At 35.8% G+C, this 72,089-nt stretch overlaps 1 protein-coding gene across 2 annotated transcripts; it reads left to right on the top strand.

Annotated features, from left to right (window-relative positions):
- The first annotated feature begins 34,230 nt into the window (after positions 1–34,230).
- LOC149571694 (small ribosomal subunit protein eS6-like) lies at positions 34,231–44,527 on the top strand. Of its 2 annotated transcripts, none has more exons than XM_089813111.1 (8): positions 34,231–34,337; positions 41,226–41,309; positions 41,403–41,467; positions 42,800–42,857; positions 42,956–43,064; positions 43,494–43,610; positions 43,715–43,870; positions 44,025–44,527. In XM_089813111.1, the coding sequence occupies exons 2-8, from the start codon at positions 41,304–41,306 to the stop codon at positions 44,267–44,269; spliced, it is 756 nt and encodes a 251-aa protein (XP_089669237.1). In that variant the 5' UTR covers positions 34,231–34,337; positions 41,226–41,303; the 3' UTR covers positions 44,270–44,527. The 2 variants fall into 2 exon arrangements, with proteins under 2 accessions (XP_089669237.1, XP_089669238.1); XM_089813112.1 differs by having other exon boundaries at positions 34,231–34,392.
- Positions 44,528–72,089: the final 27,562 nt, after the last annotated feature.

The following is a 72,089-nucleotide window of genomic DNA, read 5'->3' as shown; positions in this document are numbered from 1 at the left end:
GCACATCAATTATAAAATACAAGATCTTGACCAATCATTAGCGTTAGTATATCTTAATGATCACTTGAATTCTCTTTTGGTATATCTTTCCTTGCCTTAAAATCCAATCCTTTATTGGTTTTAATTCTCCTACTTACTAGAATAAATATTAAAAACCTATTTTTTATTGGTATATGGTCTCATTTTAACTCTTCTTAATCATAGTTCTTTTGGATAGTGTTCTTCTTTTCATTTTAATTTAGAAGTCTCAAAATCTAATGCTAGTTAGTTTTTAGGAAGGGTCCTTAATTGTTATTTTTTCTTAACCCATTTAATATTTTTCAGTCCTTCAAGAATTTCCTTCCTTAAAATTGTTGACCTCTTTTTTTTATTAGATTTTTTATTGATGAGTTATCTCTTATGGTATTTCAGATCTATTAAAGCATTAATATATTGTTGACTATGTAGTTAAATTGTCTTAAGATCTCCTTACAATTAAATACTACTAAAATGCCCTTGACATCAAATTGTTTATCTATGAATTTTCCTTCTTAGAATTATTTCTAAATCCATTAGAAGGAGTATAGAATTATACATTCTAATTCTAATTTATACTAATTTCAAGTGTTATTTTTATGAGATATTTAGGCTATCCCTAGTTGATCACTTTATTTTCATTTGCCATTTCTTGTAGGGTTAAGAGTCCTTATGGTGAATCATTATATTTTTATTTAGTAGGTGTTGATTTTGTTCTTTAGTTACTCTCTTAGTACAATTATCTTTTAATCTTATTACCAAACTTCCAAATGAGATTTGGAGTATGATTACTACACTTATTACTAGTTTGTTCTTGAGGAAACTAAATCAAACATAAGAGATAGGTAGAATTTCTGCTATATAATTATACTTTTCACTATGTGACTTCTTTGTACACTCTAAAGCTTTCACCAAGCTGACTGGATTTACAGTACTCCATTATCTAATGCATATAACAACATTACAAGGGTGAGAGAGGGTAAGTCATACTCTGACAAAGGGCTTATTTCCCTTTAGCAAAATATACAAAACTTGAAAACCCATTCACTCATATTACATATGGGTAATTTTGACTACCAACTAAGACCTGAACCAAAACATAGTATGGACAGCAAACTAGAAACCAAAATATGAATAATATTTCACCGTAACATCAAACAATCTCACTTTAATCTTGGAATCCAAAGAGGAGTTATAGAGGTTCATCTTGCTGGAATACCATTACCAAACCTTCCACTTCATCCTCCGACAAGTCCTGTTCCCCGGGCAACAAAATGGTCGCATTCCTCTTGTTGTTAGACTTGTTGAAATTAAACAACATGAACTCCAATTTTCTCAGGTCTATAAGGTCTATCTCTTGAGCAATGTGTTTCTCGAAAGTGTTTAAATACTATTGAAGTCATTCCCTATCTGGTTCCTATAGTATTTCTCTCCATTTAAGTAGGAAGTTTATACTCACTAACATCCTTGACCATTCCAAATTAAACAAATCTCTATCCTTAATGAGCAGGGTAGGGCACCTAAGAACTATGGTGAGAATGAGGTTGTCAGGGGCATGGGTCAAGAAAATCTTAAGGAAAAGAATTTTTAGATCAGTAGTGATGCTAAGGATAACTTCATCTAAACCTAGAAGCCATGTTTCAACAAACACGTCCCTACAAAAATTAAAAATCTCCCTTGGTCAGACCTGGGATTTAAACATGCAAGAAATCAAGGTTCCTATGACCTCCCCATTTGTTCTCTAGGTGTATTCAAAGTTGAATACTTTCTCACTTAGAGCCCTAATTAATGCTAGTCTGGTCATGTCATCTACAGGCTTAAGTAACATGTTATATCTCTCTGTCTTCACACTCCCTGTGAAGGCCACTATTTGGTCTTCATAGGAGGGATAAAAAATCACTTCCATCTCCATATCTCTCTTAAGCTCTCTCATCTTTGATGTGGTCTATCTCTAACTATTAGAACTCACTTGCTAAATGCTTAAAAGTTATCCTACAATGTTTCAATGAAGTTTCCTACTTTTACCAATTTTATTATTATATTTGACGTAACACACATAGAGTCTTTCTAGAGATCCACCAGCCTCGTGATTTAGGATTCTAAATTTTTATCATGATTATTATGGTATAACGTGCTTATTTTTCATAAGTCTTTGTTCAGTGACATCCTACATTGCCAGGTGTTTTTAAGGATGGGCAGATAGACCTATTTTTAATGATCTTTCCTACTTCTGTTTCATCCCCAATATCCCAAGTCAAGTTGTTAGTAATGATGGATTGACATTGCATCAAAAAGTTCCAGGTATTAGATCCCTTTGGAGGGTTTGTTATTTTGAATATAGATAGGGGATTATTTGGGTTCAAGTATTTGCTGTAAAGTATTTTAGCCCATTTTCTATCCTTTTCTTGGTACATTCTCCATATTAGTTTGGCTCCTAGGGCCTCATTTTTCCAACTTAAGTTTTTTATTCCTAAACCACCTAGTTCTTTTGGTAAACACATTTTCTCCCACTTTATTAATGGTTGTTTCTCCTCCTCCTCTAAGCCTTGCCAAAAGAATGTTCTTAATTTGACGTGTAATTTTTTCTTTATTATTTTACTTAATTTTATGTGTAATTTTTTCTTTATTATTTTAGGTAATAGGAGGCACAACATTTGGTATGTTGGTATTGTTGTTGATATTGGTTTGATTTTAGTTTCCCTCCCTACCTTTGCTAACCATCTTCCCTTCCAACTTTCTAGGTTCTTTTCTATCTTCTCTATCACTAGTTTCCAAGATTTTGTTGCATTAGCACCTTTTTCTAAGTTGATTCCTAAGTATTTGCAAGGGAAGTTCCCTATTTTATATCCCATTAGTATGCATATCCTTTGTTCCATCTTAGACCAAGTGTTTAGAAAGAAGCTTTCTAACTTCTCTGGGTTCACTTTTTGTTCTGATGTTTCCATGTAGGTTAGATAATATATTTAAAATTTTAGGCTTCTTCGAGGGAGCTTTCTCTTGGGACGATCATGTCATCTGTGAATTGTTGGTGAGATATGTTAGAGGTATCTGCACCTACTGATATCCCCTTTAACCTCACCCTCTTCTTGCACTTTTTGGATTAATCTTCCAAATGCCTCTGCCATAATGATAAAAAGGAACAATGATATTGGGCCACCTTGTCTAATTCCTCTTGATATGCCAAAGAAACCTTATGGGGATCCATTTATTAAGAGAGAGATTTTTGGGGTTTCTATACATGATAATATTAGGTTAATCCATTGTCTGGAGAAACTAAAGGTTTCTAGGGTTTTACATAGAAATCTCCAATAAACCTTGTCATAGGCTTTTTGGATATCTAGCTTCATAAACATACAAGGCTCCTTTGTTTTTATTGTTGTGTGAATTTCTTCTTGAATAATGATTATTCTACCCAGTATTGACCTCCCTAGCACAAATCTTGTTTGTTCTTCTGAGATTAGCCTTGGGAGGAGGGTTTTAAGTCTACTGGCTAATGCCTTGGACAATATTTTGTAAATTGTATTGCATAGTGAAATAGGTATAAAGTCACTGGCTCCTCTATGTTTTCTTTTTTCAGAATTCGGGTAAGAAAGGTATTGTTGATTTCTGTTAATAGTGCTCCTGCATTCTTTGATGCTTCTATGGCTTTCCAGAGATCAGTTCCTAAAATATCCTAACATTTTTTAAAGAAAAAGGCTTGAAAACTGTTTGGCCCAGGTGATTTATCTAGGTTAAAGTCAAAGAGGGCTTTTTTGACTTCTTATATTGTAAAGGGTCTATTTAAATTCTTGTTGTCTTTAGGTGTCATTATTTTTGGAATATTTACTTCCAATATCTTCTGAGAGCTTTCAAAATTATTCATAATGTGCTTATAAAAATTGACAAAGATTTTTGAAATTTTATTTGGGTTTTCTTCCCAAGTTTCTTCATTGTTTTTTATTTTAGTTATTATATTAGCATTCCTATTGTTAATAGTGCTATTATGAAAATAATTTGGTATTTCAGTATCTCATGATTATTGGAACCAATAGGTTTCTTCCTTAGCTAATATTAGATGTTGTTTTTCTAGCAATTCTTTTTCTTTTAGATAATTGTGGTTGTCCATTTCTTTCCTGATTACTTCTTCACTTAGTTTCTTTAATTCCTCTTCATTATCTAACTTTTCTTTAAATATGTTTTTAAAATGTTCTGTATTCCATTTTAGTACATTTTATTTTAGTAATTTAATCTTAGAAATAAAACAACACATCTTGGAATCCTCAAAATAGCTCTCTTGCCACCAATACTTTATATTACTTATGAAATCCTCATCTAGAAACCACTTTTTTTCACATTTGAAGGGGTTTCTAGCTGGTTTTTGCTCCTCTTTGAACTCAATTATGATTGGAAAGTGGTCTGACCCAGCATTTGGAAGGATTGTGACTTGGATATATTGTTTAATTGTATTGAGATCTCCTTTGTACATAAATCAATCTAGTTGCTCTGCTATTTGATAGAAACCTTTCCTTCTCTTATTCTAAGTGTATATCCCATTGTTAGTTGAAATATTTATGAAACTATTTCTATTTTTCAATTCTCTGAAGTCCTTTGTAACTTGTGAGGGTGCTTGAATCCCTCCATTTGTGTCTGAGAGATCTAGAATTGCATTAAAATATCCTCCAATACACCAATTTTCTACTTAATATAAATCTGTAAAAAAGTTGATCTCATCCCATGCTTCTTTCTTATTTGATGTCTGTGTTGGCCTATGTACGTTGATGATTGCAAATTCTATTTCTTCCTTGTATCTCTTAATTTTCCTTGGCATCTAGTTTGATTTTGCAATTAATTGTACATAATTAATTCTTCTAGGATTCCATATGATGCCAATTCCTCTTAAAGCTCCATTTGATTCTACTAAATCTGAATTCCATAGTCATAAATTTTTTGTCTAGTTTTTCTCTTTCTTCTTTATTGAGCTTAGTCTCTTGCACTAGTATAATTTATGATTCAAACAATGATATATTGTGCTTTAATAAAAACCTTTTGCTAGGGGTGTTTTTAAAGCATCTAGCATTCCATGTTGTTATCCTCATTATTGAGTGGGAAGGAACTTCCCCTTCCCTGCAAGTAGAATCTCTCTTATTTTTTCTTGGTTACCTACTTTCCATGTAGTCATTCTTAGCTCTGCCAAATATTTCTTCCCTCTCTTCCTTTTTATTTTCTTGTAAGAAGTTTTAAGTCCTTCTTGGTTGAGGGAGATGCTTAGCTTATCTATATGTTTTGAAGTGTTGTTGTTACTTTCTCTTATTTTTATTTCTTTCCCTCCCTCTTCTTCTTTCATTAGTTCTTTTATTATTTTCTCACCTATGTCTATTATCTCTAGTTCCCCATTGTTCTCTTCTTGTATCCTTTCTTCCTCTTTATTTTTAGCATTTTTAGTCATGTGTTCTGAGAGTCTAATACTCCAAATTCTTCCCAGAATGTTCTTTCCTCTTCCTCTAAACCTTTCCCAACAGATGGACTCCTTATTCTTTCAAATTCTAGAGGTATGGTGAGTCTTTCTTTCATTTCTCTTTTGTTAATTGATTACATCTTCCTTACTTCATCAACTTCCTCAAACAGATCCTTTCCATCTATTGGTGTTTTCCATAATTTGTACTTGTTTTTCCCTTTAGATTATTTTTAGATAGTTATGTTACTCCATTGTTCTGATGTGGTAGTTGGGATCTTCCTTTTTGGATATTGAAGTTCTTCCATATTTTCAAGTGTTGTTTCATTGCTTGATCTCTCTTTACCTTTCTTGGGGTTGTGAGTTCATTGGATACTATTTCTTGGGTTTTTGACAATCCTCATGCCTCCTTTCCTTCTCCTAGTTGTTTTCTTATTGGATTGGTTTTTCACTCATGTTGATTCCTTGTTTCTTTCTTTGTTGCTTCTCTTAATTCAATTTCCACATCTTTCTCTGTTTGATATTTCCCTTCCTTTAATTATGTTGTACTCCCTGCCTCTTTCATTACTAGTGGCTTATTCACTTCTGAGTTTTTGGTTCTGATTGGATCTTTTCTTACTTCTTGTTCCAAGGTCGATATTTTTGGAGTATTTAACATCGCCTCTTCACCTATTCTATTTGTTTCTTTTTTCCTTTTCCATTCCCTCTGACTTATTCCCAACATGTTCCTTGTGTCATACCTCCCATATTTCTAACTGATCTTTACAATCTATTTGTGTCAACAATGGTTCATGAATAATCTTATTACAATTCTTAATACAAGCTTCCATTTCTAAAGATTGGTTGGGCTTATCATGACATTGCTTGCACTTCTACAAAATTCTAATTCTTTGTTGAAATGCTAAGTTGTTATAAAAAAAAGGATGTCTTCTAGTTTACTATTAGCTTCTTTCCTGTAGTTCATGCTTCCTTTTCAATGAGTTCTCCTTCTTCTTTGCCTTCCTCAATACTATCAAGAGATTATTCCCTATTGCAATATGGAGATGCTATGGATGGTGGCTCTGAGATCATTAATGATTTAATTCATGGGGTTATTCTTGCCTTGTTGACACCAAAAATTTCTTCAAGATTAGAAGTTCTTCTAATATTGTTTAGCGAGGAGGATGGTTCCAGATTTAGGATTTTCTTTATCTTGCCTTCATATTTCTCAAAAGAGAGATTATAGATAGACCTATTTATTAAAATATTTTTATTAAAATTATTTGATCCAATTTCTAAGTTTAGGAGGAATTTAACATCGTTGGTTAGATTCTCTCCTATTTTGAGACCTATCAAATATCTTAAATCTTTGCCAATTTGTTCAATTATTTATTTTTGATTTAATTCTAGAGGAAATAATTTATATTTTATTCATGTAAAGTTCTTCTCTTTTTCCATTCTTTGTTCACTTAAATTAGGTCCCATTCTAAAAACTTTAGCGGATGCCCTTTAAAGAAATAACGAGATACAAATAAAAATTGATTCCTAATTATGTTATTATCATAGTGAAAATAGATTAATTTATTTGAAAGAATAGACATACTTATTTGGTCTTTATAGGAGCTTTGAAGCCAATCCACTGGGTTGTGGGTTTCATTCACTAGGTCACTTAAATCCCAACCCTCTGGCATTCAAGCCATCTGTGTTCACTGCGTTTGTTGCAAATGATTTGGATTTTTTGATCATCATAGGTTCCCTTTTTCATATTGATGTTTCTATGCCTTCTTTGCTATTTGGGATTTCTTTGGGGATACTAGTTAGGGCTATTTCTTTCTCTTGATTCCTGGGTAGGGGAATATTCATTCTCGTTAGTTTGGATTGCCCTACTTTCCTATGAGGTGTATAGATCTAGTTTTAGAGGGTCAATTTTGGGCCTCTTTTTTGTGGAGTTCCTAGGTCCAATTGGGATATCATTTGTTTCTGAGATTTTGAGTGGTTTTGGTATAGGTGAATTATCGATAAGCTCTGTTAGGTTTAGGGCTTCTTTTCTCTTTGAAATATAGAGAGTAAAGAGGGTGTTGTTACCTACTTAGAAGATTTGGTTGCATATTTTGTCTTTCTAAAGAATATTTCTTGCTTTGCTAGCCTCTTTATGTCCCTTTCTTCACTGATCCTTACACTTTTGCCAAGGAAATTTGAGTGCATTATGCATTTTTGTTCTTTTTGCTTCCAGATTTCCTTTTGACTGTATACTGTTTTCCATCTAGCTTCAAGTTTTGTTTCCTGACTTCGATTCTCTATTGGATTGTGAAGTTTGGGAATTTGATGAATTCTTTTGAGTTGACTTGGAGATCTCTGGTTAGGTTTTGGAATATTTTCCTCAACAATTTTTTGGTTTCATTCTTCGTGCTACTAGATTAGAGCTTCGAAGCTATTCTTATAGGTCAAAGATTCAAGACATGGGCTTTTCAATGATCTCTTTCCGCCTTGATGATTCCTTATTAATATCTTTGATAGGAGCTTTGATAGGCCTTCCTAGTTTATGTATTGTACTTTGCCTTCCATTTTGAGGGTTTTCCTTCATACGAGTTTCACATTTGTTTATGCTTTTCGCACAATTCATTTTTTTCATCATTTTAACATTGTATTATCTAATAATTATTATTATTCTATCTTAAAATTGGGATATGACAGTCCACCCTTCCTCAAATTACTTATCCTCAAGCAATTAGATAATTTCTTCTTTTGAGTTAAAAAAACAATATATATTTAGTCCAAATTCTTAGGTTGCTAAATTAGAAATTATTTTTAATGATAAATATTTTTAGATTAAAATTATATTATTTTTAAAATATGTAAATATGAAATACTTTTTTAAAAAATACAATAAAATTATTTTTAGTCATAAATACTTTAATATTAAAAATATATGATTTGAAAAATATTTAATATGAAATACTTTTAAAAAATACAATGATAAATTTCCTAATCTTTATTATTAATTTTTATTTTGAATGGGTATTATTCTAATTTATTAAACTATTATTAGTACTTGTCGAAGGCTAAGTACTATTGTGATATTTTTTGCATTTCATGCATTAACTTGTGATTAAAACTTATTTTTCTACAAGTTTAAATTTATTATTTTGAAATTTAATTATAAAATCAATACATTGTGAATAATTAGATGCCAGATTTTTAACTTAATTATTTGTATAAAATACTTTTCTATCATTTGATTGGATGAATCATTTTGAGTCTTATACAGGCTAGATTAAGTTAAATATTTTTATTTTTCAGTAAGTTAGTTTAGATGTAAATATACTTTCAATATTATATTTTTTAGAATTAATTTTTTTCATTCAACTAAAATATTAAAAAATAATTATCTATACTTATATTATATAATCTTTTAAGAAACACTATTATATATTATTTTGATATTATAATTTATTTATAATAATACGAAAATAATAGCTATATAAGATTTGTATAAATTAAAATATTCTATATACTACAATGAATTTATTAAATAAAAAATAGATTTATACTAAAAATTATAAAAACTAAGGCAAGTACTAAGCACTTGTTACTTATGGCAAATATAAGCCACTATGTGGTAAAATATTTCTATATAATCAAATGTATCTAATAATAAAATTTAGATTTTAAAAGTTTATCATTGCAATCCTTCGTGGGCACTGTACACCTCCCTGTCTCACACCGTAAATGATGGGATCCCATTCGTAACTGCACCACTAATAACCTATTTTTACCTTGCATATCTACACATAGGTAATCTTTAACCTCATGGCACCACGTGGGGTTGAACTCTTTCACATAGTGGGCCTTTTTCTTCCCTATTTTTTTTGTCCACATGGTCGCTTTAAATTTTTCTAGCATGAAACTTTTTATCTCTTCACTAGTGTTGGGGTGCTCTAGTATGTTAATGTCCCACTTACTTAGCCATTTTTCATTTTGCTTCATCCACATTTTCTTTCTTCGGGCTAGACCCTCTTCAACCCCCAATTTGGGCCATCATTGTTTGTCCATATTTTCCACCTTGTTTAAATAGCTTAACAGATGTATAACCACAAAGGCTCCATCGAGAACATCCTTGCTTCAACCAAGAGGATCTTGTATGGTATATGTTGTGATTTCACAATGCACACCCCATTTCCCTTAGAAATGGGAACCCCCTAGTTAATTTTTTTGTCTCCCAGACCCCTAGTCTAGGGCTTGGGTCATTTTTGGAACTCCACATGGACTTTGGGTCCAACCTTTGTCTCTAACTGAGAAGAATCAAGTATCAAAAATTGAGAAAAATTGGAGAAAGAAGTGTTTTGGTGCAAAAGGGTGTACTAGCGCACCTAGCACACATGCGTACCCATCTGGGGTGCATAGGTGCTCTAAATGCGCAAGTGCACACTTATCTCCCTTTGGAGATCCACACCTGCGCACATGCATAGGTGCACACTTACTTGGGCCTATATAAGCTCGGGACCCCCTCCCCTCTCTTCATTTCTCTGTGCTCCTAGACAAACCACACCTCTGCACCTTTCAAGGTGCACAAAACCTACAAAACACTAAGTGTTAAGACATCTAAGAAAACCTAAGGCATCAAAACATGAAAAGGTGCACACTTGCACACCTTTTCCTTTGTAATTTAAGCTAAGAAACACAAAACATCTAAGGAAAGGTATGCATGTGCACACCTCCCCAAGGTGTACACATGTGTACCTTTCATAAATAACTTAATATAGAGCATAAGGGTGCACACATGCTCACCCCATTAAGGTACATAGGTGTGCACACTTAATACTTAACAAAGCAAGGAAAAAGCCTTGTTTCTCCCCTTTTTTGCACATGGTCAATGTATGTGTGCAATAGTACACATGCGCATGTGTGCAACTGCACATAATATGACCAAGTAGGGATCATACAGTGCACCTTTAAGGGTGCACAAGGTCTGTTACTTTGCATTCTAGGGCTCTCTAGGGGGATTAAGTTTGTTTTTTATTGTTTTGATGTTCTAGGTTAGGTTTTTGGATAGTTGGGGTTTGTTTTGGGTTAGATTTTTATCTTCCGACCTAATGTTTTTCTCTTTTGTATAAACAAAATGACATCTTCATCATTCTCACTTGTAGAAACAAATTCTCCAAAGCCTGTAGTGTTCAAATTTCAAGGTATACCAAAGAAATCTCATTTCCAAGATGGAGACTCCGAGATTAGAGACACCAAACTTGGTCATATCAATTGGAATGCATTCCTCATAATCTATAACAAGCCTAAAGAGAGGTCCACAATGGTGTCAAAACTTATTAGATCAAGGTTGGTAAATGCAACATCACATCCCACATTCGTTCAATCTTCTGAACTTATCATGGCATTGGCAGAGAACTATGTACTTGAAGAGAAGGTTATCAAGAGCAATATAGGTGAAATTGTCTTGGACCTCTAACCTAGAAACATTGAACAGGTATTTCACCTCTCGAGAGCCAATCAATATGTAAAGATAACCTATGGTCGAGTAGAAAGATGGTATTGGGAGAATGAAAAGAAAGCCATAGAGATCATACAAACATCATTTTTTATTGATAGAACGCTGGTGGGATGCAGAGCCAGAAAGGTATGTATGACTCGGGGGTATATGAAGGATGACATTGGATACACTATTGTGCTTTTGAGCAGAGTCATGGGTTTACCAACAGCTGGACATCTTAATATCTAGATGGTCCATTTCATAGAAATAATTAGAATGACCAAATGCCAATAGACTGGGCTACTATACTCAATGATAATTTTCATGAGAAACTTGTAGTAGTGAAAGTCGATTCAAGATTTTATATGACATCATACATGGTGTATTTAGTGGCAGCTAGAACAACTAACTACCTAGAACTTTATAAAAAGGAGAGCATGCAAGATGCAAATTCCTGGCCTTATGTGGTATATCCTCAGTTGGTGAAGAAGAAGCTCTCAGATCAGAGCAAGGAGTAATGAATAGCTAATGATGCTTTTATATTTGTAATCATCTAATTCACAGAGGGTGATTATGCTAAAAGGATGTTAGTATAGGTAGCAACAAGGATCGCAAAGATTGATGCCTACTACATCCAGTTCAAAACATTCACTTACCCAAGGGTAGTTGGTACTATGATCAAACCAAAGAAGCTCCTAAGATATTCATCTGGTAGGATCATTTTATTGGGGATTGCCAGGCAACTCACATTTGCATATGATAGAATGAGGAAACAACATAAGAAGACATGGGTGTGGCCAATCACCAAAGGTGCAATCAAGGTCAAGAAGAAATAAGATATAATGACCTTTGATTTGGAGTGGGATCAATGTCCCTTGGAAGAATACAACTCCCATCATTTGCACTTTGATAATATCGGTATGGTCTAGCATTTGGCAGGGAAGCAGTTTATGCACGAAGATGCTATAGAGGACCATTGGATGAATGCAATAGATGACTATGATATCTGAATAAGGGATTTTTGTAGGATGATTCTATATCTAGCAGAAAAGGCCTTAAAAATGAAGATCTCTCTCAAGGATGTCTAGGAGGACACAAAGGATGTCTTGGCTCCCTTGTACAACCATGATAAAATCTACAACAGGCCAATCATGAATGTAGAGATTGATAGGGACGAAAATGCAGCTATAATAATAGAGCCAAGCATATAATCTAGTTAGCAAGGGAATGGATCAAGAAACCCTTCAACCTTGACCTAGTTCCTCAGACTATTACTTTTCAAGCCACAACACACCTAGTTAAGGGTAAAGGTGCAAAAGTTACAGTACCAACCTTCCCTACTCAATCCCCAGTCGGGGTAGAAATAGTGTATCAACATGAGAGAGAGGTTGAGTGCTTTATGTTAGATAAGGGAAAGAATAAAAGGAATAGAGTGAAAAAGGGCAGTGAACAAATAGATCAGGCCCAACCAAGTCAACAACCGCAACAAGATCCAACACAGGAAGAGCCTCAAGATGAACAAGCAATGCAAGTCCAAGAGACTAAACAAGTGCCTCCTCTAGGAGAGGAACATGAACCAGAAGAGGAAGAACAAAGATTGCCACCAACTGGTGAAGAGGAAGAAGCCTCCTCCTTAGCTCCTAAGAAGGCCAAGATTTAGTCCACTATGGCAAGGACACAAATTAGAAAGTCGAAGAAAAAGAATACTCCTCCCCCGTAAGTTCCAAACACCATCCTTGAAGATGATGTAGAATAAGAAAATGAATAGATGGATAGCATTCCCTTGAGTTAGAGGACTTTCTCAGCTAGGGCTATGGAAGAAGAGAGGAGAAGAAGCTCCACCATGATGTCGCCATCCATTCCCAGGTAACCTATTTAGGTTACAACTTTAGAAGATGAGAAACAATAGTGGATTGAAGACAAAAAGGGTAAGAAACATATGTCTTTGACATCTCTGATTTCTACTTTATGCCAGTATGAATCGAGATGGTGGGTGATAAAATATAGGACACTCCCATGAGCCAACCCTTATGAGAGGATTGGAACCAATTGCAACCTCTACCTCAAGGACCTATGGGCGTACTACCCCTTCTATCTCAGGATCTGTCATTTTTGGACAAAGGCTCAGTCACCCCACTTCCTTTTGCTATACAAATAGAGGAACAAGAAGTAGAAGAGGAAGAGCTCGAACAAATTCTAGCCTATGAAGTATCAGAGGAGAGACAGATACCTGAAGAACCTCAACAAACTTCTCATGATATAGAGGTTAGGACCCTAGCTACAATAGATGCAAACAATCCAAGTATAGATCTTTCTCAAAAGGAGAAGACACTAGAAAGGAGTGATAAAGGAAAGGGTCCTATAGTACAAACCCTCTCTTTAGTTAAGTACATGTATTGAATGGGCATTACACTAGCCTGGCTGAAGAGGGAGGTTATGGTTCGAAAAAAGAGGTAGGTAAATGTAACTATAGATGAGGGAATGGAAGAGTTAGTGAAAGCTCTCAAGAAGCCTCAGCCACCCACGGGTGATGCACAACCATTGGCCTTCATAAGGAACAACCAAGATTAGGACTTACTTGCATATATTGCTATCCCTCCTCCACATGCTGACATTGAGGACTTGAACCCTAAAGTGAAATGTCCCTTTACTAGTTTTTATATGATATTCCCAACCTCTAATCAGATCTTTAAGATCAAACAACTAATATCACAAAGATCCTCCAAATTTCTCAAGAAACCCCAAATCGGGTATGCCAGAAATGGTGCCAAAAGCTTCACAGCTTCACCTATTATTAATAAATCTGAAAATGGACATTTTTACAGAAATTTCAGCAGCATAATGGCCTACAAAATGACATTTCCAGATCTGTATAGCCTTAAAACAATAGCTCACAAATGTAGGACAAAAACTATGCTCATCGGGCTTTCGAAATTAACACAAAAATGCCCGAAAACACCACAAAACACTAATAAACTATATCAAAAGTTTAATCATGTCCCAATACATATATTCAACTCTATTTGAACACCTTAAATTTTGAAATACAGCAGCAACCCAAACTGATATGAAATACTCAACTGAAAACACCAAACTCATACAAAAAACACACTCGAAAACCCACAAATCTGCACTGTTCAGCACAAAGGCAAACTCTGTATGAGCATGCACATGGAATGGCTTCAAACTCCCATCCTTAGCCTTCCTGGAAACCTGCAAACTCCCGTTCTTGGGTCTCCCTGGAAACCTGCAAACTCCCGTTCTTGGGTCTCCTTCTCCACAAGTTTTGCAGCCTCTGAAGAATAACAAAGAATGAGCAAAAATCAAGTTCTGGAATCCCCCCAAAATGCCTCCAAACCTCTTAAAAGAGGGGATAACTGTAACTCACATCCAAGAGAGGTTAATGAAACATATTTTAATAATAATTTTCATTTATTAGTCCAACGGTTTCCAAAGATTAACCCCCTTTTTCCGAAACTTCACTTTCTTGGGCCTGCCTGCCTTAGCAAAGATTATTATTTTTTAATTATTTGAAAAGGGGACATGACAAGTCCTCCCCTCTCAAACATTGCTTGTCCTCAAGCAATGGCTAAACAATAAACCAATCAATCCACCTGGATCCCAAATGTAGTCATGAACTATACTACTACCAATTAACATAGGCTCCTGCAATATCCTCTGCAATATGACCAAGAAGTCACCTCAAGCTGCTCAGTAAGCTCACTCACCTCATCTTCCTTGGCCAACAATGCATCATATGCTATACTGCCCCACTCCATAAGATAATCTCTGTCGGCTACCAACTGCATATAATTCTATCTCAAAATTCGAATAGCCTCCCATAAAGAGTGGATCTCTGTCAAGGAAAGATAACTTCCTTCCTGCTCATCACTAGTAGGAGAACCCCATCCATAAACTGCTAACAACTGACGAGCAGCATCAAAATGTTGGCAAGTGATAGCAATGTCTCAGTCACTAACTCTCAACTGATTAGACACATGATGGCACTGGCTTGACTGTTTCCTACAAACCTCCTCTGATGCACTGTCTAAAGGAGTATAATCAAAGTCACTAGTCTCTAGAGTATTACAATCCATATCCTGTGAATCAAATCTAAAGCTCATATCAACATATGGAGTATCAAAAACATTAGCACTACTGTCCAACTCCTCTGTACCCAAGGAAACTAAGTTTTCAAAACTGCCCACTACATCCTCTTGGATGTCATCAATGCCAATATGATCTTGGGACTCATCTGTACACACTGCCAAATATGAAAGATCATCAACACATTCCAGCAAGTATGGTCGATTGGATATATGAACAAAGCCCAACATCAGTGTATAAAAACTAATACCAACATCAGACAAGATACTGGCACAAGAAAAGACAACACCATGGAATCTGCTAATCAAATCCATGATATCACCCAAACAAACACTGCTATCAAAAAGTGTTAAAGATCTCCAGTCAACTGAATCCCAAATGCCAATATAAGAATCTCGAGTCCATATTCATAAACTAGAACCAACTGGTAACTCAAGCAAACTCCTCGCCTGAGTAATATGACCAATACCAACTAACTCCACATACCTGTCATGATGAGATAATGAAGTCACAATACTATCTTTGTTCACCTTCAGCTGGCTGGACAAATCATGTGAAGTACTACTAGCCTCAACCTCATGTGATGAAGCATCTAACTGTGCCTGGTACTCTTTCTTAGCAAAGTCATGAATGCTCAATGTCTGCTCATCTCTACCAGGTATCTCACCATCCTGCACAACAACATCCTCATAATCATCATCTGAACCCACTACACTGTAGTCACTGCCTATTGTAACTATACCATCCTGAATACCTGTGGCATCACCCTTTGACGACCTGTAAACAATTGTCTCAATTTGAGTATCAAGTTGACTGTTACTATCAATCTGTGTAATATCCTTTCCCACCACCTCCTGTGGCAAAGTAGAATCTGAGACCTCTACCTGGCTATCAACTAGTTTCTCAAACTCCTCATGTAAGTTCTTGGGAATTGTTTCATCTGTCCTATGAGAAAATCTGCCAAATAGAAATCCAGTCAACTTATCCACCTGAGTTGGGTCGGACAACATGTCATTCATTATACGGTGGTGCTCAATCAACTGTTCAGACATGTCATGGCTTATTTTCATAAGTTTATCTCGAATGTCTAAATAACCATCCTTTCTACTATTTTGACTCTGGATATCAATTGTCCAAGATCATGTCCTCTGAGACTCTATACTATACCTGTCCATTCTAGATAAAGTAGAGTGTAACCCCAATAGGATATAACTTCTTCAAACACCAAGAACTAACATGCAAATGATTAGAAGTAGCATGCAACCATAGATTTTGACATGTAACTGATTAGAAGCAACATGCAACCACCAAATTCACCAAGAACTAACATGCAAATGATTAGAAGTAGCATGCAACCATAAATTTTGACATACAGCTGATTAGAAGCAACATGCAATCATAAATTATGACATGCAAGATCTGGGTAGTTGTCAAAACTGACATGCAAACTTCTGCAACCACCAAATTCACCAAGAACTAAAATGAAAATGATTAGAAGTAGCATGAAACCATAAATTTTGACATGCAGCTAATTAGAAGCAACATGCAACCATAAATTATGACATGTAAGATTTGGGTAGTTCTCAAAACTGAAATGCAAGATCTGGGTAGTTGTCAAAACTGACATGGAAACTTCTACAAACCCTTACGCTGACAAGATCATGGCTCTGATACCATTGAAATGTCCCTTTACTGGTTTTTATATGATATTCCCAACCTCTAATCAGATCTTTAAGATCAAACAACTAATATCACAAAGATCCTCCAAATTTCTCAAGAAACCCCAAATCGAGTATGCCAGAAATGGTGCCAAAAGCTTCACAGCTTCACCTATTATTAATAAATATGAAAATGGACATTTTTACAGAAATTTCAGCAGCATAATGGCCTACAAAATGACATTTCCAGATCTGTATAGCCTTAAAACAACAGCTCACAAATGTAGGACAAAAACTATGCTCATCGGGCTTTCGAAATCAACACAAAAATGCCCGGAAACACCACAAAACACTAATAAACTATATCAGAAGTTTAATCACGTCCCAATACATATATTCAGCTCTATTTTAACACCTTAAATTCTGAAATACAGCAGCAACCCAAACTGATATGAAATACTCAACTGAAAACACCAAACTCATATAAAAAACACACTCGAAAACCCACAAATCTGCACTGTTCAACACAAAGGCAAACTCTGTATGAGCATGCACATGGAATGGCTTCAAACTCCCATCCTTAGCCTTCCTAGAAACCTACAAACTCCCTTTCTTGGGTCTCCCTGGAAACCTGCAAACTCCCGTTCTTGGGTCTCCTTCTCCACAGGTTTTGCAGCCTCTGAAGAATAACAAAGAATGAGCAAAAATCAAGTTTTGGAATCCCCCCAAAATGCCTCCAAACCTCTTAAAAGAGGGCATAACTGTAACTCACATCCAAGAGAGGTTAATGAAACATATTTTAATAATAATTTTCATTTATTAGTCCAATAGTTTCCAAAGATTAACCCCCTTTTTCCGAAACTTCACTTTCTTGGGCCTGCCTGCCTTAGCAAAGATTATTATTTTTTAATTATTTGAAAAGGGGACATGACATAAAGACTATCAAATCAAGGAGGTCATATTAGGGAGACCCACGGTAGATACTACCGAAGTATTAATCATTGCAGGTATAAAGGAAGTGTTCAGGCACATGGACAAAGATGAGTCTGAATTGATATTGCTGAGGAAAGAAAATGAGCTTATGAGAGGCTATTTACATGGAGTAGTCGGCCTTGTAGACCTAGATAATCCAAAGATCAATCTTGTTGCAACATTATAAAGGAGAGAAAAGGAGAGTGTACAAATAGATTCATTTTTGGGCGCATGTCAGAAATGGTGTGACAATTTTGAGGATATAGGTGTACAGATTATATAGGCTAATTTGAACCTATTGCACCATATTTAGTCTAGTGCAGATAAATTGGTATCTATATTGAACCAAGATTTTGGGTTAATGTATGAGGTACATACCTAGGGAAAAGACCTTCAAGTGTTTCAATCAATAAAAGGTTAGAGGTATCATACGCTTATAGAGGTGTACTTGATAGAAGAGTTGTTGTCACAAAATTTTACACCCTTGCCTAAAGTTTTGACCTAAAGGAAACCTTGTGAAACATGGAAAAAATCTCCAAGTTGTGAGACTTGAACAATGGGATTGAATCTTTGGAGAAGGTCAACTTCCTTACTATCAGGGCGCACCTAATTACTCTTGAGAAGAAAAGAGAGAAGGAGATGCATAAAAAATAAAACTACCTAATCTAACCTAAAGGGGTGATGCACCAAAATAGTATTTTCAATCTTACCTCTGCCTAGGACTGCACAATTCATCAATATAATCTTGAAATATATAGGTCCAATCTTTGCTTCAATTCAACAATCACATGCAGATCAAAAAACCAATGAAATGCGATAAGGAAGGAACTTCGCTCTATATCATTTAAGGCCAAATAGATACAACATACAACTTGGAGAATGGAGGAAATACATTAACAAAAGGCAAGATAATATTGCATAATACATTAATGAAGGAAGAGGTACAGTAGAGAAGTATATTCATTCAAAGGCAAAAGGAAATTACAGTAGCAGAGCATTTAATCAACTACTATAGAACTAGAGAAAGACCGACCCTTGGAAGGGTTAGAAAAATTGCTTTTATAGTTTAAGCATAACTAAGAGACTTCTGCCTCAAGCCAAATCTTAACTACTACCATTGAATTCATGAAGAACAATCACTATAGATCTCGGGGGAGATCTGATCAGGCGAATGTCCATATGCAGGAAATCTGGTCTTTTTGTGCACATCTAGCTCAAAATAGATAGGAGCAGTGACAATGATTATCCTAATTGGGTAGATAGACAACCATAGTAGTGATTGGATGAATGATAAATTAAGAAGGCATGGGGAATACACAGAAAATGACTACAAGTAATTGAGGACCTACTTGCCATTAAAGAGTCACTAGTTTGTGTTCTCAATTATGCCAAATCAGATATATCAGCAAATCAACTAGAGCTAATCCTGATACTTGCCACATGGCCCAATGCCCTTGAAGTGTTTCTCCACCTTGCCAGCCTTCTATCTTTATGTTAACTTGCACTTGCATATCTATTCATGACTTTGCTAATGAAAATCCTTATTAATTATTTGACCCTATGAAACCGCAACCACCCTTCATTGCCTATTATCATTGCTTCGTAGTGCTTTATCACTTTTACCCCTTAGCTGTTGTGACCTTGTGACAATGTGAAATTGATTATTTGCACCATTGCTATGGTTTGGGTTTGACAACCCTTTAACTACGGGATGATGCGAAAGTTATTTCTTTTCTTTTGTCACCCCTTCATAGCTTATTTCCTAACTAACATGAAATGCCAGTGACCTTATGATGCTTAAGAACTTGATTGCTAGCATTTCCCTTTGCATGTTCACAACTTGAATATTAATTTTAGCTTGATACGCACGATCGTGTGAAAACCCTGATGCCTTGACTGCTTGATGTTTCGTAGCATCGCAACCTTCAAGAGATCGACTGCCTGAAACTGTGTGATGTTGCAACTACCACTAATCTTAACCACATGATCATAACCTTAACCTTGGATTTCTTTTAACCATGTACGAGAGAGATATAACTAAATTAATTGGAACTGTTGACTATTGCATCATCACAACTTGGGACTTTGAAGCTTTTCAAAGGAGTGATATCGATCCAATTTATTTGTCTTCATTCAACAAGATACTCCTTCGAAATATTTATTAACATTAAATTGCTTCATACCCTGCAATGATGTGATGAAGGAGTCTTCATGTGAGCCTAGCCCACCATGGCGCATGTCAACACCTCACTTCCCCACTTTGGTTAAACTTTGTGCATCTTTAGAAAGCGAGAAAGAGACACCCATTGATTTGTCCCGATCTGACAGCAAAGGAAAATGCATATCTTTAAATTGGTCAAAAACCAAAGGAGGCCTTCCATGACAAGTGTTGACTCATTGCATGCTCACAACTCAAACCTTGAGTTCAACATTTAACCTTGCGAACATGCATTCAAAAGTAATTTGTGGCTTCGCAACCCCGACCCTGAGTTAAGCTTAACTCCCTGTGACCTTGCAAAAATGTTTAACTTGGACTAATGTGGTTTGATCGCAACCTTGCAACTATTAACTGGATGTTAGCCCTTTGTCCTTTGAAGCTGTGCTGACCGCTAAGAAGGTTGCGTCACACATTCACCACCCTTTAACAATTATGCCATAACTACTTGTGATCGTGCAAACAAGCATGAATTGCAAGATCACAACTTAAATTTTCTTAAGCATATAACTTGTGAATATAAGGGGTTTAAAGACTTAGGGATATAAAGATATGACTAAGGTTTTACGTATCCCTAAAGTGCTTGCATGGTAATTAAATTTGAATAATCAAAATTAAACATTGGTCATGGCTGTCACCTTGAAAATTCAAAATTTGGAGGGAGGGGCAAAATGGATAACATTTTTGGCGACTCAGGAGGGATACTTGCCTACTAAACACAAGATCAGTGGCCTTTGAGTGATTCATTAGGCTGGAGTCACCAAAAATGAAACTTGTTTTGTATTCCACCTAAAAAAATGCAACCTCTACAAAACTCTACCTCTTCTGCAATTGCAAAACTTCAAAACTATTCTATCTCCTTCAGAGAAAGCTTGTGCTCATGCACTTATTGAATCTAGTTTATACAAAAAACCTTAACCCTCTCTAGAAGTAAGGTTTAAGATGAATTCCATTAACTAGAATTGGTAGGATATCACCATCAGGCCTGGATAGCTGAAAAATATTGGCCTCTTTACAACTGGTGATAACATATGGGCCACTCTATATAGCATCAAACTTGGAGTGCCTACCTGGTTTAGCTCTATCTGCACCCTACTTGAGAAAAAGGTCTCCTTTGAAAACTCTGGCTGTAGCCTTCTTGTCAAAACTTATTTTGATCTATTGTTGATGTGTCTCAAGTGTATGCATAACTTGTTGTCTCTTCTCCTCTAATTCCATTAGTTCTACCAGCCTGACTGTCATGGCATTGTCCTCAACTAGTTCCAATTGATAAGCCAATTCAAGAGAGGGGAACTCAAGTGAGATAGGAAGCTTTGCTTCCCTTCCATATACTAGCATGAAGGGTGAGTTCCTAATGGCTCTCTTAGGTGTAATTTTGTCAGCCCAAAGGGTTGTTCTTAGCTTTGAATGCCAACACCTTTGGTTGTCCTCAATTGTCCTTATAATAATTCTGATTAGGTTCTTATTAGAAGACTCAACCAACCATTTCCCTAAGGATAGTAATTGGAGGAAGTGCTCAGATAGATACCATGATCAACTGCCTAAGAGAAAATATGAGCCCCAACAAAAGATTTGGCATTATCTGATATTATTGTCGAAGGGACAACAAACTTGGTAACAATTCCATCAAGGAACTCCACTACTGAGGTCTCTATAGCATCCTTCAATGCTACTGTCTTTGTCCACCTTGTAAAATAACATGTCTCAGCTAATATCCACTTGTAACCAAAGCTAGAAGGTGGATTGATTGGACCAATAAAATCTAGGGCCCACTAGGCAAATGGTTGATCAACTTGAATAGGATGAAGAGGAAGAGCTACAACTCTTGGTTTACCTAAAAAGAAGGCACACTTCTCACATTTCGTCATGTGTTTGTGGTAGTCATGGAACAGGGTTGGCCAATAGTAACCGGCTCTCATGACCTTTATGGTTTTTTTTCTAGCTAAGAAGTGACCACCAGCAGGGCCATCATGGAACTCTTTGCTCATTCTATTTGTTTGATCTGGGTTAATACACCTTAATAGGGCTCCATTGAGATCTTTCTTGAAAAGATTCCCATCCACTAGGACAAAATGAATAAACTACAAGTTGAATTGTCTCCTTTTGGCTATGTCCAATCCTTGTGGATATCCTCCTCCTAACAAGAAGGTAGCCATATCATGCAACCAATCATTTTGATTTTCATCTCCTACTGGTTGGCCACCTTGCATTAAGAGGGTAACCTCTCCAGGTGTCTCAAAATATGAAGCCATTTGCTCACACAGTCCATTGCCTCTTACAAGCTTGGTGATCTTAATGTAAATGTCATATTCCATGACTTTAGTAATCCATCCAACCCTCTTGTCATTGATGTCCTTGTTTAGCAGGAACTCCTTCATACTTGCATATCGAACTAAGAGTTGGACCCTATTATGTGATAACATATGTCTAAATTTTTTAAAAGTTCTTATAGAAGCAAGAGCCTACTTTTCAACATAACTATACTTATCCTAGTAATCCTTTAGCCCTTCATTGAAAAAAGCTATAGGTTCTTCATTTGTATCATTCAGTTGTGTTAAGACAGATGATATGCTTGAGTCACCCCTAAGGGTGTAGAAAATGAAATCCTTATTGAAGTTGGAGTTGATAAGGGTGGGGGCTAATGCTATTGCTGCTTTGATCTCTTCAAAACTGGTTTTTCCTTCTTTTTTCCAAGTGAACACCATATTCTTTCTCAACATGGTTGGAAGAGACTTGACCATATTAGAAAGATTAGGAATGAACCTTCTCACAAAGTTGATTCTACCAAGGAAGCTCTGCAACCCTTTCTTATGACTAGGAAGTGGGAGAGCAAGGATTGCTTTGGTTCTTTCCAGATCAATGGTTAAACCATCCTTAGACACAATATGTCCTATTAAAGTTCCTTGACTAGTGGAAAACACACACTTATTTGGGTTTAAAGACACCATACTCCCTACATTTGATGAACACCTACTTCAGATGATCAAAGTGGTCTGCCACATTCTTCGAGTAGATAATTATATCATCGAGGTAGAATAGTACAAATTTCTCAAGCATGCTCTTGAAAGCCATCTCCATTTCCTTTTGGAAGGTAGCACCTACATTGGTTAGTCCAAAAGGCATCTTGTTATAGGCATAGGTGCCCCATTTATTAGTGAAAGTAGTCTTATATCTGTCAAACTCCTGGACTAACACCTAGCTGTAACTTGAAAACCCCTCCAAGAAAGAAAATCTTTTAGGGCCACTAACCTTGGACAAGATTTGTTCCATGGAAGGAAGAGGGTCATGGTCTTTGAGAGAAGCCCTATTTAGGTCTGTAAAACCCACACATAATATAATTTCCCCATTCTTCTTCCTAATAGGAACAAGGTTGGCTACCCAAGAGGAATTCTTAATGGGAAAAATAATATTGGCCATTATAAGCTTGGATAACTCCTTTCTCATCATAGGCTCAATCTTAGGATTGTTCGGTCTCTGCTTTTCCTAATAGGTTTTGCATCATCATTTAGATCTATGGTATGTTGAAACAAACTCAGGTCAAAACCCTTTAAATCATCATATGTCCATGCAAATACATCATTGAACTCTTGACTTAAATGAACAAAATTTTCTTATTCAGCTTCAGAGCATACCTTTCCCAAAGTGAGAACATTTCCATCAACAATGGCAACTAGTATGTGATCATCCTTGTTTGTAGGTAAGTTTAGACCTCTACTCCTTACTTGATCATTAGGATTGAAGACACTTTCTAAGGTGATTAGACCCTTGGGAAACTTTTTGGAACTGAGGTTCATGATCTAATCACCATACTAGCTTTGTAGTCTAGACTAATTCCTTTCAAAGAATTCTACGTCACTTTGCAGAAAGTTGACAATGAGCACATCAGAGTCAAACACCTACCAATTTGTATGATTAGCTAGGATTGTGGGTCTTACAAGTAGTCTGATGTGTTGTACTCGTTTATATTCAACATGCTCTGGTACATCATAATGGGCACCTATTGTTGCAAGCTTATCACCATGTTTATTTTCTCCTCTAGGAACACTCTAGATGTTGAATGCTTGAAAGCCCTTAAGCAGATCCCAAACCTCGTGTTTATATGATTTGAGTAGACTATTCTTTGTGATGTTCTAGCTTCTTACTTAGTTAACCACCAACCCATTGTCTCCAAAGACCCTTAAAGATTTGATCCCTCTCCTTTGTGCAAGTTGGAGGCCTTGAATTAGTGCTTCATATTTTGCTATGTTTTTTGTGCAACTAAATTGAAGTCTGTAAGAGAAGTAAAACTTCTCTAAACTAGGGGAGACAAGCATCACACCAGCACTTGAGCCATTCTTATTTCTTGAGCCATCAAAAAACATGCTCCATAATCCACCAGTATCCTCCTCTTTCTTCATGAGATTAGGGATATGAGCATCCATCTCCAATATACAGTATATGCCAAGGCCTATTTCTAGAGCTTCTTGTGTTGGATAAAACTAAAACTTAGTGGCCCATTCATCTAAAAGATAATCAAACACCTTTTCTGGGGTAGTAACAGGTTCATGTGTCATGCCCTCATCATCTATCTCATGATTTTTACAATTCATGTTTACAGGACTAGGTGTATAGGTCTCTAAGTGATTAAGGGCTAGAGGTTTTGTCCTTAAGGAAGCCCTTGTCCCATATCTTGTCCTAAAGATCATATAGGACCAATCTGCTACAATATGACCCCCTAGTTATGCAGTGAAATCTCTAGAAAGACAGATGGCAAAGTATGGATCAACCTCAACTACTGATATGTCTTGGGTGACAATACAACTAGGGCATGCATGCAGTTTCATTTCTACATTTTTTAGGACTCCTACTATCTTGATAGAGCTATCATCTAACTAGAGCACAACCCTAACCATTGGCTCATACTTAATGCCAAGGAGATCAACTATGCATCTAAGCATTACAAAACTGATATCTCCAAAATCTATCATGCAAGTATGGACTAGCTTGTCCACTATAATCAAAGAGACATAAAAAGGAGGAGGATTGTTTTTCTTACTTGTTTCTCTTTATTTTTTTGGTTGCACCAAAATTGTTGCATCACCTAGGGTGGCTTACTAATTTTCCACCCTTATGGTCTCTAATTCCTATTGTAGTAGTCTCTTCTGTGTTGACATAGAGGCAACATAATCCCACATAGAGATATTAATCATAGTCTTTTTCATCCGATCTGCTACATTAAAAGGAGTGCCAACTATTTTGATTGGAGCCTTGGGAGCTATAGGGGCTAATGACAAAATATGAGCAGCTTGAGATTTAGTAGACTTCCCTTTATTTATGTCATGCTTTTGTTGGGGAGCAATCTTTGGTTGTGCACTCATCCCTGGCATGTGAGGAGTAGTACCTGAAGTTGAAGCTTGATTTGGTGGAGGAGGTATAGCATCCTTAGTAGCTCTTCTTTTACTTCTAGTATTGTAAGCTATGACATCATGATTGGTATGACAATGTTCTTCCAACTAATGGTTCATGAAAGAACAATCTCCTTGCTACTGTAGATGGGAAGCATCCTTGGGATGACTGACACTATAATGTTTCCCTGCTACCTAATCTTGTGTAGTTAATACTTGGGATGATTTTGCCTTATAGCACATACAATACTCATAGGAGTAATTGCAAGAAGGACAAAAATCTTGCTCTTGAGCCAAGTTATTCTGGGGAACTAATGCCCTATTTGGATTTGTGCTTGTGTTTGCAAGGGCATTACCTATAGGTCTATTCTGGTTATGTGGAGCATAACCCTAACCTAGATTTGGTAGTTTATTATATGTGGGGCCTTGATAATGAGGTTGGAAAGATCTAGCATTTTGAGCTTGTTGCCTTTCTAAAGTCACCAACTCATTGCTCATCTTTTGCACCACTGAGAAATTATCTCCCAACCTCTTTTCTACGTTAGAACTTTGGTCTTGCAACTTCTTTTCCATATATTTACTTTGATCTTGAAGCCTTTTATCTATATTTTGCATCATCATCTACATCATGGCCTCAATTTTATCCATCCCACTCAAAGATGTAGAGGTTATTGGGGCTATAGCGAGAGGATGGCTTGTAGATGTGGTAGGCATGGGAGTTATTGTAGGTTGAAGATTGGGCATGTCAAGAAATAAAGTCATTGGAGGCCTCAGAGCTAATTTCCTTCCTTGAATGAGGAGATTCTCTACCCTTATGGCAATTTCATAGGCAATAGGCAAGGTGTCTCCTCCCATTGTTTGCATTGTGGTAGCAATATCACTATTAAAAGCTCCAAGGTAATGCAAAAAAGGCATTTCCAGGAGTAGGCTTCATTGCAGCAGGTATTCTATCCCATGTCTTTTGAAATCTATAATTGAAATCTACAATATATTCATGGGGTACCCTTTTAATGGTAGTTAGTTGCTCCAACAGTGATAAATGATCACTCTTATCTTTGAAGTGATTACAAAGCCTTTCTCCTAGCTCATCCTAGTTATTTATACAGTTATGAGGCAGTCCTCTATACCATTGTAAGGATTTTCATTTTAAAGATGAAGCTAGAAGCCTAACAACAATATCATCTTCTATAATACCATGTATATTGTAGATATTTGAGATTTCTTGAATGTGTTCTATAGGAGAAATAGAGGTCTCACCAGTAAAGTCAAATAGGCTCTTGAGAGTAGATACTGGAATATCATGTCTTTGAGTTAGAAAAAGAGAACTCCCACCATTGAAGGTGACAAAAGCATGGGTTCTAGGGAGGGCCATATGAAATAGTGATCTATTCAAATGAAAAGATGGTACCCTAGGCCATGACCTATCAATATGAGGGGTAAACAAAGATCTTGCAGGTGTATGTGTTACTATTGAACTCCTAACTTGTGATAGAGATAATATATCTCTCTTTCTTCTAGGACTTGAAAATGAAAGCTTAGTATATTGCAAAGTACCTCTAGAAGGTGCCCTTGTTTGAGCTTTGGGCATGAATCACAAAAACTTTGGTCTAGAAACTAGGATGTAGAGATGGATTCACCAAGTGCTTGAAAGTGAGCCTCTCAAAGGCTTGAAATGCTAAGAGCAACACTATCTCCTCAGCATAAGTTGAGGTTCTTTTCTTTGACACCAATGAACCAATAGACTTAAGGAATGCTTCAATATGTCCATCCCACCAAGCGTGCCAAAAACTATTGTAACAAAAGTTTGCACCCTTGCCTAAAGTTTTGACCTAAAGGCAACCTTGTGAAACATGGAAACAATATCCAAGTTGTGGGACTTGAACAATGAAATTGAATCTCTGGAGAAGGTCGACTTCCTTACTATCAGGGCACACCTAATTACTCTTGAGAAGAAAAGAGAGAAGGAGATGCATAAAAAATGAAAATACCTAATCTAACCTAAAGGGTTGATGCACCAAAATAGTATGTTCAATCTTACCTCTGCCTAAGACTACACAATTCATCAATATAATCTCCAAATACATAGGTCCAATCTTTTCTTCAATTCAAAAATCACATGCAGATAAGAAAACCAATGAAATGCTATAAAGAAGGAACTTCACTCTATATCATTCAAGGCAAAATAGATACAACATACCTCTTGGAGAATGTAGGCAATAGATTAACAAAAGGCAACAAAATATTGCACAATATATTAATGAAGGAAGAAGTACTGTGGAGAAGTATATTCATTCAAAGGCAAAAGGAAATTACAGTAGTAGAGCATGCAATCAACTACTATAGAATCAGACAAAGACCGACCCTTAAAAGGGATACAAAACTTGCTTTTATAGTTTAAGCATAACTGAGAGGCTTCTACCTCAATCCAAAGCTGAACTACTACCATTAAATTCATAGAGAACAATCACTACAGATCTCAGGGGAGATCTGATTAGGTGCACGTCCATATGTGGGAAATCTGGTCTTTTCGTGCACATATAGCTCAGAATAGATAGAAGTGACGACAATGATTATCTTGATGCGTGGATGGAAAACCATAGCGGTGATTGGATGAATGATGCATTGAACAAGTGTGGGGAATACCCAGAAAATGGCTGCAAGTAATCGAGGACCTACTCACCATTAAAGAGTCGTTGGTTTGTGTTCTCAATTAGGCCAAATCAGATATATCACCAAGTCAATTGGAGCCAATCCTCAGACTCGCCATGTGGCCCAAAGCCCTTGAAGTGTTTCATCACCTTGCCAACCTTCTATCTTTATGTTGACTTGTGCCTACATATCTATTCATGGCTTCGCAACTGAAAATCCATATTAACTATCCAACCCTACGAAACCATGACCACCCTTCAGTGCTTGTTATCATTGCTTCAAAACCCTTTATCACTTTTAACCCTTAACTATTGTGACCTTATGATTATGCGAAATTGATTATTCACACCATTACCACGATTTGGGCTTGAGAAGCCTCTAACCACACGATGATGTGAAAGCTATTGCTTTTCTTTTGTCACCCCTTCACAACTTATTTCTTGACTAACATGAAATGCCCACGACTTTGTGATGGTTAAGAACTTGACTACTAGCATTTCCATTTGCATGTTCACAACTTGAATCTTGACTACAGCTTGATACCTGTGATCGTATAAAAATCTTGATGCCTTGATTGCTTGATGTTTCACAACATTGCAACCTTCAAGAGTTTGACTGCCTGAAACTGTGTGATGTTGCGACGGCCACTAATCTTAACCACATGATCAACATTCACACCATCACGACCTTAACCTTGGATTTCCTTTAACTGTGCATGAGAGAGTGATAACTGGATTGATTGGAACTATAGACTGTCGTATCATCACAACTTGGGACTTTGAAGCTTTTCGAAGGAGTGATAAAAATCCAATTTATTTGTCTTCATTCGACAAGTTATGCCTTCAAAACATTTATTAACATTAAATTACTTCATACCCTGTGATGATCTGATGAAGGAGTCTTTATGTAAACTGACCCACCATGACACACGTCAACACTTCACTTCCTCGCTTTGGTTAAACTTTGTGCATCTTTAGAAAGCGAGAAAGTGACACCCATTGATTTGTCCTTATCTGAAGGCAAAGGAAAATCCATATCTTTACATTGGTCAGAAAACAAAGAGGGGCTTGCCATGACAAGTGTTGACTCATTACATTCTAGCAACTCAAACCTTGAGTTCAACATTTAACCTTGTGAACATGCCCTCAAAAGTAATTTGCGACTTCACAACCTTGACCCTGAGTTAAGCTTAACTCCCTGCGACCTTGCAAAAATGTTTAACTTGGATTGCTATGGTTTGATCACAACTTTGCAACTATTAACTAGATGTTAGCCCTTTGTCCTACGAAGTTGTGCTAACTGTTGAGAAGACCGCGTCGCACCTTTGCCCCCCTTTGATAGTTAGGCCATAACTTCTTGCAATCGTGCAAACAAGCATGAATCACAAGATCACAACTTGAATTTTCTTAAGCATATAACATACAAATATAAGGGGTTTGAAGACTTAGGGATATAAGGATATGACTAAGGTTTTACGTATCCCTAAAGTTCTTGCATGGTAATTAAATTTGAATAATCAAAATTGAACGTTGGTCATGGCTACCACCCTAAAAATTCAAAATTTGGAGGGAGGGGCAAAATGGCTAAAAAGAGCTTGATAAGTTAGAGGATTGGATTGAGAAGATAGATGCCAGTAATAAAGTAATGGAGACATTACATGAGGGGATACAAAAGTTGAACGACAAAACTCAAGAGAAGATTTTGGAAGATGAGAAGTATTACAGTGATGCATTCCTTGACATTTTTGAAGATGAGTCAAAGGCCAAACTCACTTCAGTACAATCAGTAGTCCAACAGTTCCAAAAAAACCTTCGAAGATGCTTCATCAGATGAAGATATTAGACAAGCATTTAGGACTAAAGAGGTGTTGTTGGAGCTAGACACTAAGCTTGAGGATTTTGCGACAATGCGTACATAAGTTAGTAATTACTAGCTAGTAGTAAAAGATAAGTATGAAGCTTTGAATTTGCCAGATGCTACCCAAGTAACAAAGATTATAGAGAAATTCAAGAGCAAGCATCCAAACATGGCTTTGGTATAATGGGGAAGAAAACTTGGAAGCTAGAAATTTAGTTTTGACACTTGAAATTTTTTTGTGTTTTTTGAACCTATCATCAAAGTGGGCTTTTCACAAAGGTGCGCCGATAATTTTGAAGAAGTAATAGTGCACCGACAGTTAACTGCCAATTGCTATTTTAAGACCAGTCCATGCATCAGAAACATATTTTGAGGGCAGTTCAACTCCCAGAAATATTCAAAGAAGGTCAAGCTTCGTTTTTTAGAGCTTTCATTGACTCTCAAATCCTCTTGCAACTTCCTTCTTCTTTTATTGTTTTAAGTCATGTAAAGGCTCATGCACCCATTAATTGATATAAACATGGGAGAAGTCTTACTTAGCACCATTGAGAGAGTTAGTTTGTATATAATTAGATTTGTTTTATTAGTTTAGAAGCATATGTTTGCATTAAGAGATCTCTCACTCTGAATACAATTTAAGGAAATGATTTCTTATTAAATACAGGGATGTAATATGTACTCCGGGCTGTTATTTTGATGCAATAATATATGCTATTGGTGCTCTCATTTTGAGTGTAGTTATTCTTATTGGATTGTATTATTTTTGTGAATGCATGTTCATGAATAATAATAGAGCCAATGGTTTTATTGTGTTATTGTGATTGAGCGATCTTTTAGGTCTGGTGTTTGCCTTGTGTTAACAAATTCCACTGACGTACCAAGTTGGAGAATAGATCACCTTTTGTTCCTACATAGCTTCTTGTCTCGTATGAGCACACTTTTTCGTTTTCGTTGCCTTGCGATTTGATGAGAAGTGAAACCATCTTTTGGTTATTACTATGTTCCCATGGACGATTGCATTAGTGGAATTGAGGAAGCATTGCTCCTATGTTCATTGGTTTCCTACCCAATCTTTTCAACGATTTAACTCGCAGACATGTTATCGTGGAATATGTCCATTAGGAATTTCCCTTTCAAGTCATTTGCTTTAAACTCTCATTACCCTATCTTTGTTATTTGCTTTTCTAACACTTGCTTAATTTAGGAATTCATATAGTTGCATCGATAAATTGCATTCATCATAAAACAAAAAATACAAAAAATATCTCTTTTGTGGTTACTTTTTGAGACAACAAGCATATTAAACATCTTATCTGAAATTGGTCAAACTAGCAAAGGCCTCGTTGCGAACAAACACATTTATCTTCAATTGAGTAGATTTTAGTAGGTCGCAAGATCGCTTGAAACCTTGGAGTTGATCCTAGATTAGCTTTTCAAGAGAGGAATTTGAAAGGATTCTTGTCGTTAAGCATCATGCAAAATGACAACTCAACATTATATTTGATTTGACTTTAAGGTTAGTAATGATGAGGTTCTTTTGTATTCTTTCTATTTGCTTCCATTTGTGGCTAGATAGGCTGCTCCCCCAAACCTCACACCCATATAACACAACAAGGGTGACCAAAAATCCAAAAAGAATCTTTTTGGTTTTACAATCCCAAAGTTCTGCCTGCCTACATCTGTTTTGTAGCAAAAAGGAAGCCCTCCAACCACCTTGTATCAACTTAGCTCCACAAGTTTACCAATTATGCTTGTTGTTGAAGTCTATGCCCAAGTGTTTATACTCTTCCACAATCTCAAGAGTATTTCCTTCAAATTGGAAGTCAACTTGTTGTCATTTCTTTCTTAGAGAGAACACCATAACTTTAGTCTTGCTAGTGTTCACTTGCATCCCAACTTCATGGCAAAAACTCTCCAAAGTTTTCAAGTATTCTCTTAGATCCTTGTCTGTTTGTGTGCAATTAGAATAAGATTGTCTGCACAAAGAAGCAACTTCACCACACATTTAGCAAGTTGGATTTTACCACACCCCCCCCCTTTAAAGCTTTATTTAACTATTCCTCCAACTTATCAATATATAAGCCAAATAGGGTAGGTGAGAGAGACAACTCTACTTAACTCCAATATTGCTGCCAAAACATTCTGACATGCCATTTTTTCTTCTGGTTCTAGCTCTAACATTCTCATAACGTCTATGAACGATTCCTCTAAGCTCATTTGGAATTTTAAGTTCCTCCATCCATTTTGAAAGTTTGTCTCTAGGGATAGTATCAAAAGCTTTTTTGAAATCCACAAAACAATAAAAAGCCTCTATGCCTTGGGTATTCCAAACCTTCTCAATAAGGTGTCTAAGAGTGATGCAATGGTCAATCATAGAATATTTTGGTCTAAACCCAACCTATCGTTTTGCTCTCTTTTCTTCTTTCTCAACCTATCAATTGATTCTACACTCTATCATGCCCCCAAATAATTTGCCAAGGAGGGGATTAACCATAATCGTGTGGTAGTTAGATGAATTGTTGATATCTCCACTCTTGTGTAGAGGTATGACCACGCTGGTGGTCCAACTTGTCAGAACACCATTTTGGTTAACTTTGTTGAAAATATCTAGGATGTGCGGAGCAAGAATTTCGATGCCCCACTTTAAAATTTCAGCTTGCAACCCATCAGTATCCTTTGCTTTATTACTTGATAGATTCTTTATTCCTTACTTAATATCCTCTATCGAGAAAAGTTCAATAGAGGTGCTAATTCTAGGAGGTTTATTTCTATCTTTGATTCTCTCATAAAGGAGTTTTGCATACTCAAACCATTGGGTGTCTGTAATATTGTTTCTAATTTGCTACTTCTTTTGTCATAGTTCTTTCCAAAACCTCCTAGGGTTGTGCTTCCCAAAAGAGATTAGCTCTTCTCTTCTTGAGGTGACATATCTCTCCTTTTTAACTCTTATCAGCTTGTCATATGATATTTTCTTTTGCTTATTCGATTCATCCTTTTTGAATGCTTATTTTATCGCCTTGCACTCTTCGTCATACCAAGGGTTGGAAGGGAAAGTGTTGTTGTCTTTTTTAGACTGAGATCTTTTACATGTTTATAAAGCTTTATGGATTATAAGGATGAGTTGGTTGCTGCAAATATGCTCCTTGTTCACTTGTGAGATTTGAAGATGGTGCTCCAATGTGGTCACAAATAGCTCTTGATTTTCTTGGCTGAGGCAGATTTTCCCTTGAGAATTATTGTTCTTGTGCAAGATGTTATATGCTTCTTGCAATCCCTGATTTTGAATATCCAATCTCACTAAGAGTGGCATGTGATCGAACTTCAACTCAATAGGGCACGCTCTAATATTAAATTCTAGTAGTCTAAATGTAGTCCACCACGTTGTGACCATTGTAGGTCTTACACGTGATACCTCTTGAGCTCGACCAGTTTGCCATACCATTACAAATGATTAACCCATGAAAGCTGCAAACTCCCAACAATCCAGCCCCAAAGGGGGACACAAGACCCTACCCATCTTTTGAGATCCTTTCCCACATATAGCCCCCATTTTCCTCTAACCAAATAGGATTATCCTTTGCTCCCTCCCTGCTGTCAAGCTGAATGATCTGATTGTTTATTGTTCTTGCATTAAAATCACCCATTAGAACTCTCTCCTAAAAAGTCATAATGATAGATAAATAGATGAGATTTTAATGTCCACGAGGTCGAAAAATGGCCTATGGGACACTATACCCTCTACACTGACTTATTTAGTTCGATTCACTTTTTGTGAAGGTTGATGATGAGTCCGCCAAACTTCCCAATGTTCTCTTTGTTGAATAGGTTGTACCATGAGTTGTCGGATAGTATATCTACGAATTTGATCTTGGTGTCCCTGTATGCCTCAAATTCCAAAATTAAGTGTTGTTCGGTTTCTACCTTCCTTGAATTGCAAATCAAGCAAATTCTCTCTTCCTAAAGTTCTTTTTTTAAAGTGGCATAAGGTCCATTTGGTTTGTGGAATAGTAGAAATCGAGATTTCTAAAAACCTTGATTTAGCCAAATCAAGGTTTTGCAAATCTTCATTCCCATTTTCGAAATTTTACTTGAACCATTTGTTTCACTCAGAAGATGAGTGTAAAGACACATTTTTATGCGTAAGCTTGGAGTTGAAGGCAGGCTCCAAAAAGTAGTCTAATCTATTGTTCTTACACTCCTCAAAAAACATAACCAGGTTTTGATTTTCAATTCCTACTTGCTAGTAGGAAGTTGGAAACCCTAATTTTGAGACAAAATTAGAAGTCCATAATTCTAATTCCATTTTACCAATTTTGAAACAAGTACAAAATTTTTCAAATCCAGATTTTGAAAAAGCCAATTAGTGTCATCTTCCACGAACTAACTATTCTCGTTGTAGAACTTAGAATTTTAGGTTAACCTTGAAAAGACCATTTAGGTACCTTGGAGATAAATTAGCCGGAGAGAGGTAATTAGGGTTCATCCCATCGGAAAATAGTCTGCTTTGGTAGGGTTTTTCCTTATTTTCCTCTGCGGAGTACTATATCGGTACAGTTCACAGAGTGATACGATCCGTGTAGAAATTGAGGTAAGTCGTTGGCCATTGTTTCGCTAAATTCTCGGAATCGATTGAAGCAGCAACTGTAAGCGGACTTCTTTTGGTTTCGTTTCATTTTAACAAAAAATCTACCGTGATAGTGTTTCGTAAATGTTTTTCTGCAAACTTTGCCCTCTTTTTAAATCGGAATCCTTGACAAAAAGACACAATTCGTGCATAATCTCAAGTTTCGTCACCATGGCCAGTTCTCGATGAAGTCAAATGCTAATGTTTACCCACTCTGCACTTGCACAGGTGGGTTCATCAGTTGCATTTCTCCAACTATTTCATCTTTTCACCCAATACGAAATGTCCATTTCTAGCTTCTCTGATATTCTTTCCTCTCATTGACTATCGGTCTTACTGTATTTTTCTTGTTTTCGGCAATATATTCGTCTCTGTACTTATCCTACATCTCGATGGGTCAAAAGATTCGATTCACTTTCAATTTTTTCTCAATGTTCTTTAACCGTACAATAAATGTCTTCCACTTGCTTCATATAATGAACACAAATCAATAATTTCCGTGCGCGGGAGAATTAAAAATGAGAACTTTAAGTAGTTGAGCCTATTCTTTACTTTTATTTACTCTTATCATTGATACTTAAGGCAGTCTCCTCTATCCTTAATGCCATCTCCTTCTAGTAAAATATCTCCATCTCCAAGGACTTCCCATTGCTAACGAACATTGGTTTGCTTCTCGTCCTGTTTTTCAGTGACTTCATCTTGACACAGTCTCTATCTGACGTGTTTCCTTTTTTCCAATAGATCATTCCACTTACTTTCCATCGAGTTGTAACACAGTTAACACTTCAAAGGATTATCATCTTACCCCTTTTCAGCAAGCGTATTTCTTCTCTAATCTTTTCAGCGACCTCTTTAATTTCCTTCATCTTCTTCCCTTTCATTGAAATGGTCCATCTCTCTCTCCTAAATGATATTTTGATTCCCACCAAATTCCTTGATCTTCACCATTTTGATTCATGCTCACAAATGCTTACCTGATTTTAATCCTCCTTTCTTTCAACAGTTTCACCAAATCAGGGTATTGTTTGATTAACGTTTTTCACCAAATCAGGGCATTGTTTGATTAACTTGGTGGATGCAACTGCCAAAGCTTGCGGATGATATTAGATATTGAAAGAGTCGAGAAAATCACTTCCTAGTTCATTTTTTCCCCATATATTACATTTTATATGCTTTCAAACTTGAGTTATATTTATTATCATTTTATTATAAAATATTTCACTCTATGCAGTTACTGGTATGATATATTATGATTGCATAATACAATTCTGTCTTACAATTTTGGACCTGTATTGTATTGCTAACTCATAGAGTATATTTATCTCAGTTGATTTCTGCAATAGATAAATAAATGTCATCACTAATTTACCATAAATATTGTTTCATTTCTTTTTAAGAAAAGAAACTGAAACGTCTTCTTTTGAAGAAACAATTTAACACCTCTTTCCATCATTTCATGCCATTTTCTGTTTCCAATAACAGAACCAAATAGCTGCTAGCCTACAAGTGCCCCAGAAGTCTTGGTCATTCTGAGATAAGTATTGTGGCCAATGATGAATGGCTACAGCCTAATACATCTTCCTATATAATAAATCAGAAGAGGGACATCTCAAACCTGTTAACATTAAGTTGTGCTCATAAGTTCATAACCTTACAAGCAGTTCTTTTCCTCACCACAAGCAGCTCTTCTGCTCACCAAAAGCGTGTAAATGTTACTGTGTCTGGATGACTTATTAGTTATTAGCTAAGTAGCCGAATCGGGTACAAGAACGGGTACGGGTACATGGGTACGAAACGTTGGTACGGCAGAATTTTTTTAGGTGTTGGGTACGGGTACGGGTATGTCCACATATATATACAAAAAATCTATATATATATATATATATATATATATATATATATATATATATATATGTATGTGTGCTGCTAGAAAACATACCAATATTAAAAACAAATTAAATTTAGAATTTAAATACCAACACATATGCTAGCAGCTAAACAAAACCATTATAAATTTCAGACTTTGAAACATAAGTACTAATTAGCATAAGTAATTAATCTGAAATTCAGTTTTTGATATAAAAAAAGATCGAGCTAGTGTCATGAAATATAGTTATTGTTTGCAATAGAAATAATACTAGAAATCAGTATCACTGATCAGCTCACTAATCAGAACCATATGGGTCATCATCAATAGAAAGATTGTCATCAACATTGACATTAGATGATTGAATCCCACTGGTATTTGCACCAAAAATATGCTGGCTACTTAAATCCTCCATTGGTAAAGCTGGTGCACCAATAGGAAGATCAAAGTCAGTAGACTCCGGTTCTACATCCCATAATTTTGCTGCCCCTTCCTTGTACTCATCAGATTTGTGAGTAAGAAGGCGCAAGTTTGAATGCACATAGACTAAATCCTCAGCTTTGCTTGATGCCAACCGATTGCGCTTCACTGAATGGATGAAGGAGTATGTACTCCAATTTCGTTCAGCTGAAGATGAACTAGAAACCTAATGAAGCAAAGGAAGATCTCATTGGAGTCTCTAAAATTTAAGTAAATCAAATGAGTTTGTTAATTTCAAAATGACAACCAGATTTAGAGTTTATAGTATATACAAACTTACCTGTGATAGAACTTTGATTGCCAGAATTTGGAGGTTTGGCGATTTGTGGCCATTGAGGTACCACCAAGAGTAAGCATCCTTCCTATACTTGTCACGAATAGCAGCAAGAGTATGACCAGTGGATGATACAAAATCAGCAAATTCACTTGTAACTGCATCCTCCATTTCAATATCAGGGAAGAGTTTAGAAATAGCTTTCCTAGCCCCTTCACCTACTTTTGCATCACGATATGGTGGCACCCTTGTTGGCAAAGCAAGAATCTCTTCACTATAATATTTGGGACTCAATGAGAAGGCAAGAAGATGGTGTGGGGTGGTCATTTTGTTCCATCGCTCAACACATATTAATTGCACCTCCTTGAAGAAGGTTTCTTCAGGGTCTTGCTCTTTTGCATTTATGACAGATCTCATATTCTCAATCATTGAGTCTATTCCATCATAAACCTCCCCCAAGCATGGCTTATCCATGTCAGTAAAGCGTATCATACCTAGGATGGGCTCTGTGAAACTAAGAAGGTATTCTGCACGACTCCACCAAGTTTCATCCAAAATCCTACTCCTGATATCAATTGCCCTCTCATTGTTGGATTGCTTCCATGTGTTCCATTGGTGGCTGATCACCATACTAGAAAGTGCCTCTCGAACCTTCACAAGCCGTCTCAAGACAATTGTATTTGATGCAAATCTAGTCTCAGCAACCTATTTGAAAATTAAATAAACAAGTAATTAAAAATAAAGAATATGTACATATATAGTTTTGCTGAAATAAATAAGATAACAAGTTATAACTAACGTAAAACATAAAATTGTAGTATTTGAATTTTGGATTACCTTCAATAGCTCCAGGCGCGAGAATGATCTAAAAATGGCTTGGGAGAAGTGGTGGTTTGTTATGAACATTTTGATATCTTGAGCTTCATCATAAACTTGTTTGATCCAAGCTATTTTAGTACCCAACTTTTCTAGCATGAGGTTGAGTGAATGCACGGCACAAGGTGTCCAAAATATATGTGGGAATTGTTTCTCAACTAACATACCAGCTGCTCTATAGTTCTTTGCATTGTCTGTTACAACTTGGACAACATTTTGAGGGCCTACTTCATTAATGCATTCTATGAGAATGTTAGCAATGAATTGTGCATCCTTTATTTCACCCTCACAATCAACAGCTTTTAGAAACATTGCCCCTTTAGGGGACATTGCAATCACATTAATTAAAGGTCTGTTTTTTGCATCCTTCCACCCATCAGAAATAATGGACACCCCTGTTTCTTTCCATGAGGCTTTAATAGGAGCCAGTGAAGTTTTTATATGCTTGACCTCCTTTGTCAATAAAGTGGTACGAACCTTCTCATAACTTGGGCCTGTGTACCCCTTTGGAGCTTCATTTATTTTTCTTATCATGTCTTGCCAATAGGGTGATCTGACAACATTGAATGATAAACCGTTTGCATAGAGGCACCTAGCAATCGCTTCATCAGCAATATCTCTATAATCATTATTAAATGCCATCTCCAATGGTCCTCTTGCTCTCTTCGGATTACTAGTCTCATCTTCATTTCTCGTCATAAATGGATGGCTTTCTACAACAATATCAGGAGCAGCACTAGGTGTATAGCTTTGAGATGATGAAGCATGTGACTTCTGTGAGCCCCTTCCTTTGGTCTTCAACAATGGATGCCCATACCTACTTTCAATTCTTGCATCCGCTTCCTCTTGTTCCTTAAATATGCTGCTATTTTAGAAACCGGTATGGGTACCTTATTTTTTCTTGGACAAGCTTTGATTCCCTTTCCAGGAATCGCACAGAAATGCCCTTTCACTTGGCTGTATGAACTTGTATACTGCACATCACATCCGGGACATATCCAAATACATGTCCCTCCACCAGGGACATGCTCTAATATGTTCACATGCCTCCATAATGATGAAGCTGGGTCGACAGTAAATGCAGTAGTGTCTGCCATGTTAAATTTGAATAACTGCTAGCACCCTGCAATTCATACAAGAATAACTTTTAAAACAGATAATTTAATTTCAATAGTAAAATAATAAAACTTGAAATAGGAAATATTTAATAAACTTATTTAGCATTTAGTATTTACTAATAGTAATAGTCTAATAATATATATATATATATATATATATATATATATATATATATATATATATATATATATATATATATATATATATATATATATAATATTAATATATATCATATATGTTTATAAAAATATGATTATTTTAGTGTTTATAAACTTGTATATAATATACTATAAACTCTATCATATTTATAAACTCACTAAATGATATACTATAAACTCTATATAGTATATCCTTTTAAAATAAACTATATGATATACTATAAACTCTATATGATATACTATAAACTCAAGTTTATAAACCTTATCATATTTCTAATGATAAATATATAATTTAATAAACATATATTTTTGAACCCCAAAATGAAATAATATTTTTGAAACTATGGTAGTAAAGATTAAAACTATCCTTGAAAACACAATAATATTTTTCATAATTTTTGAAACCATGGCAATAAAAATTAAAAAAATCCATGGTCGACAATGGAGGGAAAAACCAGATGAAGGTCGTTGACTTGCCTGGATAATGGTCGCGTTGCATGGTTGAAGGTCGCAGTCTGCAGACACAGGTCGAGGTTGAGATTGCGTTAATGGAGGTCGTCTGTGCAAATGCAGGAGAGCTGCAAACCCTAGAGCTTGGCAAACGCATGCAGGAGAAGGTAAAACGCGGCTGCGAAAAGTGAAAATAACCCAAAAAAAAGCCACGCCGCATTATGTTTACGTAGATATTTTAGGGTTTTACCTGCGGTCAAAGTCAAGGAGTCGACGTGGAATCACCATGTCAGCACAGAATCGTTATGAAACAAAATGAAATGAAAATCTGATTCCTGTTCGTGCCCACAGTCGATTCCCCTCGGTTTCTGATTCCGAATCGACTCGTACCTGGAAACGATGGGCTGGGGGGAGCGATTCGGCTACTTAGGTTATTAGCAATGTTTGAAATCCAAGATAATATTGTACTTGTATTGTTGTGCACACCCATCATATGAACTGGCCGAAATTAATATCATAGTATGGGTACGCTATTGCTACTCTATAAAACTGGCAAAATCCAAGCTGAATCAGAGGCAATGAGCATCCCAGCCACAGAATCAGCTGACTCGTCACTGGACAAACTATTATTTTACAAGATGATATGCAACATGTGCAAATTTAATTTTTTTTGTTCGTGTAAAAGAATTCATAACAGACAGTTTTACTTTCGTCAAGCCCAACAGTCAATTGAAAACAGTAGCAAGAAATGCTATCCAAATTGATTGTTAGAGAAAATTCTGAAAATGGCTCACAAGTTACATTCTGGTGCCTCCCATTGGTTATATCATTGCATCTTGCCATCTTCAAATTGTTATATGGCAGCCTCAGCTAAGCCTCATGCTTGAATTAAAAATATGGATCAATCAACCTGACCAAATCCCTTATGTTTACCTTGCCAACATATATTGTTAGCGCAGCTCATCTATATTCAAATATTTCAAATAAATGGATAGTCACGACCATCTCAAGTTTTGCCCATTCCCACAATGGAGATTCCTTCAATTTACCAGATGAGAATGACATTGTTGAATATTCTAGGTGATTGCATTTTATTTTGATTTGTCTGCATTGGATTATCAAATGCGCTGCACACTGGCTCCAATAACCCTATAATAAGCTAGATGGCATTTGGGTGATGAGAGATTCTTTTAAGCTGGTGATGAAAATGAATGAGTTTCATTAGGCCAATATAACTACATCCAAAATCAACAATGGATGGAGAGATATGTTATCAATGTATTAGTGGCTTTGAATCTTCTGAAAGGATTTATAGTTAATTTGTTTTGACTGAACTGCTTACAAAATTAATGGATTTAGTGATAAAAAAATGATTAATTGGTGGATCTGTTAATTAATAATAGCAGGAGCAATAGGTTTGAGAGAAATGCTCAGTGAAATACCACGCTTGAAGTTTCATGTTAAATTTTAATTGTGTTATACTAATTAATGTCATTTTGCTTTCAATTGCATATGTATGTAGCTTGTAAGTTACGGTTGAAACAGATATTATCACTTATGGTTTTCCAGTTTTCCAAGTCACTGTGAATTTCGAAGTCTTTTTCTCAGTTGAAATCTTATGTGGGCAGAGAAGAGAGCTTGGCTTTCTAGAGAGATAGTGCACATCACAGGTGTCTCCAAGTCCTGAACTAATCAACTCAGCAGAGATGAAGGTTTTTATTCTTGTTTGGACACTTTTGTATTTAAAGTGTATTGTCATATTTGTCTTAGCTGATTTTTTTGTTTGGTTGTGGCTCTGAATGCAGTTCAATATAGCAAATCCCACCACTGGATGCCAGAAGAAGCTTGAGATTGATGATGACCAGAAGCTGTGAGTATCCATAATTCTAAAAGCTCGTCTGGTTTTTTAGAAATTTTGTCTGGACTGTAAAATGTAGTGTAGTGTATTTGTGATATGGTGGGAGGGTGCCCTTTTCACTAGGAAGGTAGAAGAACAAAGAAACATCTCATTCTTATGTGCAAAGTATGCTGTTATGGCTTGGAGCTTGTCTCTATTGTTGTAGTGTAAATGTCTTCAAATATCAGTTAAGTGACGCCCAATTTGATTCTCTTGGCTTTGGCTGCACTGCTTTGAGAATCCCTAGGATGGTGGCATCATACTTAATGATAATGTTTCTGTTGTGGTGGCATCATACTTAGTGATGATGTTGCTGTTGTGGTCACCAGTTACTCCTCATCTGGCCTTAAGCTAGATTTACTTTGCATGTACTGCCTTATGGGATGGATAACTTACTGCTACAGGATATTTGAGGTCTCTGAGGGATTTCATTTTGATCTCCATACTCGGAATTATTAGTAAATTATTGGATGTATTTCATGGTACTGTCACTATTTGACATTGTTACATTTGTCAGTCAGCTAGGGGCAGTATATGTTTGCATGACTATGAAATGATGAATGTATGAATGGGTACTTATTTAGTAGGCCGCACTATAAGAAATTTGATAATGAATTGAGGATATATATTTCAATATTCTTGATTTAGTTTTTTTTAATGTGTTCTGTATGGGAACTATGTTTTCGGTGCCTGTGTTTGTTGCAGATTTGTTTTTAATGTTAATTTTTAGTTGCTGCCACATGTGCATAATGCTACAATGCTATCTTAGTCTCATCGATTGCTGTGGTGGAAAGCTCGTAGGATTTCACCATTACTTAAAAGTTAATACATAGGCTGTGAGAGGTGTAGAGTATGTGTCCCTAAACTGGAAATATTCTATATTTATTTTGTGCATTTTGTACCATCGTGCTTAACATTGTTTTCTGGGGCTTGGATGCATCTGTAAAGGATTATAAAATTGCATCCAACAAGGTTGTTGAATGAGTTAGTTTAGCTTTTACTTGTTAGTAATACAGATTTAAGAACATAAAAAAATTGCTATTGTAATACAGGGTGCCATTCTGTATATTGTCACGTTTTTCTGGATAGATTTGACATTAGACTTCAGATATCATTTATATGTGACATGGATTGGGATAAATTGAGCGTGTCATGTATCATTTACCATGATACGGGGTTTGACAATTTAAGCTTGTCATTAACATATAATATAGGTCTCGACAATTTCAGAGAGTGCAGAACTAAGTGGGTATCATATCTGAAGCTTGAACTAAGTCATGTTCTTTTGGTATCGTGTATCAACAGGCGTGCCTTTTTCGACAAGAGGCTTTCACAGGAGGTCCTTGGTGATTCCCTTGGAGATGTATGTTCCAGTTATCTGGTGACTGTTATGAGCAACAAATTTTTGGCTTCTATTAATTTAGTTATTATTTCTCATGTCTGTTTCTTACAAATTTTCAGGAGTTTAAGGGATATGTCTTCAAGATTATGGGAGGGTGCGATAAGCAGGGATTTCCAATGAAACAGGGGGTTCTTACTCCAGGTCGTGTTCGGCTCCTCATGCATCGAGGTGAAGTTCTAAATTCAAGTTTTATATTCATGTAGAGTTCACATTGCTATATTCATGACTTGCTGTGGAAAATATCTCATACTTAATGAATGGTTCATAAGGCACAACACTTGGTGAAGGTTTTGCAAATGGGGTTGCAAGCAGAGTGGGTTTAACCATCGAGGGAACTCCATAGTTAAGCGCACTCGAGCTGGAGTAGTACTGGGATGGGCGATCTCCCAGTGCTTCACCTTTGTGAGCATCACCTAGATCCAATGAGTGCTAAGTGTTCCATTTATTCTCATGAGAGATGGATTCATGTGCAAATCACTACTCATGATATATGGGTCAATGAGTTTGACTAAAAAACTACACAGTTAAATCCTGATATTAATATAACAGAGTTCACATTGTTGATTCATACCAACTATGTGATGTTTTTGTTTACAGGCACCCCCTGCTTCCGTGGATTTGGAAGGCGTGATGGAGAACGCAGGCGAAAGTCTGTTAGGGGATGCATTGTTAGCCCTGATCTCTCTGTCTTGAACTTGGTCATTGTGAAAAAGGGTAAATATTGGTTATATCTGTATTCAATTGTGAAATTGTCAAGTTTTCAGAAGTTGTTGATTTTTATGAAAGTTTTTGCATCTTCCATTGAAATCTTTTTGCAGGGGAAAATGATCTCCCTGGTCTGACTGACACTGAAAAGCCTAGGATGCGAGGGCCCAAGAGGGCTTCAAAGATTAGAAAATTGTTCAATCTTTCCAAGGAGGATGATGTCAGAAAGTATGTTAACACGTACCGTCGGACTTTTACATCTAAATCAGGTTAATAGTCTTTGTTTTCTCTGTATAATATTCCAGTCTAGTATTGGTTTTAGTGCAGCAAAGAGGAGGATATTCTTGTTTACCTTGGAACAAATTGGGTTTAAAAAGCAGTTACGGTAATTGATAAAGAATGGTTTATCTATTTTTATCCCAGGTAAGAAACGTAGCAAGGCTCCAAAGATTCAGAGGCTTGTAACACCATTGACTTTGCAAAGGAAGCGCCACAGAATAGCTGAGAAGAAAAAGCGAATTGTCAAGGCTAAGTCTGAGGCAGCTGAATATCAAAAGCTGCTAGCTTCAAGGTTGAAAGAACAACGTGAACGCAGAAGTGAGAGCTTGGCCAAGAAGAGGGCAGCATCCCGCCTTTCTACTGGATCCAAACCATCAATTGCTGCATAATTTTGTTGTTGTTTCCTTAATGTTATTGAGGCTATTATGATAACAGGCATTGCAGACTAATTGCAATGGAAAATTGAGAGCAGAGTCAAGTGGTGTTACTTTAGTTGGCTATTCTTAGTAACATTTTTTTTGGTATGATGAGGAAGGCTTTGTGTTGAGGCCATTTTTATATTCTATGAGAAACATCCTGTAGTTTATTATATTTAACTTTGTTATACTGTTTTCTAATAGTGATGTGTGCCAGTGCTACATTTAGAATGGTATTCTCAGAAGATCTCTTGGGTTCTTTTGGTTGGTTAATGAAAGTTCTTGAAATATTTTCAGTAATCTACCACAGTAGAACCATATGATAAGGTTTTGGCATTACTACGTATTGGGCCTTTCCCTACTACATTAGGATACCAATATCACTGTAATTTACTGATTTAATGCATTTAAGTACTTTTCTTACCTTTACTAGTCCAAAAAAATGTAGAATAAATGGCATGCTACCTTCACTTTAATTTACTGATTAAATGCTTAAGTACTTATGTAACCTTTCCTCGTCCAAAAAAAAAAAATATAAATGACATGGATTATTGCGAGGGTGCAAAAATTGGAAGGCTCAAGTAATACATTCATATTTTTTCCAATTATTTTTGGTTAGTTGTTTTATGGGAAACCAACTATTTTCTCTGGTGTACCAGTTTTCTAATGGCAGGAGGCAAGAATGCAATTTTACATTATTTTGTAGTTTTTTAATCCGCTGAGCATAAGGTTAGGGGATTGAAGATGAGTTTTCGATCATACGTTTATATAAGTGTCTGCCGTAAAAGTTGAAAAGGGATTTTGGAGTTGTTGGTTTATAAGCGCCTCCCCTCAAAGTTCAACAATTATTAAAATTGAGAGTTAAACCAAATGTTTAAACAGTGGCCAGATATTGTTGATCCAGTGGTAAATAATAGTTTGGGTATGGGTTTAGTGCTTTCTTCTCAACCCTGGTATAATGTGGCAATCCTTGCATTTCCATCACCAATAACCAGTGTGACATTTCTTTGCGAAGATAAGCTTTAATTTGGTTTCAAAAACCCCCAGGTGAATATTCTTCTGGCTGCAGAAAACAAGCCCATCTTCGAACAGTTTCTCTTCGTTGCTATTTTTCATTTATGAATAAGCATCACTGTTTGGATTATTAGTTGTTTTGGTCATCGAGTCCTATGGTATGACTAAACGTTAGGACAATTTTAGTTAAATCTGCCTGATTTACACAACTCGAGCTATGTACGAAGATTAGAGAGAAGGTGCAACCTGTAAAATTTGACCCAATTCACTCTTCTTGAGGGTTTTTATCTTCCGGCTATCAAGTCTGAAGTTAATCAAGATCATCAGTAAATTTGAATAAATCTATGTTGGATGTGAAGTCCAACTGTCATGTCTGTTCATTTGACATTTTTTTAATTTGTCTCTTCGTCTTCTCTTGAAGACTAATGCATAAATATAAGGGGAAAGCCCTGTGTATGACAAGCTGTAAGCTACAATGACTGAATAATATATTTGCTCTGCTCTTAGTGTGGACATAGCCACAGTTGTGGTGAACCATGATATACCCTGTTTCGTCTCTATTTTGTGTATTCTCAGTTTGTCTCTTAAATTAACAATTGGTATCAGAGCACATAAGATTTTGGAGAGTAGAGCAAAAGGCAAGGAAGTCTGTTGAAAAGAAGACTACAGAGGAAAGAACAACAGTAGGTAATGTTCTTGAAATTATGAAATAGCTATCCAAATTCATTCCCATCTGACTCTGTCAGCATACATTACGTTGTTTTCAGCAGAAGACTGCAAAGGTTTTAAATTTGTGAAAATGGGATAACTCATAGAATTCTTTGTCACTTTGGACGCGAATGGAGGAAAGTGAAGATGTAACACTTATGTTTATAGCTTTTGAAGGAGTTGGGGTCTATTCCTGTGTGTTGTCTCAATAAACAAATTATTTGATTTCATGTGTAATGGAGATGGGTTTGCATAGTTTGTAAATGTTTCTGCTTAATTGCGATTGCTGTATTATAATTTTAGTCTGCTGGAACCACAGAGAAGACAAGGTAAAATAAAAAATGTTTTTTCAACCAGTAAATCTTTTTAGCAAGTATAAGGAGACAGTTAAGGGAGACTTCTCAAAATTTTATTGGGAGATGTCAGTTTTTACTATGCTTGTCCAGATTATGGAGAAATTGCAGCTTCAGTGTGATATTTGGTATCATTTTTTATTATTTTTTGATACCATGGAAAGTTCACTGTCATCGTGCAGTGGGAGTTTTTAAAAATAAAAAATAAAAAATGTTGTCATGAGCTCTTTTCCTCCATGTGATTGGAGATGTATTGTCATGGTGAGCTCTTGATTTTAAAGTAGAGCATTGACATGATACAGGTTCTCATGGCAGGTTATGCTCTTTACAGCATGAGGTTCTAATTTGTGGAGATCAAGTTGTCATGTTCTACTTCATAGTTATGCAGAGGTGCAGGGGGAGTTTTGACAATTGATTTGGGTTAGTGCTCTTGGTATTGGGTACTTTGGCAGATTGACCATGGAGGTGCTCTTGAAAACTAAGAGGCTTGGGTGACGCTGCAGTTCTCTTGGTTTAGAGAACATTTGTTGAGACGGTTTCTCTTTTGAAGTTTTAGCATGAAGTCTGAACAGCATACCTCTGTGGATGGGCGCAAGTTCATTATAGACCTAGTGGAGATTGTTCTTGGAGAAGAGTCATTGAGACTTGGTGTATCCTGGGGGAGCATTCTCACTCCCCACGCTTGGTATATTCGGCAGATTTATCTCCTTGTGCATTTAGGAGATGGTTGATATTGTTCCTAATTTTGGAATGTTTGGAGTTTGATCTTCTTGTTTATAGGAGCTTTCATTCATGGTGTTTGGGTGTTGTAAGTGCTCTCATATGGGGAGGTAAAGGAGATCATACTTGACACAGTTATGATTTGCATTTGTGTTCCTTCCAAGAGTTTTTGAGGTCATCTATTGTTGTTGTACTTCATTGTTTTTTAACAACATTACATGGTCTTTTCATGAGGACTTGGAAGATGTCATTTTGTAGTAGGTTGGTTGCGGATTGCAGATCATCTCAAGTTAATGCCATGCCTTCTATGTGCTGATTGGTAGATTGAGTCAACTTATAGTTGGCATTGCTCATGCAATTTAAAATTCTCTATAATGGTCTTCTAGTTTTTTGCACATCAATGGTTTTTTGGTGTGTTTTGTTGGAAGATGGTATATTTGGTGAGTTGTATAGGCTGGTTATGTGGTTATAAATCTACTGATGTTGTATGGATAGTTGGATTTGATTAGCAATTAGCTGTGGTTGCTATTCCGGTTAAAAAGATTGTCTTTTGACAACTTTCTTACCATGAGTTTTGGTAAGGGAAAATGGAGTTTAAGTGGGAGGATATTTAGATACGAGGTTGTAGCATGAGTTGAACTTCAAGTGGGAGATTGTTGGATGAATAGAGTTTAAGTGGGAGGATATTTAGATATGAGGTTGTAGCATGAGTTGAATTTCAAGTGGGAGATTGTTGGATGTGAAGTCCAACTGTCATGTTTGTTCATTTCACATTCTTCTTATTTGTCTCTTCGTCTTCTCTTGAAGACTAATGCATAAATATAAGAGCAAATCCCTGTGTATGACAAACTGTAAGCTACAATGACTGAATAATATATTTGCTCTTCTCGTCTCTATTTTGTGTATTCTCAGTTTGTCTCTTAAATTAACAATCTAAAGTGTATTTGGTAATCAATGAAAATCAGAGACGACAATGAAATATAAGTCAATGAGTTTGATTCGAAACTATTAAAGATGGCAATGAAGTTGGCAATGTTTGCTTTTGTTGGAAATGTGAAGATTTTAAAAACTATATCAATTAAAGAAACTAAAATCTGAAATCTTTGATATTGAAAATTTCTATTTAAATAATTAATATAATTTATAAGAAAAATTTGAAAATACTAGCAATAATATTATTTTTAATTATAGATTTAATTATTGTTCAATTGATCAATCTTTTTTTCTTTTCAAAATTCTCCAAAAGTTTGAAGTAAGAAAATCTTGTAACACTATCAAATAGAGTTTTTTCTAATTTTCCATAAACACTAGGTTGGATTTTAATGTAGCGTTGATTAAAATTCTAAATCACATGTTAATTCCTAATAGTAATATCACAATTTGTCTTGTGGAAAAATGTCTCTCATCAATTGATGACCTTAAGAGGCTTTCTAATGAATGGTTCCTAAAGGCACAACACGTGAAGGTTTTGCAAACAAGGTAGGTTTAACTATTGAGGAAACTTTGTAGCTAAGCAAGGTGGAAGTCCTAGTGCTGTAGTGTTCTATTCATTGTCATAAGAGATGGGTTTGTGTAAGTCATACTCATGAAATATGGGCCAATGAATTTGACTAAAACATTACATAGTAAATTCAAATAGCAATATCACAAGGTCACATGTTATAAACATTGGTGTGACTTATTAGCATACTAAAACAAAATTAATGAGATGTAAAATATTTTAATGAGATGTAAAATATTTTAATGAGATGTAAAATATTCTAATGTTACTTATTCATCCCTTTTCAATTGTCTTGCATATTGGCTCTTCTTAAAGGCAGGACAATGATAGTAGGACCAAGTTTGAGTTGGAGCATGAACAAATGTGAGGAAAGTTGAAAACTTGCATGATATTAATTCTTGGCTTGTGGTATACATCATTATAGTGGCTTATTTTTTCCTACTTCCTTTCCGCCACAAGCTCTTTTTTATCAATGAGAAACCTTCTCGTTGATATGATTGTCAACATCACTTGGAAATCTTATTCTCAAGATGAATGTTCAACATTGAACATTTTGATAGAAATTTAAATCTTGATGTCAAGAACTATAACATTGATATAGGAGAAACTTTTTCCCCAATATGAATTGTGAACATTAAGAAAATCTTACTGTCTAGATGAATACTCAACATTTAACATTAATAAAAATTAAAAATCTTGGTAGCAAGAACTATAGCACTATGATATAATCCTTACTATGTCAATATTGATAATGACAAAGGTTTCTTCATTGTTACTATTGAGATCTTCCCTTTGGTCAAAGGTTTCTTCACTGTTACTTTCGTCAATTCTAAGGATATGAAAGCCATTCTCTGTGATCAGGTCTTTTCTTGGGAGAACCACTTTCCTTTAATGGTTAAACCATGGCATCTAGATTTTAACCCTCAAACCGAGTCTCTCCTCAAAATCCCAACTTGGGTAAGGTGTACTAATCTTCCTCTTCATTTTTGGGCGAATTCTATTTTTATGGAAATTGGCAAAGGCTTTAGGGAATTTCTATATGGTCGATTCCCAATCTTTTGAGCATTTCCATTCTACTTATGCTAGGATTCTAGTTGATATTGATGTTTCAAAAGGTCTCCTAGTTGAAATCATTTTAAGTTATTCAAAGGGTTCTTGGACTTAGTCGCTAGATTATGAGGGCCTCCCTTTTAGGTGTAAAAAATGTTTCAATATCGGACATATGGCTGCTAAGTGTGAGATTGGAAAATCTAGAACTAAACGATCCTCCTCTTGGTGGAAGGGTGCATTAGAGCAACATTATTCAGTAGTCAAAATATCTGCTCCGGTGGATGAGGTTTTTGGATCTGTAGAGTTGGGGGCTCCATCCTCTATATTGGAAGTTATTCCTTTTGGTCCTTCTGAGATGGTGAATGCTTCTGATTCCAAGATGAATGCTCAAGTTTCTTATGGGGTTGGTCCTTTGTTTGCTGGTAGTCTTGGATCCTTTCAGGAGGAGGATGAGACTATTGTTTCTGGTCAAGGTGTTAAATCTGGTGTTCTTGGTGCAGACTCTAGTCGAGGTAAATCTAGTGGTTTTGGTGTTGAGACCGCTAATTCTAGACAAGGTAAGATGCCTTGTGCTATGATTGTTGGATCTGGTCATTGTATATCTACTGGCATTGGTAATGTTTCATCTTCTGGTTATGGTATTGGCACTTTTGGCTTTGGTGATTGTACTTTTTCTGCTATTGGAATTGGTAATTAGATTACTGGTATTAGTTCTAGTGTGATGGAAGAAGTGATGATAGTTGGTCCTTGTCAAAAGCTGGACGAATTTCCCTCTATTTTGGATTCTCAAATTTGGTGCTCTGTGATGGTGGAGGAGGGGTGGACGCCTGTTACTAGGAAAGGATTGAAAAAGACCCTTCCTCAATTTGATATGAATTTATGCTCCCACAAAAAGGGAGTGAAAGGGAATTCTTAGTCCCCTTGCTGGTTGGTCAGGTAAGAGTTCCTGTTGGTTTCTTTTCTGGATTTTTTTGTTGGTGTTGCTAGACATATAATATTTTTCTGTTGCAATATGCTTCTAGTTTTTAGATCTTACTTGGGGTATTTGGTCCTTGTATGACCTTTGTTTGGATCCCTTTGGGATGTTTGGGCTTTCTTTGAATATCTTTTGGGTCTATGATGTAAAGGGGTTTCGGGTCCCCTCAAAACCTGTTTTTACCTTAATCTAAAAAATATTGATAATAACAAACATATAATTGGATATATGAAAAAAAACATGAATTTATAATTTCATATGCTCATATATTTATTCTTACACTCTAATGTTTAGAGAAAGCAAGTCTAAAATAACAAGTGTATCCAACTTCTTGGTTTAAGCACATGGACAAATGATTTATAGAAGCTTTGACATAAGTATATTTCAAAAAATATAGTAAACTTTTACAAGAAAAACCATATATAATTATAAATTAATCACATCACATTAATATTATAATGTTTAAATATAAAACCCAATTGAAAATAGTGCATATGTAGATGTATGTTTGCAAATATTTCTATGTAGGAAACTTCATTTTTGGTACCATTCGCATGTGTGAACATGCCTGAAATGTAAAAGTTTAGAAATACAAATCTCTCCATAAAATTTATGGATGTATCATTTCACTTATAATGAGAATTATCAGTTTTTGTTCTTTAACAAATTATTATCTTTGTCAATGTGGGTGAAAATTGCTTGTTAAAATTGGAAGTTCTAGACTATAAAATGAAGGTAAGCTTAAATTAGAATTTCAAAATTACTAAAAAAATAAAATTATTTGAGGTATATAAATCAAATCACTCATCAAATTGTGAAATTTAGGAAATAATTGTTAAAAAATAAACAAGTTCAAAATTAAAAATTGTAAAGATCAATCTTTATTCAATAAACGATTTAAAGGATGAGATAGGCTAGACATCTACTATATGAATATCTGAAATATATACAAAAATTTGAAAATTAAGTTGTCTAATGTGGAAAATCAACTAACATAATAAAACTATTTTATGTGAGCTTATAACAACAATAAACTAGTAGTTGCATGTTTTTGTACTTTTGCAACAATGAGTTGATAGGTCTTTTGGGGTGATACAGGATCTATAAAACTTCTTTCTCCTTAACATGAAACATATTTGATAACACCACATAAAACCCTCATTAAACATTCATCTCATATCAAGATAATATTAGATCTACCTTCTAACTACATAAATGTAAACTCATAAACATATAACACATTAATAGATATATTTGGTTACGAAGAGACCCTCCAAGGTGAAGGTAAAATTCCGGTGGGGATGACATCCACAATAACTGAAGGGAGGGGGGGGGGGGGGGGTGGTGAATCAGTTATTCAAGGTCCAATCAAACTTTCTAATAAAATAGAGGTGAATAAGAAATACTATCCTTTTTACTTTCTCATCATGCATGCGAGTAAACAATCATGAAAAGTAAACATGCATCACACCATAACACAATGAATTTTGATAACCCAGAAACCCTCCAAGAATAAGAAGGTAAAACTGGAGTGGGGATGATACCCTCAAAATAACTGCGCAATTGATTTCAACCACTTCTGATGGTCTGCCTTGTTAAAAGCCTGCCCTATTAAAGGCTTTACACACTGTCAGATGTGACCTTGTTAAAGGATTTCTACACCCTGTTAGGAGTGTGCCCTGTTAGAGGACTTAAGAACATTTAACTTAGAATGCCACCCTGTTAAAGGATTTACATAGCGCTGTTAGGCCCACCCAAGTCCATGAGATTTACAGTCACCTTCTCAAAAGAATCTTTTATCCCTCTCCTAAGGATCACCTATCCTTCTCCTAAGGATCTCTTTATCCTTCTCCTGAGGATCTCTTTATCCTTCTCCTGGGGATCTTCTATCTTTTTCCTGAGGCTTATCCACCTAGCTGTTAAGCTAACCTAGCAATGTAGGATTTCAATATCTAATACAATGATAAGAAACCATTAGAAGGGTTTTGACCTGATAAAGATTGCAACCCTATCCTTGCAGATTTCAAATCACTCTTCAGTTCTTTTCTTTGCTTGGCTTTTCATCCTTGCAGTGCTGATAGCTTGTTCACCCTTCAAGATCTGTCTCCTTGAGTTCTTCCATTTGTTATGCCAATGCACTCTATGGTCACTCAATCAACTCAGAGTCTTGATGCTCTGTTCTTACTCCTCACTGTGTCCTTTTCTTGACACTTCACACTAGCCTTCTCTTGGCTTCTTCGCATGACCACACTTATGACCAACTCCCTCTCACACACTTGATCTCTGACCTATGACTCCTTATATAGAAGTTCTGTTCTTCATTTCTTGCTCAAGTCTTGATTTGATCTTGAGAAAATGGTATTGTTTTCCCTCCAAATTGCTTCTTCTAGAAACTTCACGATAAATCCATTAGCATTTGCCTTGAATTGGTTTGCATGGTTTACATAAAATTCTGTGACATCTACTCATCATCCTTATCATCCAACTAATTCACAAAAATCGATGTAACAAAGTTATCATCACTAATCTGGCGAATCATTGGACTTAACAAATAATGCAACAACTCGACATTATTGGTTTACTCATGCTCGACACCTTCTGTGTTACTCGGCTCTTACTGTATTTACTGGTGCTCAACACCTATAGCATTTCTGCTTTTCTCGACACTTGAAGACTTACGACACTTGAAGACTTACTCAGCATCCATTACCTTTTTCTGATACTTGGCACCTGGATAATTACTCGGTTCACACTGAAGTTGAACTTGCTCGGCTTCAACTGCGAATTTTCTTGACTCTCTCCAATGAACTTAGTTAGGCTTTACAAATGACTTAGTTAAACCTTACATCTTTAATGTGTCTCAGTGTGTCCATCCTCTTAGAGTATGTCATCAATATACTATTTCATCAATGGCTTAGCCGATCCTTACACTTCTTTACAACATCATAACTTCAACCTTTCTCTAGGTGCACTAGTTACATCTTATTGATTGCCTCCTCCTTGTCAATCAACCAATTGATAATACTTGGATCACTTAAGCAATTGCCGTTCCTGCAAGTAACAAGTTTGACATCAATGACAAAACAATGATTGAAAACATTCTTTATCGGTTCCATTATTTTTCATTCATGATCTTTTCAATCATTTCCAACAATCTCCCTCTTTGGCATTGATGACAAACCAAATTGATCAATTAATTGAGTTGATCAACTTAGTTACCACCAAAACTATATACGTTTTCTATTTGGTATACAACTCCCTCTTTTGCTGATACAAACTGAATCCTTTTTTCTGCTTCTCCCTCTTGATTGCTGCATCCTTACTACTGATCTCATACATCTCCATATCTTTACCTTTCATTGATCAGTTTCTTATAAATCTCCCAAGATGTAGCATCTTCAACATGCTAAATATAAGCTTTGCATCTCATGTTTTCTCCCTCTGTCACCATGCTTGTGACTGATCTGGAATTTCTGTTCCTGTTGTCATCCTCTGCATCATTCTTATGATATTTTAATGATTTGTTCCTGTTGATGTAGGGCAAGATTTTTGTTTCTTTAAACTGCTTGAGTTAGGGGCATTACCCCCAACTTGCCTCTAAGATATTCATAAGTATCCTTGGGCAATGGTTTGGTGAAGATATATGCAGTTTATTCCTTTGTGTGAATGTACTCCATCTTCACTTGTTTGTCTTTCACCAATTCTTTGACATAGTGATACTTGATTGCAATATGCTTGATTTTTGCATGCATTACTAGATTCTTGGATATGTTTATAGCACTTGTATTATCACAATACAATATCATAGGTTTGATTACCTCTTCTTTCATTCCTTTCAATAGATGTTTAAGCCATACAATGTTTATGCAATTGACTACTGCTACCACATATTCTGCTTCTGCAGTGGACTGAGATGTGCAGGTTTGCTTCTTGCTAGTCCAAGTAACCAACTTTCTTCTTAAGAATAATGCTCCTCCACTTGTGCTTTTCCTGTCATCAATGTTTCCTCCCCAATCTAGGTCTGTGTATGCATTGAGCTCAAACTTCTCATTCTTTTTGTAATATAGGCCAAAATCATCAGTTCCTTTGAGATACCTTATTATCCTTTTTACTACCATGAGATTATTTTCTTTAGGATTAGCAGAGAATCTAGCCACTATTCCAACCGCTAGTGCTATGTTTGGTATGCTATGTACAACATATTGTAGTTTTCCAATCATGGATATGTACATTGTTTGATTGACTTCAACTGATTCATCATTTTTGGATAGCTTATGTCGTGTACCCATTGGTGTGCTGATAGGCTTGGAGTCTTCCAATCCAAACATCCTAAGTATCTCTTTGATGTATTTTGATTGTGTCATGAATATACCATGCTTTAGTTGATGTACTTGCAATCCAACAAAGAACTTGATTTCTCCAAACATAGACATTTCAAACTCATGTTTCATTTTGTCAGCAAAACTTTTGCAAAGTGCTTCCTTTTCTCCAAAAACTATGTCATCCACAAAGATTTCAGATACAAGGATATCCTTACCTTCTTCTGATTTGATGTACATGTTGCTGTTATCATCAGTTCTTTCAAATCCTATTTGCACTAGATACTTGTGAAGTCTCTCATACCATGCTCTAGGGGCTTGCTTTAATCCATATAGAGCTTTATGCAATTTGCATACCTTATTTTTGTTATTTTCATCAACAAATCCTTCTGGTTGCTCTATGTAGACTTCCTCTTCAAGTATACCATTCAAAAATGCAAACTTAACATCCATTTGGTAGACTTTAAATCCTTTGAAGGCTGCATATGCCAGTAAGGTCCTTACTCCTTCCATTCTGGCAACTAGAGCAAAAGTTTCTCCATAGTCTAGTCCTTCTTCTTGTGCATGCCCCTTACAAACTAGTCTTGCCTTGTTCCTTGTGATTTCACCATTCTCATCTAACTTGTTTCTAAACACCCACTTGGTTCCAATTACATTCTTGTCAGCTGGTCTTGAGACTAAGGTCCATGTCTTGTTCTTTTCAATTTGTTCTATTTCTTCTTTCATAGTATTGTACCAATCATCATCTTTTATGGCTTCACTTACTATTTTTGGTTCTATTTTGCTGAGCAGACATGTCTCACTTTTGAGTCTATTCCTTGTCATTGGTCCTACCTCTTTGTTTCAAATAATTTGATCTGAAGGATGATGTCTTCTTACATACTTTTCTAATATTGGTTCTTTCCTTGTCTGCATGTTGTCTCTTTCAGAATCTAAACCTTGATGTGTATTTTCATAAGATATTTCTTCATTTTCTTCTTGTTGAGAGTTCTCAGAATCTGAATGAACATTCTCTGTATTCTCCAGCTTGACATTCATTGTCTGTGATTCAACAAATGTTAGATTTTGTTGCTGATTGTCATTCTGAGTTACAACCTTTATTAGTTATACCTTCATAAAAATATACAAAAGTCTTGTATTCTTCTTCTTTCTTGGTGTTCTCAACACTTTGAACTTCTGCAAGCTCATCAAATTTCACATTTGTGCTTTCTACTACTTTGTTAGTGTTAACATTCAAACACTTATAAGCTTTGCTTCAAGTAGAATAACCAAGAAATGTGCCTTCCTCACTTTTTGCATCAAACTTTTCATTTATAGACTCTTTATATATATATATATATATATATATATATATATATATATATAGCATTTGCATCCAAATATTTTGAAATGTTTTACATTAGGAGAATGCCCATACCATAATTCAAAAGGTGTTGTATTTGTAGCTTTCTTGACTTGAACTCTGTTGAGTGTGTAGATTGCAATACTTACAGCTTCTCCCTAGTACTTGAGTGTAACATTTTTCTCCATCATTAAGGTCTTGGTACAGTCAATAACTGATATATTCCTTCTTTTTGCTATACCATTCTGAGGTGGAGTCCTAGGTGCTGATGTCTGCCTTTTGATTCCTCTTTCATTGCAGAATTCTTCAAATTCTCTTGATGTGAATTCACCTCCTCTATCAGATCTGAGACATTTTAGGCTCTTCTTAGTCTCTTTCTCAACTCTGGCCAAGTACCATTTGAACATTTGGAATGCATCTGATTTTTGTTTCAGGAATATGATTGTCATCATCCTTGAATAGTCATCTACAAATAGCATTATGTATCTGTCACCTTTGTAGCTTTGTACTTCAATAGGACCACACAAGTCAATATGAACTAGCTCTAATACTTCATTAGAAGTATAAGCCTTGCTTTTGAAGGTTGACTTGGTCATCTTCCCTAGTTGGCATTGTTTGCACATGGTGTTATCAAGCTTCTTCAACTTTGGTAGACCTCTGAATTTCTTCATTTTGCTGATGCTTATCAGATTGTCAAAATTTACATGACATAGCCTCTTGTGCCATAACCATACATCATCAATTTGAACAATGAGACAAGAAGCATGTTCCATGTCTAGGTAAAACAAATTACTCCTAGTCTAATCACCTTTTCCTATTAGACTTCTTTGAGAATCATAATCTTAGCAACTCCTTTTTCAAATTCAACCTTGCATCCTATGTTGCCTAACTGTGAGACACTTAACAAGTTGTAATTTAGGCCTTCAACATAGTATGCATTATCACATGATATCTTTTCAGTAAGCTTGATACTACCTTTCCCTTTGATTTGACATGGTGCATTGTTACCAAATCTAACACTATTTCCTTCATATTGAGTAAAGGAAATGAACTTACTTTTATCTCCACTCATGTGATGAGAGCATCCGCTATATATGATCCATTTATCATTCTTGTTCATGCAGGTTACCAGGGTAGTTGCTTCATCTTCATCTGATTCATCTTTCATAGCCACATAGACTACTTCATCATCATTCTCGTAAGAGTCTTCTTCAGCAATGTAGCATCTTTTGCCTTTACCTTTGTAGTCCTTGTTGTCCTCTTTCTTGTTCTTGAAGTTGCCTCCATCCTTGTAACTTTTCTTTTGTGTGCATTTGGCTGCAATGTGACCAACTTCATTACAGTTGAAACAAATGATTGACAACTTACCTTTGAATTTTCCTCTTCCTCTGTGAAATCTTCTTGCTAGTAATGCCTCCAATTGGTCTACATCAGCTTCATTAGTGCTGCTGTCACTAGATACATACTTTCCTTTTCCACTCTTTTTCTTTGTTTGCACCTCCTCATTTTCTTTTATTGTCATCTTGGCTTTGAATGCAGATTCAAAGTTTTCTGGCTTGTAGTTGTCAAAGTTGGATAGCTCAAAGGTAGTGAGTCTTCCAATTATTCCTTCAAATGACAATGCATTTCCTGGTACACACCTTAGCTCTTGGATGGCTAATACTCTTATAGCATAGATAGGAAGAAAAGTTCTCAAGTATTTTCTACATACTATTTCTTCTGCTAACTGTCCTCCTAGGCTTCTTATGGCACTCACCACTTCCTTCATCCTTGCACCATATTGAGCATCATTCTCTCCTTCTTCCATTTTCATGTCATCAAACTTTCCTCTTAGGCTCTCTCTTTTGGCTCTCTTGACATTATCGTCACCTCCATAGATTCTTGATAATGTTTCCCACATTTGATATGCAGTACCACATTCTTTGATGTCATCATACTCGACATAGCTTAGTGCTGAAGCAATATCTAACATTGCTTGATTGTGCTCCTTCTTCTTGCTCATGTCATCTGCAGTGAGGGGTCCTACAGGGTCTACATGATCAACTATGATTGAGGTCTGTGCATAGTCACCTATTGATCCGAGGTGTAGCTTCATCAGACTTTGCCATGCAACAAATTTGTCTTTGTTTAGCTTGGGAACTTTTCTTTTGGACATCTTGATCTTCCTGTTGCTAGTACCTTGAAACAAATCAGCAGTGTGCTCTGACACCAATTGTTAGAATTCTTTAGAATAACTAAGAGGGGGGCTGAATCAGTTATTCAAGGTCCAATAATGTCCAATCAAACTTTCTAATAAAATAGAGGTGAATCAGAAGTACTATCCTTTTTACTTTCTTATCATGCATCCGATTAAACAATCATGAAAAGTAAACATGTATCACACCATAACACAACGAATTTTGATGACCCAGAAACCCTCCAAGAATAAGAAGGTAAAACTGGGGTGGGGATGATACCCACAAAATAATTGCGCAATTGATTTCAACCACTTCTGATGGTCTGCCCTGTTAAAGGCTTTACACACTGTCAGATGTGACCCTGTTAAAGGATTTCTACACCCTGTTAGGAGTGTGCCCTATTAGAGGACTTAAGAACATTCAACTTAGAACGACACCCTATTAAAGGATTTACATAGAGCTGTTAGGCCCACCCAAGTCCATGGGATTTATAGTCACCTTCTCAAAAGAATCTTTTATCCCTCTCTAAGGATCTCCTATCCTCCTCCTAAGGATCACCTATCCTTCTCCTAAGGATCTCTTTATCCTTCTCCTGAGGATCTCTTTATCCTTCACCTGAGGATATTCTATCCTTTTCCTGAGGCTTATCCACCTAGCTGTTAAGCTAATCTAGCAATGTAGGATTTCAATATCTAATACAATGGTAAGAAAGTATTAGAAGGGTTTTGACCTAATAAAGATTGCAACCCTATCCTTGCAGATTTCAGATCACTCTTCAGTTTTTTTCTTTTCTTGACTTTTCATCCTTGCAGTGCTGACAACTTGTTCACCCTTCAAGATCTGTCTCCTTGAGTTCTTCCACTCATTATGCCAATGCACTCTATGGTCACTCGATCAACTCAAAGTCTTGATGCTCTATTCTTACTCCTCACTGTGTCCTTTTCTTGACACTTCACACTAGCCTTCTCTTGGTTTCTTCGCATGACCACACTTATGACCAAATTCCTCTCACACACTTGATCTCTAACTTGTGACTCCTTATATAGAAGTTCTGTTCTTCATTTCCCGCTCAAATCTTGAGAAAACGGTATTGTTTTCCCTCCAAATTGCTTCTTCTAGAAACTTCATGATAAATCCATTAGCATTCGCCTTGAATTGGTTTGCATGGTTTACATAAAATTTTGTGACATCTACTCATCATCCTTATCATCCAACTAATTCACAAAAATCAATGTAACAAACTTATCGGCACTGATCTGGCAAATCTTTTGACTTAAGAAATAATGCAACAACTCGATATTATTGGTTTACTGATGCTTGTCACCTTCTGTGTTACTCAGCTCTTACTATATTTACTGGCACTCGACACTATAGAATTTTTGCTTTGCTTGGCACTTGAAGACTTACTCAGCATCCATTACCTTTTTTTGATACTCGGCACCTGGATAATCACTTGGTTCACACTAAAGTTGAACTTGCTTGGCTTCAACTGCGAATTTGCTCGACTCTCTCCAATGAACTTAGTTAGGCTTTACAAATGAATTAGTTAAACCTTACATCTTTGATGTGTCTCAGTGTGTCCATCCTCTTAGAGTATGTCATCAATACACTATTTCATCAATGGCTTAGCTGATCCTTATACTTCTTTACAACATCATAACTTCAACCTTTCTCTAGGTGCACTAGTTACATCTTATTGATTGCCTCTTCCTTGTCAATCAATCAATTGATAGTACTTGGACCACTTAAGCAATTGTCATTCCTACAAGTAGCAAGTTTGACATCAATGACAAAACAATGATTGAAAACATTCTTTACCGGTTCCATTATTTTTCATTCACGATCTTTTCAATCATTTCCAATAGTAAATGTATTTTTTTGCAAATAATGTACTTAAGTGTGAGTGTACATGTCTAGTTGGTTCATGATCTTTTCAATCATTTCCAATAGTAAATGTATTTTTTTGCAAATAATGTACTTAAGTGTGAGTGTACATGTCTAGTTGGCATGTTGATGTGTCACTCCCCTTGTATGTGTCTACACCTTGAATTGTGTGTAAGGAGATCATGGTTGAAATAGTTATGACAAATTCCTATGGCGTGGAAGAGCTATCTCTTGAAGATTCGATGACAGGTGAAGATGTGAAGACATGTGGCAATTGATCATAGAGTACTATACACTCAAGTCTCCAAATTTTTTTTTGGGTTCCTATTTTTCTAGAGAATGGTAAAACCCTAATATGATTGTTCTTTGGAGGTTGTCCTAAAAGGAAGAGCATATGATATAAACATTTTTAGGGTTGCAGTTTGGATGGTGAGAAAGTGTATTGTTGTTATGGTATGTTGCTATTCGATTATTCTTCTATGTTGTTGTTCTCTTGAAAGAACTTGCATTGCAAGTGTGTTGTAACCTTCTATGTTGAAGATAATACATTGTGCAAGTTTTGGAGGGGTGGGGTTGTTCTACCGAAAGGTTTTTCCCCACCGACATATCTTTGTGTTTATGTGTTTTCTTTCTTTATCTATTTTTTGTATCCATGGTTGACTGCAATATTATTGTTTATAAAATATTGAATATGAAATTGTAAGGATTGAATAGGAATTTGCAAAATACTTTCCTTAAGGGATTAGTGTAGGAAGCTATTTTTGCACCTAAGTTTCCTTACAAAAATCTTCACTACTGCAGCAATAAAGTTGTGCCTGTTAAGGCTACAATGGTTTGATCACTTATGTTGATCTACCTTGTGAGGGGTCTTCCCTATTAAGGGCTAAAAATATTGCTAGATTCTAACTTGGATAAAGGATTTTACATCACAATGAAGTGAGTACTCTATTATGAGATTTACATAAGCTTGTTAAAATTACTTTGTTAGGAGATTTAAACCCTGAAACATCTGTTAGAAAGTTTAGTACCTGATCCTTTGGTTAGCACTTTAATGCTTGATACAAATATCCTCTATGAAAAATAATATCCCCTGACTGTGATATATCTCCTCTCTCTTTTCTCAAAACTTTTCACTTCACTGTTTAGTCTCTACACTCTGATTCATATCTAAAATTTAGCATATAATCAATATCTTCACACACATGCACCCATATATTCATGCATTATGAATTAGGTCATAGACCATCCTTAAAGAGATAATTGGGCTAACCTTTTAGATCCAAATCAACAATCTAGAATCAATCCTTTTGCTGTTTAGTCCTTGCATTTTTTGATTAGTGGATTCCCTTGCCTAGGGATTAATGATCTTCCTTTGAACGTGTAATCATCTCCTTGATTACCTCCTCGATCTTCAAAACCCACTTCCATCTTGACAAAAATGGTTAACATAGAATTCAGTGCCATTCCAAACAAAAATGTGAAACTGTGTTACTTGACACTTACATCACACTGGTGCTCAACATAAACTATTTCTTCATACTGTCCCTCGGCCTTAGCTATGCTCGGCATGAATTGAATAACTCAACCTCTATATCACTCAGATTCCACTCATATCTCTGACTAAATCAACATTAATTGTTATCTCTAATAAGCTCAACAATCACCAGAGTACTTGATGACCATTAGTTTGCTCGACACATGACTTGGAATATGTATAAGTCTGCATTCCCTATCTTGACCTATATAGGATGACTTGGTTGATGTATGAATAATCATGCCTTGTGAATGACTAAGTGTTTTACACTAATAGATAACACGTCTTAGGGATTAACAATCTCCCCCTTTTATATTAGTGGCAAAAACACTTTGTCATGAGCTCTCCAAACTGTTCACTATGAAATAGAAACTCAAGTAGTCCCCCTTAGAATATAATCCATAGCTTCGATCGGTTTATACTGTACATGATCCAACTCTATACTCGATATATACATGTTCTAAACTGTTCTGTTCTGTTCTCAATTCCCCCTTTTTCTTCACATTTCCCTCTTGTTTTTGTTACTTATGTTTTCTCGGGTGGGGATGTCAAACCAAACTTATACAAAAATGGTTTTTGAATTTGCAAAATATTACTTTAAGTATTCTCCCAATTAGTTCGAATGGATCCAATAAACTGAATATCTAGCTCCAATTTTACAACAAGATCCACCAAACTATCAACAAATGACAAATTTGGATCAACATGGAGTAATTTCAATGCATTATTCAAATTCAATTGCATAAACTCAAGATGAGGTGTCATCATGGCTTATATTGAGATAAACTTTTCTCTTATTCTTCTATATTCAATAGTCAATTTTGTAAGCCTTGCTTGTTGAAAATTGATCTTGGATAGATGTGTAACACTAGAATTTGCATCTAATGTCAATGTATTTGCACTGTACTACAATTTAGTTCTAATTGATCCATCCATTCTCTAATATATTTTGTATATGTGGAGGTATCACACAATTCTCTAAACATAATATGTACATTATTTGAAACTTGCTCCAAATTGGTCACAAGTTTCGATAACTCAACTTGTCTCACAACAATTTCAGCTACAACCTTTTCCATCACTTTCTTTTCAAATTTCTTCTTTGACCACTACATCATTTTTCATTTGCATCAATGTCAAGGTCATTTATTTTCTCTATAATTTTAATCAATTATGAACAATAGGAGTATTCTCATCCAAATTATCAATGACAAAAGAATTAACAAATATATCTTTGATATCATATACCACCTATTTTTATGCTTTCTTCTGTTGGTGCTCTCTCCTCAACTTAGCTTGTTTTGCCTTACATGCAAATAGTTCACTCAAAATTTTCATCTGTTCTTTAGTAAATGTTTACTTCTCCCAATTTGGTATAAAAATATCTTCATCAAGCATAATAAGCTTAGCTTGAAATGAGCTTGGGGACTGGACTTTCTTCCTTTTAGTCCTTCTGCTTTGAGTGCTAGAGCTCAACATAGATATTTGCACGGTCTGTGTTGGGAGCTCTGAACTCGATCTCTGTGTAATTTTTTGTGTTCCTTGACACCTTGATTCTGTTCCTTAGTCAATATGATTTCACCAGTTGAACTCGACTGTACTGTCTCCTTTGCTCCCTCATTTAGAGGTCTTGAGACATTTGGTGATGTAAGACAAGGTAGCTTGCTTCTTTAGTCCTTACTTTCTCAAGGACTTACTCAGGATTTGTCTTAGCCTTTAGGGTCTCCTTTAGTGCCCTAATATCTAGAGGATCTCTACCCCATCTTCTAACTACTCACTACCTAATTACACCAATGGTTTTAGCTTCTTCCTTCACCAAATGCCTTTGCAAGCTAACTTGCCAACTTCATTCCTTAGTCTTTCTTGATCATTCCCTCAAAAAAACTTGTTATGAGACCTTCTCCTTTGGTATATAGTGACATCACTCACCACTCCTCCTTTTGCAACTCTTGGTTTGAAGTATCCTTCACATTGAAACCCTAAAACCTTCCTACCAATGCTGTGATCGCCTAACCAAGTATCAATGACTTGGTTAGGGCACTACATTTGAATTTCTTAACCAACAAATCTCTAGGGCCCCAAAGACTATGTACATTATGTACATTGGCTGCACTCCCATTTCCCTTAAAACCATGAAGAACTCATGGGGGGGCCATTCTTGGAAAGATGGTCAAAACTGGACCAACACACAAAATATTTACAAAGGAATTTCAAAACCTACTTGAATGAACACCTACAAACTTGCAACCTGAATGAAAAAGTACTGTAATAATATGACCAATAAGGACCCAACACATAAATGAGTATTTAAATCCATTAGTTTGTACTTGCAATAAAAAAACTCTAAATCTGTTAAAAAATGGACTGTATTCATGGATCCACTTGCACAAAATTACTGATTACAACTCCCAACCCTAGATTAGAAATGCCACCAGCTTTTTGTAAAATTTCCTAGCTCATCCACTTCCTCAAAATTTCCTTGAGATTAGGCAAAACTGAATTTTGTAACTACTTTTTAGTTTTGCAATTGTTCATTCTTCATTTACCAGCTCCAATGTACTGTTAGAAGTGTTTTTCTTGATGATGTAAGCATTTCTTAAAACCTTACGACCAATCAATTATTTTAATAGGGTCATGAAGTCACAAAAAACCCATTACCACTATGGTTAACAAAAACCTTTAACTTTAGTGGTGATGATGTGATCTACAATTAGCCACGTGTTAGCTTTTTGGGACATCCTACGGGTAGTCTCATGCTTGAACAAAAATCTCCTAAAATTCAATCGCCCTTAGCCACGTGTCATCATTCTAGAGCATTTTGTGGAAAGTCTCCCACCTAACAAAAAAGTCACTTGAAAACAAATCACCATTGTAGATTCAACTGATTGAATCAACAGCCAAAAGCTTCCCGAAATTCAACCGCCCTCAGCCACATGTCATCATTCTAGGGAATTTTATGGAAAGTCTTGGACTTGACCAAAAAGTCACCTAGAATCAAATCGCCACTATAGATTCAACCCATCAGATAAACAACCAACGAAAATTCAGTTGGATTGGTAATTTACCAATCCATTTATTTGACTCTGATCTACCCAAAAACCAAATTGTAGACTAGGGTTGGAGTAAACCCTACGGTGCTCTTGCACCATTTGGCCTCTCATTTCTAGTAGTAGATTGCTCTACTTGATCCTGTTGAATCTATTGTTCCTTTTTGTCCTCTACCTTATCTTTCTCTTCATGTGCCAACCCACTCTATTTCTCTATAACAACACCCTTTGCCTCATCTGGCACTTGCACATTAGTGTCAACAATAACAATAGATTTATCAATTAAACTTACTATTACTTGTTGAGATTGTTGCTGATCACTAGCCTTTGGATATTCCTTGATCTATATAATCACTAGATTAGTGTCCATTAGTGTATCTTTAATAGATTTAGGAGCTTTCTCCTTCATCTCTAGCTTGATAGATACACTCTTTTTTGGTTTTTGATTGACATTAGTCATATCAAACACTATAGTATTTGGAGTCTTATTCTCTATGGTGTCTACCTTAGTCTACTTCTCACTTTCCTATTCCATCTTGTGAATTGTCTGAATGAGTTGCCCAACATCATCATAAATATCTTCATTATTATCCAACTCAACTTCTTGTACATCCCTTTCTTTCTTATCTTCTTGCTCTTCATCTGTATGCATCAATCCAAAAAATTTCTTCTACTATTTTAATTTCTTGTACAACCTCTTCAATTTTATTTCTCAAGATCTTGTATGGCCTTCTCTTTGGCATACATTTCTTTGCATAATCTTTTATGGCTATCAACATATGATGTTTTCCTAAATTAGGCATAACTTGGGCTAATGTAGCCTCTCTCATTTGTCTTTATGTAGTAAAAGCCCATTTCCATTTTGCATCTATTTTATTATAAAAAACTTCTGATAATTCTTTACAAAACTCAATTGGTGTATATTTAAAATTCACCATCTTATGTATAATTGCATGTTCTACTTTCTCTTTATCAACTTTTTCTAAAGTTTCATACTTAATATATTTGAAACCAACTAATCTTGCTGAACTCCTCAAATTCTCACATACCATATCAATATATTGAGGCTCCTTCCTCGTTACAATTTTAAATTGACTCAAGTCATCTAACTCAGTTTGTTCAACATCATCATCCTTATTATTATCTAGGTTGACAACCAACTTTCTCCTCGACTTTTTCTTCTGTTATCCTTTCTTAGCCCCTTTAGCATCTTATGTCCTCTTTCTAGGACTTTTTCCCTTATTGGCTTTGTGATCTTGACTAGCTCTTTTCTTACTAGCATGGCAACAACATGAATTTCTATCTTAGATATCTACCTTGTAAGTCTTTGTGGTGTAGTAGTGGGCTGGGTTTCCACTCTCTTAAATCTCTTCTTCACCTTAGGCTTAACCACAACAACTTATTTTTCTTTGGTTGCCTTGGGCTCAACAACAACTAGTTCTTTACCCTTTCCTTCATCTTCATCATAACCCTCATCACTACTAAGATCTTCTCCTTTACCTTCAATAATCTACAATGGCATTTCTCCAAGCTTACCTTCTAAGTCTTGGACCATCTTCTTTCTTTTCTTGTCGAACTTGGGGACCTTGGTTTACATCATCATCTTGATTTTAATAGTCTCATAAGTGCCAAATGACTTGGCATTATTATCAATCTCCTCAACTAATAATGATGTAATGTGTTGAAACTTCATCAATATTCACCTCATAATGCAGAGGTCTTAGCCATGCCATTCTAGGTATTACTACCTGTACATAAGTGCAATCCACATCAACAAAAAAAATATGCGATCATAATACTAATCAACTACCGACTTAGGTATTATGTGTTGGAAATATTCTAGACTATGCTAAGTTACTGAGAGGGGAGGGGTGAATCAGTAACTACTAAAACTTTTACAATTTCAACTCTTAATCCAGCAATCCAATTAGCATTTAATCTTTTTCATATAATCTGATTTAATTGCATGCATAAGAAACTAAAAACATGAAAGCATTCATAACACTATGACAAAAAGATTTGGTGACCCAGAAACCTTTCAAATAGAAAGTAAAACTGGGGTGGGGATGATACCCACAAGCTTTAGTATTGCAGTATAAAGTTGGCCTATTAAGGCTTACATTGATCACTTCTGATGATCTACCTTGTTAGGAGCAATAAGGATTGCTAGGTCCACCTTGTGAAAGGATTTACAAACATGCAATTAAGAATGCACTTGGTAAAGAGATTTATAAAAGACTATTAGGTCTACCTTGTTAAAGGATTTGACTGATCCACCTATTAGGATGAAACAATAGCTAATATTTGATCTACAACTTGGTTTTCTAAATGAGATTCCTTTATGTCCTAATTACTTTGCTATGATAAATTTATGTCTTTGCTGCTCCTTATATTACTGTAGCCTTTGTAATTTTCTCTTTTCTACTCTTTTTTGATTATATTTGATTACATTGCATTCACATTCACACTTCTTAATACTTGGATATGATACAATATATTACATATATACCAATCCAATTATACAAATTACAAAGTTAGCCACAATAAAAATTTACAAAAATATTACAAAGTTGGGCCAAATGAAGACACTTGGGTTCTGAAGACTAACTCAGTGAGGTTTTGATACTTGACATCCACTGTCAATGCTCAACATCATCATGCACTCAGTAGACATAGAAGCTCAATCCACACTGATCACTTCCAAGTAGTCTTAGACTTGGTCTGCACTAGTGTCTCAGTAGATACTATGAAGCTTGTCATATAAACTGAATCACTTATTTACCATTGCATAGATCGGTATCACCTCAAGCTTGGTGTAAATTGAGTCACTTGGTTAACACTGAGCAGATCAGTTAACACTGGACTCGTCTGACATAAACTGCGAACTTGGTGAACACTGCACAACTTGGTTTGCACTTGTAAACTTGACATACATTGAGATGCGCAATTTACATTGTTCATCTTCACTATAATTGCAACTGCTCAGTAACCATTAGGATTTGTCCAAAGGACTTGGTAGCAACTATAAAACTCGACAACAACTAAAATGCTTCACAAACACTGTTAGCTATATAATAAGCTCGATAGCTATTTACAATTTGAATAAGTGTGTGTCACTAATAACAAACTTGACTGATATGTCAAAAATCTCCCCCTTTAGCATTAGTGACAAGAATACTTATCAGCCAAAACTGAATTCAAAAAGTTTCTTGAATACCTTTTATCCACTAGCTTGTGATACTAGCTCGGTAGAGTACACTGTTTTTGAGATTTTTCAAAATTGAATTTGTAATATATATATCTGTACATGGTAAGGTTTTTTCATATAGTATACTATACATATTTTTTCTATATGCAACATATCTTTCTCCCTCATTGATTTTACAACTTATTATATTTTCTCCCCCATAACTTATATCTTTCTCCCCCTTTTTGACATTAATGCCAAAGATTTGTTCTATTTATTTACATTGCAAGACCAAAATGAGATAATTTTTTTGAATGTACCTTGAGAATGATTGCTAAAGTTTTAACGCAATTTTCTTGTAGGACCTTACATGTGTGAAGTGCAATTTTTACTTTTGCTAACAATTCTATCATATGGTCTGCTATGGAGAAATTATTGTCATGGATGAGAGTTTTAGAATGTACAATGTGCTTTTCTAGTGCATCCATGCTGGGAAGAATCATATTCTGTATATCTACCAATGTAGATATGATCCTTGCTTCTTCTCTAAGGAATTTTGCTTTCATATTTGTCAAAAATCTTATCCTCTTGAAGTGTGTAGAGCTTGAACTAGGGTCAAGTTGCAACTTTTGAGTGCTTGACTTAAGATCTTCATCTATTTTGGATAATTTTTCCTTTACTTGGTAAAATCAGAAACATTACATAGCTTACCAAAAAGTGATGATACATTTGTACAAGATGCTTCCAAAGAACCCAAAATTGTAGAAAGTTCTACTTGATAAATAGCTATCTACTAAGCAATGTGCTCTAACACTTTATTATCAAACTTCTTTTCTGCCTTCTGCACTAGCTTATCCTGCCCATCACTATCTTCATTGAACTCTTGAACTACCTTTGCTACTTGATACAAAATTAGTTGTGAAGAATCAACCTCAATGCCGATGGCCTTTGCCAAAATGTTCTTTGCATCCTCAATAATTTTGAATTCCTCATCTCTTTCCTCTCTTAATCTTTGCTGTTTGGCCTTCTTTTGGAGGAGTTCACCAAGTGACTGCATTTGGTTTGGAGTGAGCTTGGAAATGTCCCAATTTGGGATTACAATTTCCTCATCTAAATCTATTTCTTCCTCCATCTCTTTTCCTTTGCCCAAAAATTTTGTACTCGATTGAGCCTTGGGCTCAACTATCCTTGCAATATGGCTTGTGTACCTAGAATAGAAACAATTGTAGACATACTAGGACTAGCTGTGAAAATTGGTATTGTACTTATTGAAGGAATGTTTATAGAAATACTTGAAGAATCCAAAATTTATGTGCTCAAAATTGAAGTAGTCAACTTGGTAGAAGAGGGAGGAGTCTACAACTCAGTAGATGAAGTGAAGTTCACTTTAGTCAATGATGTGCTGAGTTGAGTGGGAGCAAGGAGTGATTGGACATTTGAGTTGGCACTGGTGGTCATAATCAAACCTGTTGGGGCTGTCTCCATGCTTGATGTTGTCACTAGTTTGCTTAAAGAGTGAGGAAGTGAGGCAATGACTACTGTAACTATTTTAACTGGATCAGTTTTCTCATCATCTTACTTTGCTTCCTCGGTAGCCTCTTCCTTGTTCCTCTTCATCTTCTTCATTGTCAAAATGAGTTGTTTCTTCAACATTTTCCTCTTCACCTTTTTCTTTATCCTCATCATCATCATCATCATCATCATCTTTTACTCACTTGGTTTATGTAATAGATAGATATTTTTCCAAGTGTTTATTGCATTTCTTACAACATGTTCAATATCTTTCATTAAAATCAGGCAAATGTTGAATTTTAGAGTCATTTTTTCTTCATTTTTCTTTAGTGACTCTTTTACCTCTACATCTAATATGCTTGGTATAAGCTGCCTCAAAGTTTTCCCATATATGTCTTTGATAGTTTGCATGGAAAATTCCCATCTTGGCTTGATTTTCTCCAATAAATCATTAGGAATTTGAGAAGCAAGCTAGTCTAGTGAGTATTTCCATTTTCCCATCATATCCATCACTAGATCTTCAATTTTCTTCTCCACTTCAATTGTCTTGATTTCATACTTTAATGACTTAAAATTTGTTATGTCGGCTCCTGCTTCTAGATCTTTCAATCTGTCTTGGAAGGTGGGTGGAGGTTTTCTAAATATAATATCTCCTCCTTCCTTGTTAGATTTCTTCTTGGAGGGTCTTCTTGTGAATACTGTAGTGGATGGCTTTTGTGGCTTGGTGATAATCACCTTACCCTTCTTCCTTAATGGTTCTTCTTCATTAGATTCTTCCTCCTCTACTGCCTCATCCTCTACTTCCTCATCCTCACCTTTTCCTTTGGTCAACAAGAGGGTAGAACTTGTTTTTAGTTTTGCAATTCTTTTCTTGTCCTTGTTAATCACCTAAGGGAGCTTTATTTCTAGTTCAATCCTGGCTTTTACTTCATCATATGTACTAAAGTATGTTTCCTTAGGATCAACTAGCTCATTAAAAAGTACTTCAATGATGTCTTTAGTTTCATCAATATTAACCTCATATCCAAGAGATTTTACCCATGCAATTCTAGGCTTAACTACCTGAATGTAAACTTTGTCACTATCCACCATGAAACATACATCATCCTAATAATCTTCAACAATTTTCTTGGGAATTTGGTATCTATTGTTCATTTTCTCCTTGAATGCATCAAAACAGTTATCCATAATACTATTATAGTTTTCACCCATTTCAATAATATACTCATTTATCTGATATAGTACATGCACATCTTTTCTCCAAACAATAGTGCCTTTTGAAGGGAAGAATTTTTGAACATAAAAGAATAGACAAGTTAACAGGGAACCAAACTTACACGGGTTATTCTTTGATGTCCGCATGCTTTCCATATTCTTGTTGAATTGTCTCAATAGTAGCTCAGCAAGGTTGAAGGATAAATTATTCTTCACCACCTTGTAAACTAAGTCCACTACTTCACACGATACACTATTCAACCTGTTAGAGCTGTAAATTTTGTGGTCAATGACGTGCATGCCAAATTTCAACTCTATGTCTAAGACAGTACTAATCTTCATTCCTCTGCCATCCCATTCTACTAGGGTTTTCTTTTCAAGTTCAGCTTGACCTAGAATTTTTGTCATTTTGGCTTTGGCTAGCATTGAGAGACTAGTGATTTGATGAATCATCTTCTTTGTGATCAATACTAGTTGCTCCAACCACAACTATCTATTATGCACCTAACTAAGGATAAACCTAATCCATTTTACTTAAAATTCATAGGGCATGTGAGGGATGTGAGTTAACCCTTTAGTTTCCAGATGTTGATGCTTGGGTTTTAGAACTCCATTCACACACAACTTATCTAGGGCATCATCCATTTCCAAAGTGCCAATCTCTTGAATGACACATTTAAAATGAGTGCGAATATGATTGACTAATAGTACCTTTGGAGGGATTTGAGATTGCACTCCATTTGGATCTAGAGTTTTGGTGATTGTAGGAGTGATCTTGAAGTCCAGTGCCTTCCATTCCACTCCATGAACCAACATATCAGATCCTCTCTTAACCTTGTTATTGCTAGATGCCATCTTCACTCAGTAGGATTGGAGAGAATTCAAAATCTTTCATTGATAATTCACTCAAATTGCTTGGATGCTCTGAAGATCACACTTCATAGTAGATTTCAAAATTTTGCGGTAATAATGACTTTGATTCCATGCCTTTTATCAAAATTTTGATCAATTGACATCATGTTGACAGACTATCATCCACTTTGCTTGCATTGAACACTTGGCGAAGCCTTCGTGACTCGGTAACCATATGCATCTTCATTACTCTCGACCTCACTCAGTAGAGTCTGTGACCCAACCTCACTAAATAGAGAAGGTTGTAGACACCTAAAAATCCTTTAGAAAATAAAATATTTTTATTTTCTGAAAAAGTCCTGATGACATCATCATTTATTAATTAATTAATTATTTAATTAA

This window comes from Cupressus sempervirens, chromosome 2 (assembly GCF_028749045.1).
Source record: "Cupressus sempervirens isolate cs-2001-9-10 chromosome 2, ASM2874904v1, whole genome shotgun sequence".
NCBI lineage: Eukaryota > Viridiplantae > Streptophyta > Pinopsida > Cupressales > Cupressaceae > Cupressus > Cupressus sempervirens.
Note: the sequence above shows the minus strand (reverse complement) of the source record. Positions and strands in the feature narration are given on the sequence as shown.

Coding starts and splice junctions, on each gene's coding strand:
- LOC149571694 (XM_089813111.1), top strand. Junction 42,858..42,955: donor TTGGTGATTCCCTTGGAGAT/GTATGTTCCAGT, acceptor ACAAATTTTCAG/GAGTTTAAGGGATATGTCTT. Junction 43,611..43,714: donor CTTGGTCATTGTGAAAAAGG/GTAAATATTGGT, acceptor ATCTTTTTGCAG/GGGAAAATGATCTCCCTGGT.